Here is a 72,089-nt window from a genome sequence, read left to right as displayed (position 1 = left end):
ATTGTTGGACTCATTATCATCTAACCTAATGGAAAGCTATGATCTAGTTATCACCATAACTATTTCATTTTAGGGACCTAATAATTTTATAGGATTTAATTGGTTGAATTGAGAGATGAGAAGAAACTTAACCAATTAATCTTAATCCTCCCACTAACTTCATCAAGTCAGATTAAAGAAGATCAGGCATAAGCTGGTCCAGCCAACCAGTCATAAATCCTCCCACTGACTTCACCAAGTCATAAAGAGGATTTAAGACAAGTTAAACTAGGAACACCTAAATCAATCATATTGATTTTCTAATTATCATGGGTCAACCCCAATCATTAAGTGATCTAATCAAAATATGATTCATCATGTTGGTCAAATAAGTGAGATCGATGGGAGGGATATGCCATTAACTTGACATAGATTCAATCTATGCAAATAGATCTCAATTAATGACCATCGATCAAAGCTGCCATACTTAGACACCAACTGGTTAATCATTTTCAATTTGATCAACCTATAGACTTGGATTCGACCACAGAGTCACGATCAAAGTTCATATTGGTCTAATCAAAGATATAGATTTGATCAACTACAACTATTGAAATTGATCAAGAGAAGAAATTGACCCAATCAGAATTAACTTTTAATTAGATTTGATCAATTACTAACATGGTCCATTATCAATGATTTCTAACTCTAGGTCTAACCCAGTTAAATGAACTTGACTTGAGCTAACCCATGAATTATGAAATTAATACCTTATATCTTTGATTCTCAAATCTTGATCACTTAATTCTTAATTAAGTTTTGGACTGACATGGACTCGGATTCGGTGTTTGAAAATAATTTTTAATTTTATAAAATATTTTTACAATCAATCATCTAATAATCAAAATATCAATTTTAGATTTTATATACATTATTTTATATCTAAAATAAAATTTTAAATTTTTTTTTATTATTTATCATCATGACAAAGATCATGCAGCACTCCTACATGCTATTGGAGATCCCATCGAATGGGTAAATAGAGTTGTGATATCCTGATTTCTTCTATGATCGGACAGCTATGAAGATCTATCCAATCAGATTACTATATTACTCAGATGCTAAATTAATTATTTAGATCTAATCTAAATAATTAAAATCAGATTATATAAAGATCAGCACAAACTAGGACAACCTTTGCACTGTAAGGAATAAACCTTACAGCAGGATAACCTTATATCAGTTTGTGAGATCAGATCTATAACTAATTTTAGATCTAAATATCATATATCAAATCTAATCTACATTAAATTATAGATCTAAATATATATAATATCAGATTATATACAAGAATAAATTTATGTTATAAGTAACCTAGCTCTGATACCACTGCAGGATCGCGTAGGGGTTGCATGCATGCATTTCAAAATTTTCAATGAAAGAATATTAGATTAAACTATTTAATCTATAAATATATGCATAAGATCTAATCTTAAAACTTTTATAAATAGATTTATAATATGAATTTATATAAATAAAAATCTAAATCTAATATTCAAGCATTTGAACAAGAATAGTAATTAGTGATAGATCTAATCCACCACTTCTCAGGTTTCAAACCCAATACCGAGCATTGGTAGTCGATCTTCATAATTGAGAATGTAGATTTAGAAGTTCTCTCTGGTCACTTGCAGCTGCACTAGCATCCGACTTCTACGGATGGTCCACATGAAGTTCTTGGATTGATCAGTCCTCCGAAAGAGTGCTAGCTCATACAGTAGGCTTCTAATAGCAGATCTGATTTGATCTCTTCTTTCAATCATCTCAAATATTTTTGATATTGAAGATAGATCAGAGGGGATGCTGGATGGTGAAAAAAATTTGATGAAGACTCTCTTTACTTTTATTTTTCTCTCACCCAAAATCCTAGAACAGTTCTAGGTTGCTCACCCGAGAGGAGATCGGTCTCCTCTTTTGTTCACATCAAGGAAGAAGGAAACCCATCCAAACCTCATGCTCTAAAAAATTATTTTTGACCCTCTTTCTCTCTGGTATCTCATGGTGAAAATCTCTCTTTGTTTGGTATACAAAATTGTGGCCTTTTTATAGTTATCGTACAAACCAGATAAGACAGAATCAGGGCTGGAGTTTGTTGCAATTCAAACTATTTTAATTTCAATTTGACTTTAACTTTATCTCATCTTTATCTGACTTAAAGAGAGACTTGCTAGAAAAAATTAGATGTAAAAAACTATCAGGAAGACTTCTTTTTCTCGCACACAATGAGCCCCTTCAAAAATAGCCAACGTGTGGAAGGATATGGATAAGGTTTTAAGTTAAAATTCAAATCATTTTGAATTCAAATCAAAACCAATCAATTTCTATCCTTAATGGATGACAAAAGAAGGATAAATTTTTATTTTTCTCATATATAAACTAATTTTATGTGGTAAGAAAAGGTGTGAGGCAATTTGGGTGGCGCAAGGGAGAGAGTCCCACTCATTTGGGACTCTATGATTTAATCAATTGGATTTCTTTCAAATTCAATCCAATTAGATTCAAATAAAATATAATGAATCTAATCTAATTATATTTTTATAATCTTAATTAAATTTGATCAAATTAATAAATTAATTGAGCCATAGATCCAATCAAATCAGGATCATTTCTCCCTTACCGATTAGGTCATCTCATAGCCTAATCAGACTTGATCTGATTGAATCCAATTCCATCAAACTTGATCCAAACTTTATTTTTTAATTAAATTGAGCTAATTAATGATCTAATTATTAATTAATTTTTTATTAATGATAGAGTTCAAGTCTAGTGGGACTCTTCTCTAGAGTCCCCATCCAATTGGACTCTTCACCAAAGTCCCCATCCAGTTGGACTCTTCATCAAAGTCTCCATCCACTAGGACTCTTCAGATTAGCCATGTGATTGGAGAAAAATTTTTAATGTGTGTAACCTCATAGGTTTGAACCTACGCTAGTAGCACAGAAACTGATTCTTGTACCAATCGAAGTAATCATCTAGCAATGGTGCCTGACATCCGGATAGACTGAATGTATGCAAAGTAACATTCAAGAACCTATTTGGATATAGTTATCATATAATTCATCTCTTTGACCCTTGATGCTAAGATGACTTAGAGTCTAAACTGTCAACTCTTAATAGTACAACCTAATAAATTCAATGACTCCTCACAAGGATTGCCTTGACCATGGTCTTACTAAATTGAAATACAGTACATTCTCTTCAATCTCTTGGAGTGGTCAATTCTATCTTGACTCACGCACCAACTTCACAAGTATTTGACTATGCCCAAAAATCTTTCGATCCTGAATTAAAAATTTAAGTAGTCCGGCACCAAAGCATAGTGAGTTGCTTACAAATCATCGTGGTAATCTCAGATCGGAGGGATACTTATACCCATATCCCTTTAGAGTGACTCTTGACAGCAGAGTGCTTCAGAGTTGGTCACGTTTAGTAAAATATACTCCTACATTTCACCTGCATGCCATACCAGCGTCTCCACACTCCTTGGTTAAGAGGACGACCAACAATATATGGCACACAATGACTTACACTTGACATGTCTATCGTCTTAGTAATAGCATATCATTTGATCGCAAACTCATTTAAGGACTAAACGATAAATCTTTTTTTATTAATTTAAAATAATCCTAAGAATTTTTATCATAACATAGATGTTCGATATAGAAGATGTACAAGCTTATGATAAAATTATCAAATAAATATTTTATTAATTAATTTAGATACAATTACATCAAATGGCACAACCATCAACAGGCTGACGATTGACTTTGAAACATATTTCTCAACAACATCTGGGCAAAGAGTTATCCATGCATCGGTGTGCATGTTACCAATAACTATTAGGCAAGGTACATGACATCGATGGGACCACAGTACCCAGTAGAAATCCAATTATCACATTAGAATTTTTGCTTCCCACCCGGAGAGTGGAGAGATCCAAAAAATTAGTGAGAGTTATTGTTTGCTTCTTAAAGTTTTTAGAGCAAATATAAATTTAAAGTATAAAAGTCTAACTTGAATCTCTATCTCGTAGTTAAAATATGTTAGCTTCAAACCCTTTAGCCCGCATCCTAGAATTCAATCGTTTGATCAAAATCAATTTTAAAGATTGGTTAAGAAACCTCAGGATTGTTTTGAGTTTTGAAAAATTAGGCCATATACTTGATTAAAAATACTTAGTATTACCAAACCATCCTATTGCTGAGCAAAGAGTAGCATATGAAAAGTAAACGGATGAAGACAGTCGGGTTAAGTGCTATGTGCTGGCATCCATGATAAATGAGTTGCAAAGCTAGCATGAGCATATGCCCACTACCAAGGCTATGATCACTCATCTATAAAAATTGTATGGTGAGCAAAGTCGCACTGCGTGCTTTGAAGTATCCAAAAGACTCTTCTATCTGAAGATGCACGAAGGGCAGTCAATCCATGAGCATTGATGACAGTGATCAAGGACATTGAGGAGCTTAGGAAGCTCAAGCTTGATATGCAAAAGGAATTATAGATGGATTTGATCATTCAATTCCTTACGAGTTCATATAGTCAATTTATTATAAATTTTTATATGAATAAATTGGACTGCTCTATATCCAAACTGGTCAACATATTGGTCATTGCTGAGGGAACCTTGAAGAGTTCAAGAGGCACTATTCTTACTGTGAAATAAAATTCTTAATCTAAGAGAAAGTCTGGTTGGAAGTGTTGGGAAATGTGTCCCAAAAAGCCAATCATCAAGCTGTTGACGGTTGAGCAACCAAGTATTGTAATTGATTTGTTAATAAATAAAATATATTTGGCATCTTCATCATAAGCTTTCATCTTCTAATGAACTCCGTTGTTATGATGAAGTCCTTAGGACTATTTAAGTTCGATAAAGAGAGGATTTATTGATTAGTCCTTAAAACTGTTCACGACCAAATGATAGGCTGTTAATAAGGACGACAGCTTCTATCGAGCATAGGTCACTATAGGCCATATGGGTTGGTTGTTCTCTTAACCAAGGAGTATGGAGATACTGGTATGGCATACAGGTGAGATGTAAGGGTACATCATCATTGAACGTGACCAACTCCAAAGCATTCTGCTGTCGAGAATGTCTCTGATGGAATATAGATATAAGTGTCCCTTAGACTTGAGATCGCCTCAGTGACTTGCAAGCAACTCACTGGTACTGGACTAACTGAATTTTTAATTCAGGGATGGAAAGCTTCTGGGCATAGTCAAATACTTGCGAAGTCAGAGTGTGATCAAGATAGGATTGACCACTCCAAGAGTTGGAGAAGAATGAGTCGCTGTATTTCAATTTAGCAAAACCTTGGCCAAGGTAATCCATCAGATGGATTTGATATTTTAAAATACAATGTGGACAACTTGATCAGAGTTGACAGTTGAGCTCTGGGGTGTCCTATGATCATTTTGATTAAGGAGATGAATTATATGAAAACTATATCCGCATGGGTTCTAAGGATGTTGTTCTACACATTCGACCTATCCGGTCGTTGGGTACCATTGCTAGATGGTCACTTCGATTGGTATAAAAATTTATTCTTATACTACCGGCTTAGGTTTGGACCTATGAAGTCACACACATTAGAGTTCATGATTCGATCGGATGGTTGATCAACGATTAAGAATCGTTCTAGGGTTAAATGATCAATACGATTGGCATTTAACCTAGTGCAAGTGTTGCAAGAGGATCAATTAGCAATTCAATTGCTAATTGGCTTAATTTGATTAAGCCAATGAGCTGATATTAAGTTTAATTAAATATAATTTAATTAGATTTAGTTTGGGCTTGATTGGATCAAGTCCAATTGGTTTATTGGATAAGCCAAGTGCAAGGAAAAACTAGTCCTAGTTCAACTAGGACTTGGGTCAATCTAATTTCTAATTTGATTAGAAAATTAAATCAGATTTAAATCTAATTTAATCTGATTAAATTAGGTTCTTAATTGAGTTAAGACCTATTTTAATTAGGTTAATCTAATTTTGGTTTGATTTGGTTTGAGAAACCAAATTAAAACAAGTCATAAGATAGAATCCTAGTAAGACTAGGATTCCACCTTGCACCACATAAGCCTTCCCCACGCCCTCTCTCTCATTCAACGCCAATCTCCTCTTATTTTGTGTGACAAAAGCCCTCTCTCAGGTCTCTCCCACGTTCACAAAAGGTCTCCTCTCTTTTTTCTTATATGGAAGGTGGTTTGGATCAAATCAAAAAGGAATAAGTTTGGATTTCGAATTCTATGAGATAGAGTTTTAGAAATCCAAAACTCTTTCAATTTTGCATCGAATTTATCCAATTTTTTTTTGGAATTTTCATGAATTTTAGGGTACATATTGTGCATCTTTTTTTGATGATCCATGCATGAAAATAAGGAGGAGGTTCTCAAGAGTTGGGCGCCCCTTAACTTGCCATGTTTGGATAAGCCTTGACTAGGTATTTGACCTAGACAAGGACTCTATCATATCTCTCTGTATAAAATGAGTTTCTTTATAAAATTTTTGAAAAAAATAGAGATTTGAGAGACCTTTGGGCCATCCAAAAATCAAAGAGAAAAACCTTTGGGTCATGGAGATATAAAAGACACAAGTTAGGGTGTCTAGAGAGAAAAACGAGAAGAAGAAGAGGGTCTTCTTCTAGGGTTGTTTGTTTTCATATCTTTCCTCCCTCCATCTTGAGTTTCCTAAGAGCGTCTCAGATTTGAAACTTCTCCTTCTACTTTTCATCTTTTGAAGAGTCCAAATCAAGAAGAAGGAGGCACCTGATCAACCATCAAAGAAGGATCAGCGCAGTACTAGCATACTGTGCTGATTTCCTGAAGCAGGACTTCTGATCGAGATTCGTAGGCTCGTGTGGATGACTCCTAGAGGCCGAACGTGTGTATGGCTTGCAACATCATCCTCAAGCCCAGATCAGCAAGGTTAGAACGTCTAACTTGCAAGGTAATAGATCTGATCTATTATTTAATACATACATTAGATGTAGTATAGAAACATGTTGATATGATCAACATGTAGTTCATGCTATATTTATATATTTTAATTTTTTATTTAATGCTATATAATAATTATATAATAAGATCTTAGATCTAGAGATTCTTTGATTTTAAAAAATAATTTTGATTTATTTTAGTCTTCCACTGTATGATCTTGAAAAAGTTTCAAGATCTAACCCTGAAACCCTAGATCTGGTTCCTACAATTGGTATCAGAGCCCAGGTTCTTTATTACATAATTATTTATACATGCTTAGATTATTTCTTAGATTAGATCTAATTTATAATCTAATTATTAAATCTAAAATTAAAATTTTAGATCAATCACAAACTGCAAGGTTGTCCTGCTGTAAGGTTTACCCCTTACAGTGCAAAGGTTGTCCTAGTTTGTGCAGATCTATCTTTAATTATAAATTTGTTAGATATGATCTAGATTAAATTTATGATTTATTAGATTTAAAAGATGTTTAAATCTGAAATAAAATCTCTTTGTTAATAATTTTTATGTAAAGAAATTGTTTAAAGTTGAAATTGTTTCAATTACATGAACCTGTTTAGATTAGATCTAAAGTAGTTTCATGTTTATTTTACTTGTATCTTGATTATGAATCAAACATGCAATATAGTTGGTAGAATCATATTGTAAAATTATTTTATAAATATGAAAACTATTTTTTAAAAAGCCGAACCCAACCCTCAGCCCAAAACTTAATTAAGAATTAAGAAGTTGTTTGATTAGGTTCTAGGATTGTGAATTGAAGAACCTAAGACACAAATCATAACACATTGGGTTAATGGGTTAGTGGGAATTAGGTTCATTAATTGGGTTAGACCTATGGTTAGATTAAAGATGGACTTAATTAGAGAATTGACTAAATCTAATCAATTGTTGTCTTAGATTAGGTCAAGGATTCTCTAGATCAATTACAATAGTTGTAGTTGGTCAAGTCCATATCTTTAACGAGAACCAAATGGACTTGATTCTTGGCTAAGCGATCTAGCACGAATTGTTAGCTTGATCTAATCGAAACTAATTAAACCAGTTGGTGTCTAAGATAAATCAAACCGGTGGTTTTTAATTGGGAGCCCGCTTACCTGGCCATTTCTGATGGTGTCTAAGGCAAGCTTTGGCAGACCCTCCCACTGATCGAACTTACCTGGCCTCTTGGTGAAATTATATTTTGATCGGATCACTTGACTATTCGAGTTGACCCATGTCAGCTAGGTAAATCAGTGTGACTGATTTAGGTGCTCTTAGACCAGCCCTTTTAATGGTCTCCCTTAAGCTGACTTGGTGAAGCCAGTGGGAGGATCATGATAAGCTGGTTCATCTGACCTCATCCTCTAAATTATTTAAATCCTCTAAAATTATTAGATCCTTAAAATGATAAAGTTATGGAGATAACTGAGTCATAGCCTCCCATTAAGGTGTTTGATAATGAGTCCATTAACTCAATAATCATTGCAGACCCAAAGGCCTGGTGCTTGTTGACTAATGGAATTATCACTCATCATATGATGACTTGGAAGTGTCTCTCTAATGGTGGTTAGGTGAGCCAACCAAAGTTGGGCTTAATCATTCGTTGGTTAGATACACCAAGTATGATCATGTTAATGGTTGGACCTAACTGGATCCTTACAGTGGAGGCCAAAGCCTACTGATTAGGTTTCTAGGGCAAAATTAATATTACTAAAAATTATTTAGAGAAACAATTGGTTATGAACCTACCCTTAGATGTACATGGGTTGGCCAACCAAAGTTAGGCTTGTGTGCAGTCTAAGTGGATTCTAGTACCCACTAAGGAATTAAGATAATTCCTCAAATTAGAGGTAGAGGCTACCAATTCGAATAAAATAGTGGGAGAAATCTTTTGATTAAAGTCTAAATCTTTAAGTTTAATGAATCAATTACTAATTAGGTTATGGTTCTCCTTTGTGCAAATATGGCCACTTCCCTATCGCTCCGATCATTGTTGGACAATGATAAGTTGGTGGGACCCAACTTCGATAGCTGGTACCAAAAGTTGAAGATAGTCCTGGAGCATGAACGGATCCTATATGTGATAATGGATCCTGCACCTGAGGAGCCAGCTGTCAATGCACGTGGAACAGTCAGAGACACTTATCAGAAGTAGCTCAGTGATCGAACCACGGTGTGCTGTACCATGCTGGCTGCTATGAGCGACGAGTTCAGTCGCAGATTCGAGACGGCTCAGCCAAAGGACAAGCTTCAAGTGTTGGAGGATGTCTTTGGCACACCTGATGACGTAGAGAGGCATAAGACTAGTGCCATCTTCAATGCCAAAATGCGGGATGGTGCCTCTGTCACTGATCATGTATTGTACATGATCGAGCTGATGGAATGATTGAGCAAGCTCGGCTTTCCCTTATATGAGTAGCTTGGGAAAGATGCAATACTGAACTCTCTGCCCAAGTCTTATCTCCCATTCCTCACTCATTATAGAATGACAAAGCCTAAAGAGAACTACCACATGTTACTGGGGTTGCTTCAGAACTTTGAGAAGGATCACCAACTTCACAAGGAGTCGGTGAACTTAGTGGGAGGTTCATCTTCTGGTTCTCGACCTTTTAAGAAAGGGAAGAAGAACAAGAAGAAGAAAGTGAAGAAGGTGCAAGTTCAGGCTGGGACATCAGTGCAGAGCCAGACCAAAAAGATCAAGCCTGATAAGAGTCTATTCAACTGGCAAGCACCCTAGATTAGATAGTGTGTCAGATATCTACTTATGGCACTATAGGCTAGGTCATATAAACAAGAACAGAATAAACAGGTTGACTCAAGAGAGAATCCTCGAAGTCAGTGATTGTGAATCACTTCCAACCTATGAGTCCTGTCTACTTGGTAAAATGATCAAGTCATCTTTTACTGAAAAAGGTGAGAGAGCTACTGAGCTCTTAGGCCTAGTACATACTGATGTATGCGGGCCCATGAGCACCAGTGCTAGAGGTGGATATTTCTACTTCATAACTTTCACGGATGACCTATCCCGATATAGATATATCTATCTGATGAAACATAAGTCGGATTCATTTGAAATGTTCAAACGATTTCGAAGTGAAGTAGAAAAATAAACTGGGAAGAGTATTAAAACTCTTCGATCTGATCGAGGAGGAGAATACCTTTCTAGTAAGTTTCTCACATATGTAAGAGAGAATGGGATTCTCTCCTAATGGACTCCTCCAGGAACACCACAGCATAATGGTGTGTCTGAAAGGAGGAATCAGACTCTGTTAGACATGGTCTGATCCATGATGGATTTTTGCTAGCTTGCTGATATCCTTCTGGGGATATGCACTCGAATCGGTCTGTTATCTGTTAAATAAGATTTCAAGTAAGTCTATAATTAAGACTATATGAGATATGGACAGGACGTAAGCCAGCACTTTCACACCTTAGGGTCTGGGGGTGCCCAGCCTATGTCAAACGATTAGTCACAGACAAACTTGGACCTAGGTCTGACAAATGCTCATTCATAGGGTACCCCAAAGAGACAAAAGGATTTTTTTCTACCATGCTGATGAACAAAAGGTGTTCGTCAGCCTTAAGGCAATCTTTTTAGAAAAGAAGTTCCTTGGTGAAGGAACCGTTGCCTCTAAGGTTGAACTTGATGAAGTTCAACAGGTAGAAAGACTGACATCAATAGCTGAACCTGAGTCGAATATGATTAAATCAGATTCGGAGCCCAATATACCTACACCATTAAGGTGATCCGATAGAGTACCGCGTCAGTCAGATAGATACTACGATTTCTTGGTCCGAGATGGTGATCCCATCAAACTTAATGAGAATAATGAGGATCCGATCACCTATATGGATGCAATGCAGAGACCTGGTTCCGAGAAATGGCTTGAAGCCATGAAATCCGAAATGGAGTCCATGAAGGTCAACGATGTATGGACATTGGTTGACCCACCTGAAGGGGTTAAACCCATTGGGTGTAAATGGGTCTTCAAAAGGAAGAGGGGCGCAGACGGAAAGGTAGAGACCTATAAAGTCCGTCTGGTCGCCAAGGGCTATCGTCAACGTTATGGTATTGACTATGATGAGATGTTTTTCCCTGTGGCAATGCTCAAATCCATTCGGATAATGTTTGCAATAGCTGCCCATCTGGATTATGAGATCTGGCAGATGGATATAAAGACAGCTTTTTTGAATGGAGAGCTGACCGAAGAGGTGTATATGATACAACCTGAGGGTTTACATCCACAGATGAGTCCAAGGTGTGCAAGCTTCAGAGATCCATTTATGGATTGAAGCAAGCTTCTCGGAGTTGGAACATGCATTTTGATAAGGTGATCAAAATGTATGGCTTCATTAAGAATGGAGAAGAGCCCTGCATCTATAAATGGGCAAATGGTCCAGTTGTGGTATTCCTTATCTTGTATGTGGATGACATTCTCTTAATCGGGAATGACATCCCCGTACTACAGAGAATAAAAGTTTGGTTGTCATCACAGTTCTCCATGAAGGACTTGGATGAAGCATCTTACATCCTAGGGATGAAGATCTATAGGGATAGATCTAAAAGGATGCTTGGGTTATCCCAGTCCATGTACATAGATACTGTGCTGAAAAGGTTCAGCATGGAGAATTCCAAGAAGGGCTATCTACCGATAGGCCAAGGAATTTCTCTCTCTAAGAAGGATTGTCCGACAACTCCGGAAGAGAGAGAGCGTATGAGTAGAGTCCCATATGCTTCAGCCGTGGGATCTATCATATATGCCATGACATGTACAAGACCAGATGTGGCATACTCACTAGGAGTAGTGAGTAGATACCAATCTGATCCTGGAGAAAATCACTGAAAAGTGGTTAAAGCTATCCTTAAGTATTTGAGAAATACTAAGGACCAATGGTTGGTTTATGGCGAGTTAGATCTGAAACTTGTGGGGTTCACAGACTCCAGCTTCCAATCTGACCATGATGACAGTAGGAGCGTGTCAGGTTATATCTTTACTCTGAATGGTGGAGCCATCTGCTGGAAGAGTTCCAAGCAGCATACTGTGGCAGACTCTGTTTGTGAAGCGGAGTACATCGCAGCATCGGATGCCGTGAAGGAAGCTGTGTGGCTAAGGAAATTCGTCACTGAGCTCGGAGTAGTACCCTCCCTCGATGGTCTAGTCCTACTCTACTGCGACAGCACTGGTGCCATGCTCAGGCGAAGGAACCCAAAGCACACCAGTGGATGAAGCATATTTTGCGCCGCTTCCATCTGGTCCGAGAGATCATGGATCGAGGTGACGTCGACCTTCAGAAGATCGACGAAAAAGAAAACCTGACCGACCCCTTCACTAAAGCCCTGGCGATAAAGGAGTTCGACAACCACAAGTCGAAGATGGGTATTAGATACTGTGTCAAGTGGCTTTAGGACAAGTGGGAGTTGTTGGGAAATGTGTCCCAAAAAGCCAATCGTCAAGCTGTTGACGATTGAGCAACCAAGTATTGTAATTGATTTGTTAATAAATAAAATATATTTGGCATCTTCATCATAAGCTTTCATCTTCTAATGAACTCCGTTGTTATGATGAAATCGTTAGGACTATTTAAGTTCGATAAAGAGAGGATTTATCGATTAGTCCTTAAAACTGTTCATGACCAAATGATAGGCTGTTAATAAGGACGACAGCTTCTATCGAGCATAGGTCGCTGTAGGCCATATGGGTTGGTTGTTCTCTTAACCAAGGAGTGTGGAGACACTGGTATGGCATACAGGTGAGATATAAGGGTACATCATCATTGAACGTGACCAACTCTAGAGCATTCTGCTATCGAGAATGTCTCTGATGGGATATAGGTATAAGTGTCCCTTAGACTTGAGATCGCCTCAGTGACTTGCAAGCAACTCACTATGCTTTGGTACTGGACTAACTGAATTTTTAATTCAGGGATGGAAGACTTTTGGGTACAGTCAAGTACTTGCAAAGTCAGAGTGTGATCGAGATGGGATTGACCACTTCAAGAGTTGGAGAAGAATGAGTCACTGTATTTCAATTTAGTAAAACCTTGGCCAGGATAATCCATCAGATGGATTTGATATTTTGAAATACTATATGGACAACCTGATCAGAGTTGACAGTTGAACTCTGGGGTGTCCTATGATCATTTTGATCAAGGGGATGAATTATATGAAAACTATATCTGCATGGGTTCTAAGGATGTTGTTCTACACATTCGACCTATCCGATCGTTGGGTACCATTGCTAGATGGTCACTTCGATTGATATAAAAATTTATTCCTATACTACCAGCTTAGGTTCGAACCTATGAGGTCACACACATTAGAGTTCATAATCCGATCGGATGGTTGATCAACGATTAAGAATCGTTCTAGGGTTAAATGATCAATACGATTGGCATTTAACCTAGTGCAAGTGTTGCAAGAGGATCAATTAGCAATTCAATTGCTAATTGGCTTAATTTGATTAAGTCAATAGACTGAGATTAAGTTTAATTAAATATAATTTAATTAGATTTAGTTTGGGCTTGATTGGATCAAGTCCAATTGATTTATTGGATAAGCCAAGTGCAAGGAAAAACTAGTCCTAGTTCAACTAGGACTTGGGTCAATCTAATTTCTAATTTGATTAAAAAATTAAATCAGATTTAAATCTAATTTAATCTGATTAAATTAGGTTTTTAATTGGGTTAAGATCTATTTTAATTAGATTGATCTAATTTTGGTTTGATTTGGTCTAAATTAAAACAAGTCATAAGATAGAATCCTAGTAAGACTAGGATTCCACCTTGCACCACATAAGCCTTCCCCACGCCCTCTCTCTCATTCAACGCCAATCTCCTCTTATTTTGTGCGACAAAAGCCCTCTCCCAGATCTCTCCCACATTCACAAAAGGTCTCCTCTCTTCTTTCTTACATGGAAGGTGGTTTGGATCAAATCAAAAAGGAATAAGTTTGGATTTTGAATTCTATGAGATAGAGTTTTAAAAATCCAAAACTCTTTCAATTTTGCATCGAATTTATCCAAAAATTTTTTTGAAATTTTTGTGGCTTTTAGGGTATATATTGTGCACCCTTTGTTGATAATCCATGCATGAAAATAAGGAGGAGGTGCTCAAGAGTTGGGTGCCCCTTAACTTGCCATGTTTGGATAAGCCTTGACTAGGTATTTGACCTAGACAAGGATTCTATCATATCTCTCTGTATAAAATTAGTTTCTTCATGAAAGTTTTGAAGAAGATAGAGATTTGAGAGATCTTTGGGCCATCCAAAAATTAGAGAGAAAGACCTTTGGGTCGTGGAGATATAAAAGACACAAGTTAGGGTGTCTAGAGAGAAAAATGAGAAGAAGAAGAGGGTCTTCTTCTAGGGTTGTTTGTTTTCATATCTTTCCTCCCTCCATCTTGAGTTTCCTGAGAGCATCTCAGATCTGAAACTCCTCCTTCTACTTTTCATCTTTGAAAGAGTCCAAATCAAGAAGAAGGAGGCACCTGATCAACCATTAAAGAAGGATCAGCGCAGTACTAGCATACTGTGCTGATTTCCTGAAGCAGGACTTCTGATCGAGATTCGTAGGCTCGTGTGGATGACTCCTAGAGCTCGGATGCGTGTGTGGCTTACAACATCATCCTCAAGCCCGGATCAGCGAGGTTAGAATGTCTAACTTGCAAGGTAATAGATCTGATCTATTGTTTAATACATACATTAGATGTAGTATAGAAACATGTTGATATGATCAATATATAGTTCATGCTATATTTATATATTTTAATTTTTGATTTAATGCTATATAATAATCATGTAATAAGATCTTAGATCTAGGGATTCTCTGATTTTAGAAAATAATTTTGATTTATTTTAGTCTTCCGCTGTATGATCTTGAAAAAGTTTCAAGATCTAATCCTGAAACCCTAGATCTGGTTCCTACAGGAAGAAGAAAGCTAAATTCACAAAGAAGTAGAAAAAAAAGAGCAAGCCCAAGAAGGACATTCTGAAGAAGGTTGAAGCAAAGGAAAAATCTTTCTACTATGATGTTGATGGCTACCGGAGGAGAAACTGTCCACTCTACTTAGAGAGCTTGAAGATCAAAAAGGATGATAAACCTTTAGAATGTATGCTTATAATTGAATCTAACCTTATAATTTCTTCTACTTCTAGTTGGATATTGGACTCTGATTCGAGTGCTCATATATGTACTTCAATGCAGGGTCTAACAGAAAGTAAGAGGTTGAGGAAAAGTGACATGATTCTTCAGATCAACAATGGAGCAAAAATTATTGTAGAAGCCGTTGGCACTTATTCTTTTTGACCACCATCAGGGTTTAGATTAAATTTGAAAGACTATTATTTTGTTTCTGTAGTTAGTCGAAATTTGATTTTCATATCTGTGCTAGCACAGGATGGTTTTGATTTTAATTTTAATAAAAATTTTTATTTTATTTATTTATGAAATAAAATGATTGCACATGATCTTTTAATTGACAGACTTTATCACTTGCATGTTGATGCGAATGTGAATTTAAACGAGCAAGTAGTGAGTGTCGTAGGTCAAAAGAGATCTAAAGATAAAATAAATCAAAAATACTTGTGGCATCATGGACTAGACCATATTTTAGAGAGGGTAAGACAAACACACTAGAGAAGGATGGGATCCTTGGCTCTTTTGGTTCAGAATTATATCCAGCTTGTGAATCTTGCTTTTGAGAAAAAATAGCCAAGTTATCCTTTATGAAATATGGAGAAAAGGCCATCGAGTTACTTGCTTGGATACACACTGATGTATGCAGGCCATTTGATGTGCAGCTCAGAGATAGTTATATCTATTTCATTATCTTTATCGATAATCTGTTATGGTACGAATGTATGTATCTGATAAAATACAAGTCTGAAGTTTTTGAAAAGTTCAAGAACTTCAAAACTGAAGTAGAGAAACAAACAAACAAACCCATTAAGATTTTTTGATTTGATCGAGGAGGTGAATATCTTAGTAGGGAGTTTCTGAGATATCTTAAAGATAATGGTATAGTCTCTCAATGGATCCCTCCTGGATCACCTCAGGTCAATGGGATATCTAAAAAGAGGAATAGGATCCTATTAGATATGATCAGGTCTATGATGAGCTTCACTGACTTATCTTTATATCTTTGGGGACATGTCTTATTAACTGCTATTCACTTATTGAATAGGATTTCATCAAAATTTATTCCTACCACACCATATGAGATATGACATGGTAAGAAGCCGAGTCTAGGTTATCTTAAGACTTCGAGATGTCTGATCTATGTCAAGAGATAGATAGCTGATAAATTAAAGGATAGATCTATAATAGCTCATTTTATAGGGTATTCAAAAGAATTAATGGGATACTACTACTTTTTACAAGATCACAATATGATTGTGAGTCGGAATATCATATTCTTAGAAAAATAATTTATCCAAGATAGTGGCAGTGGGAGGTTAATTGAGCTTGAAGAGAAGATTTTTGAAAAACAAAGAGCTATGGATTCTCAGGAACCCATAATTCATGAGTCAGTAGTTGATATTCCTTCACCACTTCGTAGATCTTGTAGGATCTCCCAACTTCTTGAAGGGTACATGGGTATGCTTACGGAGAAAGTAAAAAAAAAATTTTATAGGAGATAAAGATCATGGTGATGATCCTAATATCTTTGATGAGACAATGTCTGACATCAATTTCAAAAAATAGTTAGATATAATGAAGTCAGAAATTGACTCAATATATTTGAACCAAGTATGAACCTTAGTTGATCTATCTGAAGATATAGTACCCATTAGATGTAAATAAATCTACAAAAAAAAAATAGATACCGATGGTAAGGTAGAGACCTATAAAGCTAGGCTCATGGCAAAAGGTTATAGTTAGCATGAAGGTATTGACTATTAGAAAATCTTCTCATCTGTAGCTATGCTGAAATCCATCCGCATTTTGCTTGCTGTTGCAGCTCATTATGATTATAAAATCTGACAGAAGGATGTGAAAAATATTTTTCTGAATGGGTATTTCAAAGAAGATACCTATATGAAGCGATCTTTGGATTTTACATTTGGTAATAGTGATCACCGAGTCTGCAAGTTATAAAGGTCCATATACAGATTAAAGCAAGTTTCTCAAAGTCAGAATCTTCATTTTGATTATGCGATCAAATAATTTGGTTTCATCAAAAATGAAGAGGAACCTTATGTATACAAGAGGGTCAGTGGGAGTGCAATAACATTTCTTGTATTGTACGTGGATGATATTCTCCTCATTGGTAATGATATTCCTGTACTGACCTTGGTCAAAAGATAGTTGTCCAAAGAATTCTCTAAGAAAAATCTATGGAAAGTATCCTATATTTTTGGATAAAGATCTATAAGGATAGATCTAAAAGGATGCTAGGACTATCACGAAAGCTGTACATAGAGAAAGTGCTGAAGAGGTTCAGTATGAAAAATTCTAAAAGAGGACTCTTACCTCTTAGGCATGGTATTCGTCTTTCTAAGATGATGTGTTCGACAATATCTGAGAAAGTTCAGCGCATGAGTAGGATTTCTTATATCTCGATCATAGGGAGTCTCATGTATGCCATGCTATGTACTCGATCTGATATTATCTTTACTGTAAGTATCACGAACAGATATCAGTCGAATCCAGATGAGAAATACTGGATAACTGTAAAGAACATCCTTAAGTACTTAAGAAGAACTAAGAATTTATTCTTGATCTTTGAAGGAGCTTCTGAGTTATGAGTCGAGGGATACACCGATTCTGACTTTATATCTGATCTTGATGATAAAAAATCTATATCAGGATATGTGTTTATATGCAATGATGGTGTAGTCAGTTTAAAGAGTTTCAAGCAACCCATCATAGCAGATTCGACCACGGAAGCTGAATATGTCGCTGCTGCGAATGCTGCAAAAGAAGGCTTCTGATTTAAGAAGTTCGTCGTGGAGCTTGAGGTAATGATATCGGATGCCATACCACTTTATTGCGACAAAAATAGAGCCATAGCACTTGCTAAGTGTTGGATTTCAGCCATACAATGAAAAGAATTTTTAAAATTTTAAAACCAAACAAGTCAATAGCTTTAACATATAAAACTATCAAGCTGAAACCCAAATCCTAGAATCACCTTGCCAATGTCGATCAAAATAAAACAAGCATACAAAAAGGGATAGAATTTTTACTTTCATCAAAATGATAATGTGGCATGTTGGTGATCTCCACAAGACTTCAAAGTAGAAGTTCTTCAATGATGATCCATACAAAAGTTGGCCAAGGTCCTTCCTAATTGGTGCATCGCCATAGCCTTGCTTCTCAAGAACACTACCGGCTTCGAATTCAAGGAATGATCACGTCAAAATTCAATCACCTCCAAACTTACCATCAGGATCACATCAAGAAGACACTCTTCAGATATCTCATAACCTAGGATTTAATTTTTAGCTCCAACACATGAAAAAATCAAACCTTATGGCACACTAGCAACACTTGCTAATTCTCTCACTACCCTTCTTACAACTTTTTCCACTCAATTTCTCCTTACTTTTTTCTCAAATTTTTTTCAAAAATTTTTTTTTGATTTACATGCCACTTATCTCTAGTTTCAATCTAAAATCCCAGCACTTGGGCCATATGGGATATCCCATTTAAATAAGGGACCAAGAGATGTGAGATGGGACCAAGGGGTGCCAACCTTTGATGCTCCACTTTCTCATGTAGTGAATAAATTTACCATGCAAAATTATGGTGCAAGAGAGCCTTCACATAAAAGAACTCTCCCTCTTCTACATGCCATAAAAAACCCATCTTAAATTGGCGATAAATCATAGGAATTCTGGTTGATCATTTAAGGCAATGCATTAAGATAAGAGTCTTCATGAAGAAGGACTCTTCATCTTCACATGCTAAAATGAGTAGGGTGGCATTTATTTTTTGGCATGGCATCTAGTGGGCACAAAAAAATCCTTTTCTAATTGAAACTATTTCAAGTTGGATAAGAATCCAATCAAGATAGATCCAATCCCATTAGGTCAAAGACAACTAGTCTAGGTTAGCTCAAACACTTTGATCTAAAGCAATTTAGGAACTTGGGTTAATACAATGTGCTAGCATATCAAATTAATCTTTAAATTTTATATTAAACTCTAATTAATTAGACCAAGATCAAATCTTAAAATGTATAACCCATTAGATTTTAAATCTAGCCAGCAATGGATCAAAAATTTCGACATAACCCTAATTCGATCAGATTAGGTCATCCGAAGAGTCCTAATCAACTAGGACTCTTCTTAATTAATTTTAGAATTAAATTCTTTTAATTTTGATAAGTCTATAAATCAAGATTGACATCTAGCAACGTATCATGACTATCCAAAAGATTTAAAATTTTGATAAAAAATTATCAAAATACCCTTCAATGGCAAGTTACTATGTAATTCAATCCTTCAATCAAACAACATCCCAGATGAGCTGTGGGCATGAAAATATGTCAAACTTAATTATTTATCTTTATGTATCTTGATCAAAAAATAATGATTCAGTTGATGATACATTAGAAACTCTATTCTAATTATCATCCTGCTTTAGCCAAAGATTTTCAGAATCACCGACCTATGAGATCGCATAGAATGTTTGCTCTCCTTATTAGGAGTGACTGATCTCTTATTGATCACTCATAATCTCTATACATATTTCATCACATCCAGAACACCCCATACAAAGATCAAAGAACCAAGTTAGAAAGTGAACCAAAATATAGATCCATGTACACAAGGTACCATGACGATCTCAGGTCAAAAGATTACTTACACAACTTTTACTAGAGAATCATCAGTTGATATATAAATAAGACTCTATCTGATGTTCTCTTATAGGTCTATTCAGTAAACTCATTCTCTAATGAGCATCCATATCCTTATATTAGTGTCACCACACAAGTGGTTATGAGATCAACCACCCTCATTTCTGAGCATACATAAGACATGCCAGTCTTACTGGTATCATTGATCCCTGACTCAATGAACTAACGACTAAGAATATTTTAGGTCATGGCTATCAATGATTTAGGTCTCACTGACGTGATCTCATCATGACCCTAAAATTATTGTCCGGACCTATGGGGTTCATTATAATCTTAAAACAATAAGATGCAGCATACAATGAATCAAAAATATTTATTTTATTAATAAATTAATATCAATTACATGAGTTTGGAAGATAAATTATAGAAAAATATTCTATCACATGCCATATACGATTGACTTGCAGGGCATCATTCTTTCAATCTTCCACTTGCACTAAAGTAAATCACCCCTATACTTGATACCCACGCTATCAAGGTGGCGGTCAAACTGCTGCATTGACAAGATCTTAGTGAATGGATCTGCTATATTGTTCTTGGTGTCAACTCACTCCACGATCACATCGCATCTTTCGATTATCTCTCGAATGAGGTGGAACCATCTTAGGATGTGCTTAAATTTATGATGAGACCTTGATTCTTTGGCTTGAGCAACTGCTCCAGTATTATCACAATAAAGGAGCATTAGTTGTTCAATCTCTGGAACCATACCTAATTTTATGATAAATTTTTTCATCCAAACAACCTCTTTAGCAGCCTCACTAGCAGTAATATACTCAGTCTCAGTGTTCGAGTCAGCAACAGTTTGCTATTTAGAACTTTTTAAACTTACTGCACCACTATACAAAGTGAATACATATCCAGATATTGATTTGCTATTATCTGAATCAGATTAAAAATTAGAATCAGTATAATCTTCTAGTTTTAAATCAGATCCACTATATATTAGAAAAATATCTCTAGTCCTTTTCAAGCACTTGAGTATGTTTTTCACAGTTTTTCAATGATCCTCTCCGGGATTAGCTTAAAATCTGCTTACAATACCTAAGGCATAAGCCACATTAGGCCTGATACATAATATAGCATACATAATTGATCCTACAGTCGAAGCATAAGGAATAGAACTCATTCTATTTCTCTCTTCAGGTATCTTAGGAGACATCTTCTTAGAGAGTTGTATGTCATGACCTATGGGCAAGTAACCTCTCTTACTTTCCTCCATGTTAAACCTCTTCAACACAAGGTCAATATACCTAGACTGGGATAAGCCTAGTACCCTTTTTGATCTATCCCTATAGATCTTTATACCTAGTATATAAGATGCCTCATCCAAATCTTTCATGAAAAATTTTTGTGATAGCCATGTCTTAATCGATTGCAACATTGGGATATCATTCTCAATGAGTAATATGTCATCCACATACAAGATCAAGAAGACAATAGCACTTCCACTAGTCTTCTTGTATACATAAGGTTTATCCATATTTTGATGAAGCCAAACGATTTGACTATCTAATCAAAATAGATGTTCCACCTCCTTAATGCTTATTTTAATCTATAAATGGATCTATTCAGCTTGCATACCTAATTTGTTCTCCCACTAGAGACAAATCCCTCTGGTTGAGTCATATAGACTTCTTCCTCAAGATTTTCATTGAGAAAGATAGTCTTGACATCCGTCTACCAGATCTCATAGTCATGGTATGCTACAATAGCAAGTATTATCTGAATAGACTTGAGCATGGCTATCGATGAAAAGGTCTATTCATAATCAATATCTTGTTTTTTTCTAAAATCTTTTGCCACCAGTTTGGCCTTATATGTCTCTATCTGACCATCTGCTCTAATTTTTCTTTTGAAGATCCATTTACCGCCTATTAGGGTCACTCCCTTAGGTACATCAACCAAAGTTCAAACTTGATTGGTATACATGGAGTCCATTTCGAATTTCATGGCATTGAGCTATTTGTTAGAGTCACTACTCATGACAGCTTCCGAATAGGTCATGGGATCATTATTATCAATGATGTGGGATGTATTGTCATTCTTAATGACAAACCCATACTTGAGTGGTACATTACGCACTCTACTTGACCTTCGAAGAGGAGGTGTGTGAAGTGGCTGTGCCTCAACAATGGGCACATCTGGTTGAGAACTATTTTGTGAATTCTGGATGGATTGTAGATTTTAAACTTTCACAAATTCAATAGACCTCCCACTATCTCCTTCTTGGATAAACTCTTTCTCCAAAAAAATGGTATGCCTACCAACAAACACCTTTTATTGAGTAGGGTTATAGAAATAGTATCCTATACTCACTTTAGGATAACCTACAAATCTGCATTTTTCTGATCTAGCATGTAGCTTATGTCCATCAACATTTTTCACATAAGTCGGGCAATCCCAAATCTTAAGATGCTTAAGATTGGATCTTTTTTCTTTCCATATTTCATATGGAGTGCTAGAAATAGATTTAGAAGATACTTTATTTAGGACATACACTTTGCCTCAAGAGCATATCCCCAAAAAGATATCGGTAGATCCATGAAACACATTATGGACCGCACCATATCTAATAAGGTACGATTCCTCCTTTTCATAATTTTTTTTAATTGTGGAGTATAAGGTGTCCATTGAGAGAGTATTCTATTTTATTTTAAATAATCAAAAAACTTACTAGATAAGTATTCTCCTCCTCGATCACATCTAAAAGTTTTAATACTTTTATCAGTTTGTTTCTTAATCATTCTTTGATACTCTTTAAATTTGTCAAAGACTTCAAATTTATATTTCATTAAATATATATATCCAAATCTAGACCTATCATCAGTAAACGTGATGAAGTAAAAGTATCCACCTCTGGCTTGAGTCGACATTGGACCATAAACATCAGTATATACAAGGTTCAATATGTCACTTGCCCTTTCTCCATATCCAGTAAATAGAATCTTGATCATTTTTTCTATGAGACAAGATTCACAAGTTTCATATAATTCATAATCATAAGGATCAAAGAAATTATCTTTATATAACTTGTTAATTCTTGACTCATCTATATGACCAAAAGTTAGCAGTGCCAGAGGTATATGACATTTACATCCTCTCTCTTTCTTTTCTTCATATTATCAATATAAAGTACTTTATCATTAAGTGAAAGAAATAAAAGACCATTATCAATAAAAGTACTTCCATAATAGTCATTAGAAAAATATATAGAACAACCATTGTTCTTTACTTTCATTTCAAAATCTTGTTCTAATAACAATGGTATAAAAATAATATTTCTAACGATATTAGGGATATAAAAATAGATCTTGAGTTTCAAAATTTTGCTCGAAGGCAACTTCAAAATCTTAGTTTCTATGGCTTCAGCCTGAATAGACTCTTCACTAACGCCAAACAGCTTGAAGTCACTTTTATTCAGACTCTTTATTTTCTGTAGATCCTGTAATGATTTGCAAAGGTATGAACCACAAGCGGTATCTAATATCCAAGAATCTAAAAATGAACTACTTAATGATAAGTTAGTTTGTATCATATACAAACATTTGGCAATGTTTGTCGATTTCATGGTTGCAAGGTACACCTTGCAATTCTTCTTCTAGTAGCCCTCTTTGCCACAGCGATAGCAAGTACCTTTGGCGAAGATCTTCTTCATCTTCTTCTTGGAGATGCCAACCTTAAGGTTTATCTTTTTCTTAGAATCCTTCTTCATCTTCTTCTCATTGATCTTATCAACAAGAAGTACTAGAGCCTTTTCACCCTTGAAATGGCTCTCTGCTATTTTCAATATGTTCAACAGCTCTGGCAGACTGATGTTAAGTTTGTTCATATAATAATTTATGATAAACTGAGAAAAAGAGTCAGGGAGAGACTGCAAGATCAAATCTTGGCTCAGTTCACCATCTATGGTAAAGCCCAACTATCCCAAATGAGTGATCAAATCAATCATCTTCAGGATATACATTTGCACAGAGATGCCTTCAGTCATACAGACACGGAACAACTGCTTTGATATCTCATATCGAGTAGTTCGACTTTGTTCCCCATATAACTCCTTAAGATTAAGGAGTATAGAGGAAACATCCATGTCCTCATACTGCCTCTGAAGCTTGTTGCTCATAGAGGCAAGCATGATGCATTTGACAGCCACACTGTCATCTTTTCACATCTTGTATATGGCCCTTTCCTCCTCAGAAGCATCTTCTCCAAGTGAATCTGATGCAGGTGTATCCAAAATATAGGAGACCTTCTCTTGAGTGAAAATAATTCCCAAGTTTCTTAATCAGTCCACGTAGTTAGGTTCGATCAATTTATTTGCATCTAATATGCCTCTAAGTGATAGTGAGGATGCCATATATGTAGTTAATCTATAATAACAAGAACACAATATAAGCGAACAACTCATGATGACATTCACAATTAGATTAGAATTTTTATCTATTTGTGTCTTCCATTATTTTATCGAACTTCATAGTCCTCAATTATAAAAATTGAGAAACATACTAATGTTTCTTAATGAGATTGAGATCCCTATTCCTCACAAACACCTTGTGGATAGCACAACAAGTATTCATGAGTTCAAGAGTAGGTAACTCTTTACTAATTGTACCTCTACAATTCTCAATATTTTTCTTTCTGGCCTCTAGATCACAAATAGCCTTGTGGATAGCACAACAAACTATAGTGTTCTAGTTAAGTTGATCCTTCAATCTCATATGGTCATACTTAAACAATGCTATCCTTGTGAATAGCACAACAAAGCAACACTATTCAAAATATGCCATAAGCATCAAAATGCACTTGGTCAATATCATATCAATTTCTATAGTAAGCTTTATGGATAGCACAACAAGCTCACTAAGATCTTGACATACTCTATTGATCAAGTTTGAAGGAAGGCCTTTGTAATGTCTACATCACTAAACAATCTCAGTTCAAAATTTAATAAGACTAAATTAGCTAGGTCAGTAGATGGGAAGCTCCCCGTAGCTTTTCTTAGACACCAATAAAGTTGGCCAGACCAGCATACGGACCTAATTAAAAAACTATATTTCACATTTTTTTCGATACCAATTAGTCAAAAGAATTTGACTTTTGATTGAAAGTGAATCCTGACATTACAACTTAATATAATTTTTAAGAGAGTCTTTGAACTGATCTCGGCACATCCTAACTATAACTACATAAAATGTGCTTTACATATTATGTAATTCAACATGTAATCACAAATCATAATAGCAATCATATAATTATGCCCAAAATCAAATAAGGGTGCAATTGAAGTCATAACATATGACAAGCAAAATTGAAATAATAAAGCAACCCCTAATCATATTAGGCATGCATAACACCCTTAACCATGAATCGATTTAAGCATCATACTATCATGATAATATAAATTTTAAATTATCATAAATTTATAATTTTAATAACTAAAATTTAAAAATATGATATATATAAAGTCAAAAATAATTTTTAATTTTAAAGATCGATGCTAAAAATCGAAGCAATATTCTTGACAATATATGAATAAGAATAATTCTATGCTACTACTTTGTACTTATTTGATCGAATAAGATAAGAGTAGCTTTGATATCACTGTTGAGTTCTGACCATATAGCAGAAAGGATTTTTAAAATTTTAAAACCAAACAAGTCAATAGCTTTAACATATAAAACTATCGAGCCAAAATTCAAACCCTATAATTACTTTGCCGATGTCGATCAAAACAAAACAAGCATGCAAAAAGGGATAAAATTTTTATTTTCATCAAATGATAATGTGACATGTTGATGATCTCTATGAGACTCCAAAGTAGTCCTCTAATGGTGATCCACACAGAAATTGGCGAAGATCCTTCCTAACTGGTGCACCACTGCAGCTTTATCTTCTCAAGAACACTACTGGCTTTGAACTCAAAGAATGATCACGTCAAAGCCCAATCGCCTCTAAACTTGTCATCAAGATCATGTCAAGAAGACACTCTTCAGATATCTCATAATCTAGGATTTGATTTTTGACTCTAACATATAGAAAAATCAAATCCTAGGGCACACTAGCAACACTTGCTAATTCTCTCACCACCCTTCTTACAACTTTTGTCACTCAATCTCTCCTTGCCTTTTTCTCAAATTTTTTTCAAATTTTTTTTTTGATTTACATACCACTTATCTCTAGTTTTAACACAAAATCTCAGCACTTGGACCATATAGGATGTCCCATATAAATAAGGGACCAAGAGACGTGAGATGGGACCAAGGGGCGCCAATCTTTGACACTTTATTTTCTCACATGATGAATAAATTCACCACATGGAATTATGGTGCAAGAGAGCCTTCACATAGAAGGACTCTCCCTCTTATGTGTGCCATAAAAACCCCATCTTAAATTGGTGATAAATCATAGAAATTCTGGTTGATCATTTAAGGCAATGCGTTAAGATAAAAGTCTTCATGAAGAAAGACTCTTCATCTTCACATGCTAAAATGAGTGAGGTGGAATTTATTTTTTGGTGTGGCATCTGGTGGGCACAGAGGAGTCCTTCTTTACTTGAAAATATTTCAAGTTGAATAAAAATCCAATCAAGATAGATCCAATCCCATTATGTCAAAGACAACTAGTCTAGGTTAGCTCAAACACTTTGATCTAAACCAATTTAGGAACTTGGGTTAATACAACATGCTAGCATATCAAATTAATCTTAAAAATTTATATTAAACTCTAATTAAATTATATCAAGATTAAATTTTAAAGTGTGTGATCCGTTAGATTTCAAATCTAACCAGCAGTGGACTAAGACTTTCGATATAACCCAAATCCGATTAGATTTGGTCATTCGAAGAGTCCCAATCAACTAGGACTCTTTCTAATTGATTTCAGAATTAATTTTTTTTTAATTCTAATAAGTTTACAAGTCAAGATTGATATTTAAAAATATGTTATGACTATTCAAAAGATTTAAAATTTTGATGAAAAATTATCAAAATATCTTTCAATGGTAAATTATCGTATAATTCAATCTTTCAGTCAAACAACATCCCAAATGAGCCGTGGACATAGAAATATGTCAAATTTAATCACTTATCTTTATGTATCTCAATCAAAAGATGATAATTTAGTTGATAATATATTAGAAACTCTTTTCTAATTATCATCTTGCTTTGACCAAAGACTTCCAGAATCATCAACCTATGAGATCATATAGGATGTTTGCTCTCTTTATTAGGAGTGACTGATCCCTTATTGATCACTCACAACCTCCATACATATTTCACCATATCCAAAATATCCCATATAAGGATCAAAGAATCAAGTTAGAAAGTGAACCAAAATATAGATCCATGTACACAAGGTACCATGGTGATCTCAAATCAAAAGATCACTTACACAACTCCCACTGGAGAATCATCAGTTGACATGTAAATAAGACTTCATCTGATATTCTCTCGTAGATTTATTCAATGAACTCATTCTCTAATGAGCACACATATCTTTGTATTAGTATCACCACGCAAGTAGTTGTGAGATCAACCACCCTCATTTCTGAGCATACATAGGACATGTCAGTCTTACCGGTATCATTGATTCCTGACTCAATGAACCAATGATTAAAAATATTTTAGATCATGGCTATCAAAAATTTAGATCTCACTATCGTGATCTCATCATTATCCTAAAATAATTGTCCAAACCTATGGGTTCATTATAATCTTAAAATAATAAGATGCAGCATACAATGAATCAAAAATATCTATTTTATTAATAAATTAATGTCAATTACATTAGTTCAAAAGATAAATTATAAAAAAAATATCCTACTGCATCCCGTATGTGATTGGCTTGTAAGACATCATTCTTTCACTAAGGAGCTGAGATCTCATCAAAAATCAAAGTACATCAAGCGGCGATTTCATTACATATGCGACTACTTCGAAAAGAAGCATGTCAAGGTGCGAAAAGTAGATTCCATAGATAACGTGATAGATCTACTAACAAAGCAATTAAACTAGCCAAAGATGGAAGTCCACTTTGAGAAGATGGGACTTAGATTAGTGGCCAATTGACTTTAGTCCAAGTAAAAAATTGTTAGATGTATATCTTAGAAGCCAATACGGCTGACACATTGTAATCAGTCTAAGGTATAATTTTATACTTAATACATTAATTTGATCAATAAAAGGATAAGTTTTAATTTTATTCAATTATGATATGTCCTTGAATCATTTATAAAATTAATACTTCGATATATATTCTCAAAGTGTTGAGAATTAGAGGTATGTATATAATTTCTAAATACTCTCGGTCATAGTATCATTATGAAGATAGTGATCGATCCAGATATATCAGTGTACAGATCTTTTTTTTTGGATAAATGAGTTTCTGATCTACAGTGTAGAAATACTGAGCAAATGAGTATGGATAGTTGTTAGAGAATAACTAGTACTAAGTGTGACCATACGAGAGATCACTTGAATTTTTACTCGATTGTTAGTGATCGACTTGATGCAGTAGTTGTGTGAATGATCCTTTGATCTGTGATGGCATGACTGCTCACAGTGAGGCTGTTGAAGTTTGACTGACATATAAATATGATCTCAATGAGATCTTATAGTGGATGTTGGCGATAGTTGATCACTGTACGAGTAGGATGCGCATCTAGATGAAATCTATCGATCTTGATAGAGAAGAGTAGTCCTATGAAATTTGAAAAGCTAAGTCTGAGAGTCTGTGGCCATAATAGTATGATTGATAAAAAAAAATTATGAGGATCACAATTAGACTTGAGCTAATCGAATTTATCATATGATTGATAATGAGATTTGATAATTTTTTCATGACCTGCCAGCTAGTCGGAACTCACGATAGAGGGACAGAATCACATGAGAACTATATCTTGAGGTTCTATTTCGGTTCTACTTAGTTACCACTATATACTGCTAGGTGTCACTGGTGGATTGTGAGAGTTCACTAGGATTACTAAGGATCGACAATCCTTGATGAGTTAGAGTGGAATCGTTTCGATCTATTGAAAAGAGTTTTAATGATATTATGATAGAGATCATAGTATATCTCACTATCAGATAGAATTGAACCTATAGGGTCACACAATAAAGGGATTAGATTTGGAATAAGCAATTGAGCTTATGAAGTCTCAATTGGGTTTAGAGAAATCCTATTAGATTTAAGATAATTTTGCTAGCATATAGTTGAACCCAAATTTTCTCTTTACACTTAAATTACTTATTTGATAAGATTAATTTGAGTTAATTATGTGCTAATAACCTAAATGAATGAGATTCATTAGGCTCTAATTATTGGGTGCCTAGAGTTTTGGATCATATGAATTAAGGGTTCAAACCCTTAATCAAATTACCTTGATAGTTTGCATGGGGCGCCACTTGATTTGATCAAGTTAGGCATGCCCACACTAAAGGGGGTGTGTGGGACCAGCATGGGGCATCCCCTTATCCCCATGTGGCATGTGAAAAAGTAGATGTGAAGGCTCCAATAGTTGGCTTCTAAAGGATCTCCTAAAGGGGGTCAAATATCTAAGGATACAAGGATTTTTAATGCAAGTAGGACTTGTATTATAGAGCTATTTGATTTTGAATAGGATTCAAACCTTTAATCTATTTAAAGGGACCTTCTCTAAGGCTCTTTACTTCTAATTTTTAGTTTCCCCATGCCTCCCTCTCTTCTCCCCTTTAGATCCAACACCCAAAAGAGTTGGGCATCCTCCATCTCCACACCCAAGAGGACCTTGGAAGTCTCCTTTTCTTTGCTAATTTTTAGACCTTGATTGCTTCATAATCAAGAAAAGAAGAGCAGGAGAAGAAGAGAAGAAAAAGATCAAGGAAGGATCAAAGAGTTGGTCGCGATCCAGGCTACATTTAGATACGTAGGGTGATTGTTCTTAGAGAAGAAAGATCAACACCATAGAGGACTGTTCCAGACTGATCTGAGTGGATATCCATAGAGACTGGATACTTGTATAACTAAGAGAGAACCTACCTTCTTTCAGATTTAGATTTGAAGAAAGAAATTACAAAACAAGTATGTGATTCAAACACATATTTAATTTCAGCATAAAATTCAGTATGTGTTCAATTTCAATATGTAAAGTAGATTTTTATGTTCTATATTTTAAGCATGCATGATTCAGATTAAAAAAATATTTTAATTTTCTATTTCACTGTATTATTTAAAAAAAAAAATTAAAACATACATGCATGCCTCTACACAAAATTTCAACAATTGATAGATTTACAAATCTTATCATGGATCGAACTATATCTAACAAAATTGATTCCACTAAGAGAGAATCCCATTCTCTTCTAGATATGTTAAAAAATTATTGAAAAGATATTCTCCTCCTCGATTTGATCGAAGAGTTTTAATACTCTTTTTTAATTTATTTTTTACCTCATTATAGAATTGTTTGAATATTTTAAACAATTTAGATTTATGACACTTATGTTTATAGGTCCAATACATCAGTATGTACTAGACTCAGAATATCACTGACTTGCTCATTTTTTTTAGTAAAAAGTGACTTAATCATCATTTCAAAGAGACAGGACTCATAAGTCGGCAATGATTCGCAATCATTGATTTCAAAAATTTTTTCCTTACTTAACCTGTTCATCCTATTCTTGTTATTATGACCGAGCCTACAATGCCCAAGGTAGGTATCCATGATATTATTTACACTAGGATATTTGTATGGTGTGTACATTACACTAACAGACTGTGACCATTTGTAAACGCCATTCTTAATTATCCACACATGATTTTGACACCATTCATAATGATATCACAAAAATTATTCTCTATTGACAATGTAAATCCGTCTTTGGCCAAAAGACCTATGAAAATTATATTCATAAAAAATGGACAATAGTAACTGTTGGTGCAGAATTCCGTCGAAGCCAGAGTTGCTGGAGTCGAGATGATCACGACCGCCGTCGGGACCTGCAAGGGAAGTCTAAACCAGAGTTGGGGGTACTCCGGCAAGATCCTCCGACACTCAAATCAGTACTCTGCTTTAAAAGAAATGGAGTGCTCGAGTGAGAAATTTAGCAAAATTTTGAGATAGAGGTTTTGAGCTTAGAGAAGAACATATCTGGGGGTTCCTTTTTATAGATGGAGTGCGTAACTAATTGACAGCGATGTCTGTTACCGCCTGGTAGTGGGCTGTTCAGAGTCGCCCAGAGTTTGTTACAGAGAGTAGTGGCATCAGGGGTCATTCAGAGCCACGTGGAGTTTATTACGGAGAGTAGAGTGGTGTCCGTTGTCGTGACTTGTCAGAGAGTAGTGGAGCCACGTGGAATCCATTGCAAAGAGTGGAGCAGGGTAGTGGCCATTATCGTGACTTGCCAGAGAGTTCGGATCTGTCGGCTAGAGCTCGGTTGGAACATCTGATGGAGCGGGATGGCTCTCTATCCCATCGATCTGGGAGAAGCTCGGATGTCTCCGAGGCTGTTAACGAGTCAACTGTTATCAGATACCTTAGGCGCTGATACTACAGATGGGAGTCATCTGCTGTAGAAGCTCGGATAGAGACTTTTTGTTGGTGAAACCCGATAGGAATCTGATTACTAGAAAAGTCTGTCTGGGATTCGCCTGATGTGGAAGCTCGTCCGAAGATGATCCACCAGAGAAGTTTGGTTTCATGAAGGATCTGGCGGGGGGTCGGCCGGCGATGGACTTCGGATGATGCTGGGGAGGTTCGGCAGACGTCGGAGGTGATCAATTGTTGTAAGAATCCAGCTGTCAGAGTCCATCCGTTGTGAAAGCTCATCTGAAATTTATCTGCTGTGGAGGCTCGGATGGAGTTCGATTCTTGTGGGAGGCCGAAAGGAGGTCGCTTATTGTTGGAGCTCGATCGAAGATCGATTGTCGTGGAAGCTTGGAGTAACGACCTGGCCGGTGGATCCCGTCTCATGGTAGAAGCTCGTCTGGGATCCGACTACGAAGAAGCTCGGCTGAAGTCTATCTGTAATAGAAGTTCGAAAGAAATTTATTTACAGCAAAGGCTCGAATGGAATTTGCTTACAGTAGATATCCCGAGTAGACCGCCCGCCGTAGGAGTTTGGAGTAGACCGCTCGCTGTAGGAGTTCGGAGAAGACTGCTCATAGTAGCAGTTTGGAGTAGACTGCTCGTAATAGAAATTTGGAGTAGATTGCTTGTAGTAGAAGTTCGGAGTAGACCGTCCGTAGTAGAAGTTCGGCTCTTACAGGAGCCCGATTGGAATCCTGAAGGCGGTCGATTGTCGTAGAAACTCGGATGGAGTTCGATTTCTGTAGAAACCTCGTTGTCGAAGAAGCTCGGATATTGACGGAGTCCGAAAGGAGTTTGGAGAATAGTTGGTCATTGTAGAAGGTTGGCTGATAGTGAGGCCTATAGAGCTTTTGGAGCAGCACGGTAGATGGATGGAGAAGCTCATTGTCGGAGAAGTCCGGAAGGGTCAGTCTTTTACAAACTTCGGTCAAGGGATATTTTATACCCAACACCAGTCCCCCTACTTTCGAGTTCGGATTTCGGATGAAGGAAGCACAGAAAAATTCTCACGGTCGAAGTTGCCCCTCTCGATTGCCATACTCGGAGGTTGCCAGATATTTTGGCACTCGGCACACTGGTACTAGAGCCTTTTCGAAAAAGATTTCTTCTTTTTGGAATTCCCACCGAAGCGCTACCCAAGTATGGCGCAATAATGGTTTTACTAATTATCGGCCACCTTCAGCCGCTTGCCATAGCGAGTGGGCCATGTGGCGGTCACGGACTGGCCAGAGGAGTCCCACAATTATTATTGCTCCGAACCCCATCGCCTATTTAAACCCGTCTCCCCCCTTCGAGGGTTTCACTTCGGATGGGAGTTTCTTCGGTCCTTCCCTCTTGACCTTAGACATCCTTCGAGTCGTCCTCATCTCTGCATCCCTACATCCCTCACATCAGCCTAGGTTAGCTCTAGAACTTTCTCCGCTTCCACGGCCCCATTCACAGACTGTGTTGATCATCCTCCATTGCAGATATGGGAACGGATGCGGCTCGGATGTTGGCTCAGAATCTCAAGGCCCACGAGCGGGAAGGCGCTGCAACTTCTGGGTCGGCGAAGAAGGCGAGGGTAGAAGAGACAGATCCGACCGTATTTCACCCTGATCATCCAGGGGCCGCGCTTAGGCACACCTTCGACTGTGAGTGCTTCCCGATGTGCGTCATTATGTGGGAAAATCTAACCTCTGAAAGAAGGTCATGCCCACCGTCACTGTGAGGGGGAACCTGACCTCAGAAAGAAGGTCATGCCCATCGTCATCATGAGGCAGCGAGACCCATGGTGTGGAAAAGATGGCGTCTACATGTACTTTGAAGATAATGCTAGAGTAATTGCCGAAAAGGGGGCTGGAAGAAGAAGTCAGGTACTTAAAGTAATCTTCGACGATGGCCAGAACCGAGAGTTCGAAGTCTGATGAAGCCGAGCTTTCTTAGAACTTTTCTCCTCTTCTCTTCTTCTCTTTTTTTTTGGTCATTTCTCTTTTTGTTTTTGGCCTTCAAAGCTTTGTAATGTATACTTTACCAATGAAATGAAAATAAAATTATCTATCACCTTGTCCATTCTGGTATTAAATGGTTGTTTACCGAACTTCCTTTGTCTTCCACCTCATTTGGCATCGACGTAATTTGTAATTCCTTGTCTATTCCTGCTTTGAGTCATCATTTATCGAACTCCTTTTGTCTTCCATCTTACTCAATGTCAGCATTGTTTGAAGGTTCCCGATCATCGCTGTGCTGATTCGCCCTTAGGGACTGGAGATTTTTGACAAGGGCTTTCTTCCTCGTTAAGACGAGGTTCCTTGAGTCTCGGCCTTCAAAGGCTTTGTAACGCATACTTTACTAATGAAATGAAAAAAAATCTTTCTCGTTACCTCATCCATTTTGATATTGAGTTATCATTTATCGAACTTCTTTTGTCTTTCGTCCTGTTCAACATCGATGTTGTTTGAGAATTTTAGGTCATCGCTATGCTGATTCGCCCTTAGGGACTGGAGATTTTCGACAAGGGTTTTCTTCCTCATTGAGATGAGATCCCTTGTGCCTTTAATGTAGTTCATTTTCACTTATCGCTGGTGTAGTTCATCGCTTTCTCCTATCGTCTCTCCTTTTCTTCTGTGCTCGAGTGAGGGTCTTCCCTCTGCTCTTGATGGGGTCATAAGAGTGTAGAGAGATCATTGAGGAGACTTTCCTCCTTGTCCAATTTGATCGACCGAGCCTTTATTTGTGTCAGGATGAGGTTCTCCTCTTGTTTTCGACAGTTAGTTTTAGCTCATGTTAGGACGAGGTTCTCCTTTTGTTCCTAACAGGGTTGTGGGGGCACGTGAGGGCCGCTGCAAGGGCCTCTCCCCCCATCCGGTCTTTAAGTAACCGGGCCTTCGACTTTGCTCATGTTAGGATGAGGTTCTCCTCCTGTTCCTAACAAAACTGTGGGGGCACATAAGGGCCGTTGCAAGGGCCTCTCCCCCCATCCGATCTTTAAGAAATCGGGCCTTTGTCTTTGCTCATGTTCGGACGAGGTTCTCCTCCTATTCCTAACAAGGCTGTGGGGGCACATAAGGGCCGTTGCAAGGGCCTCTCCCTCCATCCGATCTTTAAGAAATCAGGCCTTCATCTTTGCTCATGTTAGGACGACGTTCTCCTCCTGTTCCTAACAAGGTTGTGGGGGCACATAAGGGCCGTTGCAAGGGCCTCTCCCCCCATCTGATCTTTAAGAAATCGAGCCTTCGTCTTTGCTCATGTTAGGACGAGATTCTCCTCCTGTTCCTAACAAAGCTGTGGGGGCACATAAGGGCCGTTGCAAGGGCCTCTCCCCCATTTGGTCTTTAAGAAATCAGGCCTTCATCTTTGCTCATGTTAGGACGAGGTTCTCCTCCTGTTCCTAACAAGGCTGTGGGGGCACATAAGGGCCGTTGCAAGGGCCTCTTCCCCCATCCGATCTTTAAGAAATCGAGCCTTCATCTTTGCTCATGTTAGGACGAGGTTCTCCTCCTGTTCCTAACATGCTTAATTTCATTTATATGGGGGAGTTACTTCCTATCGTTATAAGCTTATGCCAAAAGAAAAATATGCAAATATAAAACTTTTATTTAAGGCAAAGCTATTGATTATATATTCGTAGATTTTCTGAATTCCATGGTCGCGGAAGCTCTGCTCCTTCGAGCTCTTTTAGGTAGTGTGTTTCGGGCCGGACCACCTCCTTAACTTCATACGTGCCTTCCCAGTTTGGGGCAAGTTTTTCTTGATTCTAAGATTGTGAGATAGTGGCTCGTCGTAGTACCAGGTCCCTCACTCTGAAGACTTTTCTTTTGTCTCGAGAATTGTAGTAGCGGGCTACTTTCTGCTTGTAGGCTGTCATCCAAACTTAAGTTGTTTCCCACTTTTCTTCTAACAAGTCGAGGTTGGCCTTGAGATCCTATGGGTTGCACCGCTCGTCGAATGCCACAACTCACACCGACGGAAGCTTGAGTTCAATCGGGATCACGACTTCTGTCCCGAAGGCTAGGGCGAAGGGGGTCTCCCCTGTGGGCAATCTTTGAGTAGTTCGGTATGCCCATAACACATGATAAAGCTTGTCTGCCCAAGTTTCCTTTGTATTTTCAAGTCTCACCTTGATACCTTGCAACAGAGTCCTGTTAGTCACTTCGGCCTCACCGTTTGCCTACGGATGGGCTACCGAAGTGAAGTTATAGGAGATATTCAGGTCCTCACAAAATTTGACAAACTTTGCCCCAGCAAATTGCTGCCCATTATCAGTAATGAGGGTTCTGGATAAGCCAAACCTACAAACAATTGACTTCCAGACGAAGTCCTGCACTTTAGCTTCTGTGATTTTTGCCAAAGGTTCAGCTTTGACCCACTTGGTGAAATAGTCTATTGCCACCAGGAAGAACTTTCGCTACCTGGATGCCATGGAAAAAGGTCCGAGGATATCCATCCCCCATTCCGCAAACGGCCATGGGGCACTCAATGGTGTCAGTTCGGAGGCAAGTTGCCCTTATACACTTGCATACCTCTAACACCGATCGCATCTTCTGACGTATTCGATGGAGTCGTGGTACATAGTAGGCTAGTAATAGCCTTGATGGAGCAGCTTATGGGATAAAGATCTGGCCCCCAGGAGACTTCCACAGACTCCCTCATGTACCTCTCTCAAGGCGAAGTCAGCTTCAGAAGGCCAGAGACATTTCAGGAGGGGCAAGGAGTACGACCTCTTGTATAGCTTGCCTTCATAAAGGATATATCGGGAGGCCTGGTTCTTAAGCTTACGAGCTTCTTTTGCATCAGGAGGAAGGACCCCGTCATTGAGGTATGCAACCATTGGGTTGATCCAACTGGGTTCATGGCCGATCTCCATCACAGGCTGTGAGTCTTCCGTACTTAGGCACCTCAGAACTTTGAAGAAGACTTCCTCAGGCAGTTCAGCCGGAGCTAGTGTAGCCAGCTTGGAGAGAAGGTCGGCCCTGGTGTATTCTGCTCTTGGGATCTGCTTAATGTTGAAGCTACCGAAAGTAAGGATGATCTCCTTTACCTTTTTGAGATACTTGGCCATACTATCCTCCCGAGCTTCATAATTTCTGTTGACCTGTCCCACTACTAATTGAGAGTCACTGTAGGCTTGGAGCCGATCTACTTCCAATGCTTTGACGACCTTTAGTCCTGCAATCAGAGCTTCATATTCTGCTCCATTATTTATCGCAGGGAACTCGAAGCACAGTGCATACTCTGCGATAATTCCGTCAGGATTGACCAAGATCAGGCCCGCACCCACGCCTGACATGTTGGAGGAACCATCCACATAGAGGGCCCAAAAACCATTAGGGAGATTAGCTTTTTCTTCAGGAGGGCTCGACCAGAGCCCCGGGTCATCGGCTCCATCTCGTCCAAGCTCGGCCTCCTCCGAGATAGTGCATTCCACCATGAAGTCTGCTAGTATCTGGGCTTTTATTGTCGATCGAGGTCGATAGTCAATGTCGAACTCCATGAGCTCGACTGTCCACTTCGCCATCCTCCCAGAAGCATCCGCTCGATGCAAAACTGCCTTAATCGGCTGGTCGGTGAGTAGTATTATGGTGTGTCCCTGAAAGTAAAGTCGGAGCTTCCGAGCTATAATCAACAAGACGTAAGTTAGTTTCTCTAACTTAGTATACCTGGTTTCGGCGTCTCTCAATACTCGGCTTATGTAATAGATCGGTCGTTGAATTTTTGCTTCTTCCTTAATCAGAACTACTGCAAGGGCCACAGGGGAGACCGTCAGGTACAGGAACAACTCCTCTCCAGGCTCGGGCTTTGCCAATAGCGGAGATGAGCCGAGGTAGTTCTTTAGCTCCTCGAATGCTTGCTGACATCCAGGGGTCCAATAGAAGTTCTTCGACTGCTTGAGAGTCTGAAAGAAAGACAGGCACCACTCGACCGATCTTGAGACGAAGCGATTTAGGGTCGCCACTCTCCCAATAAGGCACTGAACTTCCTTTATTGACCTCGGGGCGGTCATTTCCTGGATGGTGCGAATCTTTTTTGGATTTGCTTCAATCCCGCGCTCTGATACCATAAAGCCCAAGAATTTTTCTGAGGTTGCTCCAAAGGTGCACTTGGTCGGGTTCAGCTTCATCTTGTATTTTCGGAGGGCGCTGAAGGTCTCCTCAAGGTCGACGATGTGATTCATCGAGGATTTACTTTTTACAAGCATGTCATCCACATAGACCTCCATGTTGCAGTCGATCAGTTCTTTGAAGATCTTGTTCACCAGCCGCTGATATGTCGCCTCTGTATTTTTGAGGCCAAAAGGCATGACCCTGTAACAATAAAGGCCACGATTAGTAATAAAAGTAGTTTTTTCTTCATCCTCTGGTGCCATCCAAATTTGATTGTAGCCGGAGAACGCATTCATGAAAGTGAGAAGCTCGTGGCCTGAGGTCGCATCCACCAATTGATCGATTCTAGGCAGAGGATAACTGTCCTTCGGGCAGGCTTTATTCAGCTTTTTGAAGTCTATGCACATCCTCCATTTATCGTTCGCCTTCTTAACCAGGACCACATTGGAAACCCAGCTCGGATAATTGACCTCTTTGATGAATCCGGCTTTCAGGAGTTTATCAACTTCCTCGGCTATTGCCATCTGTCTTTTCGGTGCATGACTTCGAATTTTTTTTCTTCGTTGGCCAGTGTTTGAGATCAACAGCCAGACGGTGTTCCATGACCTCGGCATCGATCTCTGGCATGTCCGTCGGAACCCAAGCAAAAACATCCGCATTCTTTTGTAGGAAATCAATAAGTTGTGTCCGCACCTCTTTCCCCAAGCTGGAGCCGATCTTCACCATGTGCTCTTCATTCCCATCATTCAAAAGAATTGAGACAAGATCTTTCATTGGCCCACCCCGTTCTTTAGTCAGGTCGTCACGGGTGTCCAATCCATCAACCAGACAGGGGTCAGGCTGACCACTTCTTTGCAGGGCTATATTATAGCAATGCCTTGCCAGGGCTTGATCTTCCCTAACTTCTTCGACCCCCTGGCTGGTAGAAAATTTCAATTTCAGATGGTAGGTCGATACTACAGCTCGGAGGGCATTGAGGCTGGATCGGCCGAGAATTACGTTGTAGACAGACGGCGCCCTCACCACCAGAAAATCCATCGATGCTTTGGATTGCTTTGGATACTGACCTGCAACTACAGTCAAAGTTATTACTCCCTCTACTGGCACAGCATCGCCAGTAAACCCTACCAACGGGGAGCTAATCGGCCCTAACCGACCATCAGGGATGGACATTTTTGAGAATGCATCGTAAAACAGAATATCGATCGAGCTTCCACTATCAACAAGAATGTGGCATACATCATAATCAGCGATATTTAAAAAAACTACAACCGCATCATTATGGGAGAACTGGATCCCTCGGGCGTCTTCTTCAGTAAAGGTTATAGATCTTTCAATTTTTTGCCACTTGGGGGGCCCGACCGATCCACTGGCCGCTCCCCTCCGGGATCCTCCAGAGATGGTGTTTACGATCCCGATTGGAGGCCAATCTCCAGGCTGTTCTTTCCTCCTTGACGGCTCCCACTGTGGCAGAGCTCTCGATCGATCCTTTCTACCTTCAGGCCGGCATCGGATGAATCTGTCGACCGCTATTACCGGAGGAGGCGGAGCCTGGGAAGCTGGAGATGAGGCTGGGTCTTGTGGAGATTGCTGAGATCTGACCGTGGAGGCCGTGGATCGCCTGGTGGATGTCATTTGGGGAGGCATCAGGTGGAGATCTAGCAGGGGAAGGAGAAGAGGATGTCAGAGAAGATGATCGGAGACAGTCCCATTGAGCACTCTTTTAAGAATATGGGTACTGCGAAGACACAGCCCTTCCTCTAGCGCCAATTCTGTTGGTGCAGAATTCCATCGAAGCCAGAGTTGTTGGAGTCGAGATGACTGCGGCCGCCGTCGGGACCTATAAGAGAAGTCTAAATCGGAGTTAGGGGTGCTCCGACAAGATCCTTCGATGCTCAAGTCAGTACTCTACTTCAATAGAAATAGAGTGCTCGAGTGAAAAATTTAGCAGAGTTTTGAGATAGAGTTTTTGAGCTTAGAGAAGAACGTATCTGGGGGTCCCATTTTATAGATGGAGTGCGTAACTAATTGATAGCGACGTCTATAACCGCTTAGTAGTGGGCTGTTCAGGGCCGCTCAGAGTTTGTTACGGAGAGTAGTGGCATCAGGGGTCATTCAGAGCCACGTAGAGTTTGTTACGGAGAGTAGAGTGGTGTCTGTTGTCGTGACTTGTCAGAGAGTAGTGGAGCCACGCAGAATCTGTTGTAGAAAGTGGAGCAGGGTAGTGGTCATTGTCCTGACTTGCCAGAGAGTTCGGATCTATCGGCTGGAGCTCAGTTGGAACATCTGATGGAGCAGGATGGCTCTCTATCCCATCGATCTGGGAGAAGCTCGGATATCTCCGAGGCTGCTAACGAGTCTACTGTTGTCAGATACCTTAGGCACTGATACTACAGGTGGGAGTCATCTGCTGTAGAAGCTCGGATGGAGACTTTCCATTGGTGAAGCCCGATAGGAATCTGATTGCTAGAGAAGTCCGTCTGGGATTCGCTTGATGTGGAAGCTCGTCCGAAGATGATCCATCGGAGAAGTTCAGTTTCATGAAGGATCTGACGGGGGGTCGGCCAACGATGGACTTCGGATGGCACTGGGGAGGTTCGGCAGACGTCGGAGGTGATCAGTCATTGTAAGAATCCAGCTGTCGGAGTCTATCCGTTGTGAAAGCTCATCCGAAATCCATCCGTTGTGGAGGCTCGGACGGAGTCCGATTCTTGTGGGAGGCCGAAAGGAGGCCGCTTATTGTTGAAGCTCGATCGAAGATCGATTGTCGTGGGAGCTCGGAGTAACGACCTGGCCGGTGGATCCCGCCCCATGGTAGAAGCTCGTCTGAGATCCGGCTACGAAGAAGCTCGGCTGAAGTCTACCTGTAATGAAAGTTCAGAAGAAATTTATTTACAGCAGAGGTTCAAATGGAATTTGCTTACAGTAGATATCTAGAGTAGACCGCCCGCTGTAGGAGTTCGAAGTACACCGCTCGCTGTAGGAGTTCGGAGTAGACTGCTCGTAGTAAAAGTTCGGAGTAGACTGCTCGTAGTAGAAGTTTGGAGTAGACTGCTCATAGTAGAAGTTCGGAGTAGACCGCTCGTAGTAGAAGTTTGGCTCTCACAGGAGTCCGGATGGAATCCTGAAGGCGGTCGACTACCGTAGAAACTCGGATGGAGTCCGATTTCTATAGAAACCTCATTGTCGAAGAAGCTCGGATATTGACAGAGTCCGGAAGGAGTTTGGAGAATAGTTGGTCATTGTAGAAGGTCGGCTGACAGTGAGGCCTAGAGAGCCTTTGGAGTGGCACGGTAGATGGATGGAGAAGCTCATTGTCGGAGAAGTCCGAAAGGGTCGGTCTTTTACAAACTTCGATCAGAAGGTATTTTGTACCCAACAGTAACAATCACTTAGAACGATATTATTAGAATAAAAAGTAAGCTCGATAATACCTAAAACCATGACTAGAACATGACTTCCATCTCCAATATTCAGAAATCTCTTGTTGTTTTCAAACTTTCTACTAACCTAAAGTCCATGCAACGAATTGCAAATATAAATCGGACTTTCGATATCAAATACCTAGATAGTGGTATCACAAATAAAAAAACTATAAGGTATGATCATATAAGTATATTATCCAGCAATTATTTACTGATTTCTCTTCATTTACCTGTTCGTGTTAAAAGACTCTACCAGACTCGAGTTAACCTTAGACTTCTTTGTCAGTTCGGGCTCCACAGCCCAAGCATGATTCACTTACACCTTCTTTTTCTTTCCTTTCTCAAAGGATTGACACTCCGCTGAAGACACATCCTCAGAGGTGCCAAAAAACTCTTTCAACATTTGAAAGATTTTCTTCAACTGAGCATCCTTAAATTTACAACTAGATTCATCATTCATCGCTGTCCTCATAATGCACTGCATCATAGTTCGATCATTCAGCCACTTTTGATAAGTGTCTTTGATCATATAATGTGCGTTGGGTGCGAAAATATCTGGTGCTAGATCCATTAAGATATACAGGATCCATTTGTATTTCAAAACTATTTGTAACTTTTGATACCAACTATCAAAATTAGATCCTATAATCCTGTCACTATCCAACATTGAACGAAGCAACAGACTACTAGCCATAACTGAAAGAAAAATACAAGACCTCTTTGTATATGAATTGATTAAGTCTAAAGACTTAGACTTTAGTCTAAAAGTTCTTCCACTATTTTATACAAACTGATAGCCTCTACCTTCAATTCGAAGAATTATTTTAATTTCTTAGCAGATATTAGAATCTACACAAACTACACAGGAGCCCAACTTTGGTCGGCCCACCCATGTGCATCTATGGGTAGATTCTTAACTAATTATTTCTCTAAACAACTTCTAGTAATTAATTTTGTCCTAAGAACCTAATCAGTAGGCTTTGGCCTCCACTGTAAAGTTCTGGTTATGTCCAACCATTAACATGACCATACTCAGAAATCCAACTAATGAATGATCAGGCCCGACTTTGATTGACTGACTTGACCACCACAGAAAGACTTGACTGAGTCACCATATTATGAATAATAATTCCAATAGCAGATGAGCATCAGGCCTTTAGACCTCTAATGATCATCAAAATAATGAACCCATTATCATCCAACTTAATGAGAGGTTATGATCTAGTTATCATCATAACTATCTCATTTTTAGGATCTAATAATTTAGAAGATTTAGTTAATTTAATTTAAGAGAAGAAAAAAAATTGATCAGTTAATCATAATCCTCTCATTGACTTCACCAAGTCAGATCAAAGAAGACTATATTTAAGTCGGTCCTATCACCTAAATCAGTCATACTGATTAATCTATGCAGTATGGATTAGCATGAATCAATGAGCAACCGAATCGAAAGCTGATTGATCATATTGGTCAGATAAGTGAGATCGGTGGGAGAGATATGCCATTAACTCACTATAGACTCAATATATGCGAATAGCTCTCAATTAATGACCACCGATCAAAACTGCTAAACTTATCTTAGACATCAATTGGTTCATCAGTTTCAATTTGATTTGTCTAAAGACTCAGGCTCGACCACTGAGCTACAATCGAGATCCATCTTGGTCTAATCATAGACATGGATTTGACCAACTACAACTATTATATTAGTTCTAGAGAAATCCTGATTTAATCTAGTTCAATTTTTTATTAGATTTAATCAATTTTTTTATTAAGTCTATTTGATTCTAACCTTAGATCTAACCCAATTAAGAGGATCTAATCAAGCTAACTCATAGACTCATATTTTATGTGAAAGATATTAGATCTTTAATTCACAATTCTAGATCTAATTGGTTTAACTTAAGTTTCAATTAAGTGTATGATTTACATGGATTTGTTGTTTAGATTTAAAATAATTTTAATTTTTAATTTTATAAATAATTTATAACAATATTATGCAAAAATTTTCAATTGTGAAATTGGATCAGCTCATCCTTGGATTGAGCTAGCTCATTTTAGTAGGTCGACTAAGTCTGCTATTTGATCGACTAACTGATAATACATAGTAACTATTACTGTTCAGCTTGAGACAACTAGATTGATTGAGTCAACATTAGGCTGACTAATCCAGGGGACTGTATCAGCTCAGTTCAAAATTGAGTCGACTCCATTAGCGTGCCAGCAGGTATCAAAGAGTTTCATATCTGAAAAATCTCATATAAACTGAAATAAAATCAATCATAAATAGATTTTAGATCATATCTAAATATTTTATAATTTTATAATTTATTTTTTATAATTAAAATAATTTTAATCACATAGATTAGATATTTTACTTTTCATACAACTTATGTTTTGTATTACATACAACAAATCTAGGGTTTTACAGAAAAGTAAATTTTTTCCTTTGTATTCTTCATCATAGGATTTAATCACATGGCTCTCCTATACACCATAAGAGTAACCCATCGAATGAGAAGAGAGGGTCTTTAAATCCTTCTTGCTTTTATGATCGGACAGGCTTGATGACCAACCCAATCAGAATACTTGCTAATCAGACATCTAATCTAATCACATATCATATATGCTAAAATTTAGATCTAATCTAAATTATATCAGATCTGATCATAAAATTAAATCATATCTAAATCAAATCAAAAATATTACATATATTATTTAAAATAAAATTTTATAAAAAATCAGCATAAACTAAGATAACTTTTCACTGTAAGGGGTAAGTCTTACAGCAAAAGATTAAAATAATTTTAATCTCAATTTGTACGATCAATTAATAAATAAATGTAGATCTAAAATATCAAATATCATATCTAAATTAATTTAAATTTTAGATCTAATTTGTAAACATAATCATATCAGAACGAACCTAGGCTCTGATACCACTGAAGAAAATCGTAGATGATTTCATGCATGTATTTTAAAATTTTTTCGAAATAAATTATAATAAAAAATAATTATATTAATTATATTAATCAAATATACATATGATCTAATCATTAAATCAACCTACTCTATGATCTATGACATAATACATGACATATATAAAATCTGAAAATAAAATCTGCATGCATGGATGTAAGCAGTAGATCAAATCTACATCTATTTGAGTTCAAAACTCAATACTTAAGTATGAGTCGATGATCTTCATTGTTGATGAACGTGATAAAGAAGTCTTTGCTAGTCGCTCATAGCTGTACAGGATATCCGACTTCTACGGATAGTCTACTCGAAGTCTCGATCTGATCGATCTCCTCGAGAGTGCTAGATCGCGCAAAGACCATCTTGCTGGCTGATCTGGATCCTTCCTTCAAATCTCTTGAATGCTTTCAGAGGTTGAAAAAGGATGCTAATAAAGGAATAAGAGGTCGTGGAAAAAGAAGAACAGAAGAAACTTCTTTCTTTTATTTTCTCTTTTCCCTAATCCCTAGGAAGAAATCTTAAGAACCCACACCCAAAGAGAAGAGATCCCTCTCCTCAATTTCTCATGCCAATCACCAAAGGAGGCATCCCATAATATTTTTTTTGATCTCATAAAAAATCAAGAGCCCTATAACCACCCTTTAAATAGGTGAGTTGGTTAGGGTTTGAAGAGTCCAAGAGAGGTTAGACTCTAGCTAGATTTGCTGCCCCCTCTCAAAACCCACCCGAAAAAAAATATAGCGACGCCCCTCTTTGATTACACACCCCAACCATATTTCTTTCTCATAGTAAAGAGCTCTCTCATCGTGAAAAGTCTTATCCTTTTGTCGCACAAAAGGAGAAGATTCTATGATGTGGCATCACAGGTGAATCTGGATGAGATCTAATCTCATCCAATAAGGAAGTTTAAATCAGATTAAAACTTACCTTATCCATATCTCATATGGGGCGTTAAGAGAGCTTAGGAATAGCCTATCTTTCATGCAAAACTTCTTTTGCATGGAAAAATTATTGGCGTGGGGAGATTTAGCATGCATAATGTGGGGCGCTAGGGAGATAAAGAGAGTCCCAATCAAACTGGAAACTCTCTTGAATGCCTAATTTAAATCCTAACCAACTTAGGATTTAGATGCATCCAAGATTAAATAAATTTCTAATCTAATTAGGAACTCAATTAGATCCTAATTCAATTAGAAAATAATTGAACCCAAGTCCTGATTGAATTAGGAACTAACTCCCTTAGTGATTAGATCATCTAATAACCTAATTGGATCGAACCTAATTGAATCCAATTCAATTAAACTTGATTCAAACCTCATTGCTCAATCAAATTGAGGTAATCAGTAATCTAATTACTAATTTATCCTCTATTAATTCACTAACAGTTAGCGAATTAATTTATTGTAACTTTTGCACATAGTTAATCATCAATTGAATTTATGATTATACCCTTGAATGATTCTCAATCATTGATCAAGCACATGATCAGTCAGAAATTTTTTTTGAGTATGATCCCATTGATTCGAACCTAAGTCGGTAGTATGGGAATAAATTTTTGAACTAATCAATGTAATTATCTAGCAATGGAATCCAACATCCGGATAGGTCGAATGATTACAAAGCAACATTCAAGAACCTACTGGCATATTGTTATCATATAATTCATCCCTTCGACTCTAATATTTAAGGTGATCTAGGGTTTAATATCAATCCTAAAATAGTCATCCATGTTGTATTTCAATCTTTCAATCTATCACATTGATTATCCAAGCCCAAATTTTACTAAATTGAAATACACTAATGTATTAACTCCTAAATCCAGAGGGTTCAATCCCATCTTGACTCATACACCGACTACTACAAGTACTTGACTGTGCCCAAAAATCTTCTATTACTGAATTAGAAATTCAAATAGTCTAGTACCAAAGCACAATGGTTACTTGCAAGTCATCATGGTAATCTCAAGTCGGAGGAATACTTATATCCATACCCTTCGAGAGCTACTCTTGATAGCAAAGTGCTCCACAGTTGGTTATGTTCAATTAGACGTACTCCTACATCTCATTTATATGCCATATCAGTATCTCCACATCACTTAATTACGAGAACAACCAATGCATATGGTACACAATGATCTATACTTGATTATCGCTATCGTCCTAGTAATAGCATATCATTTGGTCATGAACAAATTTAAGGACCATGTGATAAATCTTTTTTTATTGATTAAAAGTGGTCCTAAGGACTTCATCACAAAACAGGAGTTCTAAAGAAAATATATCCTTGTGATAAAAAAGTCAAATAATTTTTATTAATGATCAATTTATATATATTTATAATTAGCATAATCATCAAATAATTGATTTTAAGACATAATTTCTAACATATGGGACTTACGGCAACTAGGGAGACCGTCAGGTATACATAGAGTTCTTCATCTAGCTTCAACTTGCTGAAGAGTGGTGGGGAGCTAAAATAATTTTTTAGCTCCTCAAATGTGTGCTGATATTCTTCGATCTATTAGAAATTTTTTGGTTACTTCAGGACTTGGAAGAAAAGAAGGCATTGCTCGATCGATCTGAAGATGAATCGATTGAGTGCTACCACTCGACTACTAAGGCACTAAACCTCCTTTACAATCCTTGGTGGGTTCATCTCTTGTATAGTCTGAATTTTTTCAGGATTAGCTTCTATCCCTTGGCTTGACACCATAATCTCAAAAACTTGTCTAAAGTAACTCTAAAAGCATATTTCATCGGGTTTAATTTCATTCGATACTTTTGAAGTGTGGTGAAGATCTCCTCAAGATCTTCAATGTAGGTTCACAAGACTCAATTTTTGATAAGCATGTCATCCACATAGATCTCTATATTTCACCTGACCTGACCCTTGAAGAATTTGTTTGTGAAGCACTGATAAGTTGCACCTATATTTTTTAGGCCAAAGGGCATAACCCTATAATAAAAGAGACCTTGGTCAATAATAAAGGTAGTTTTCTCATCTTCTGGTGCTATCTGAATTTGGTTATATCTGGATAAGGCATCTATGAAGTTAAGGAGTTCATATCCCAAAATAGCATCCACCAACTGATCAATTAGAGGTAGTGAGTAGCAGTCCTTCGAACATGCTTTATTCAAGTCAGTGAAGTCGATACAGATCTACAACTTGTCATTCATCTTTTTTATAAGAACCACACTTGCAATCCAGTTTGGATAAGTCGCTTTCTGAATGAAGTCAGCATTAAGCAATTTCTGTACTTCTTCGACTATCACTTTTTGCCACTCAGATGCAAAGCTTCTCTTTTTTTGCTTGACAAGTCAATGGTTGGTTTAATACTCAGTCGATGTGTCATTACTGCTAGATCAATGTCTGATATATCGATTAGGGTTCAGACGAATACATTGATATTTTTTTGTAAAAAAAAAGAGATATTTTTTGGTTACCGGATCCAGATTTGACCCGATCTGGACTGTATGCTCTTTGTTTCCATCATTTAGTAGGATCATCTCAAGGTCTTCCATCAGTTCTCCATGTTTTTCGATCAATTCATCATGGTTGTTTAGGCCATCGATCGGATATACCTTAGAAGGCCTTGCACCATGGAGCGTGATGGTGTAACATTGTCGGACAAGGGTCTGGTCTCTCCAGACCTCACCAACTCCAAACTTGGTTGGAAACTTCATCTTCAAATGGTATATAGATACTACAACTCGAAGTACATTAAGTCCGAAATATCTGATGATAGTATTATAAGCTGATGGTGCTCGAACTACAAGAAAATCAACCTTAGCTATGGATCATCAAGGAGCTCATCTAACGACCACCGATATGGTAATGACTTCCTCGACAGGTATTGTATCACTAGTGAACCCTATGAGGAGAGAATCTAGTCGCCCTAACCACTAAAGAGGTATATCCATTTTGGAGAAAGCATCATAAAATAATACGTCAGCCAAACTTTCATTATCAATTAATATGCGGCGTGCATCATAGTTTTCTATGTTAAAAGATACAACCACCATATCATTATATGGAAACTGAACTCCTTGTTTATCTTCTTCAATGAAAACAATGGGCTCTTCAGTTCTCTGCCTCTTGGAAGGTTTGGCAGTTTTTCTCATCCCATTGACATGATGCCCCCCAATTATGGTGTTTATTACTCCAGCTAGGGGTCAGTCTCCGAAGGGCTCTCCCTGCTGTTGTCCTGACTGTCGAGGCTTCCTTCGACGTTCATCGCATTGCTCACATCAATGTCTAATGAATTGATGCAGGCACCTGTGATGAATGAACTCCTTGATCTTGTCTTGAAGTTGGATGCATTCCTCCATGTTGTGACCGTGGTCACGATGGTAGAGACAGTATTTGTTCGGATTATATTGACCCGGCCTTGCCTTCATTCTCCTTACCCTAGGGAGCTGCTCCTTTATCTCCATCAGCACCTAACTTCAGGGAGTGTTCTGTGGAGTATAGTTCATGAATCTCCTTGGTGGAGATGCACATCACACCCCCCCCCCTCCAAAGGGGCTCTTCTGTCGACAGTTTTATAGAGGAGTTCGGGACCTCCAACATGTGGTTGGAGATAGGGAGTGCTGTCAGTTCTTTCTATAGCCCTTCTTCAGTAGAGGCTCCTTCATTTCTTCTTCTTTCCTTTCTTCAGCATCTGTACCTATCGGGGGCTCATTTTTAAAAGCTTCATCTGCTCTTGCATACTTTTCTACCCAAGCCAACATCTCGATGAAGTCACGAGGGTAGATCTTCTCCAATGAATATCGAAGGCTATTCTTCAAGAGTCTGCCTTTTAGGATGGTCATGGTGATCGACTGATTCAGGTTACAAACTTTTAGTATGGCTGTATTAAAACGGTCGAGGTAGGATCGAAGCGATTCTCCTTCTTTCTGCTTGATATTAATCAATGAATCCAATCTTTTATGATACCTCCTACCATTGAAAAAATGAGTGATGAACAAGTGACTCATCTGGTCAAATGAGTGGATCATCCTGGGCTTCAGGCTCCAGTACTAGTGTTGAGCCACATCCTTTACAATGGAGGGGAAAGCTCGACACAAGGCAGCATCGATGGCCTTATGGAGAAGTATCATAGCTTTGAAGTTTTTCAAGTGATCCATAGGATTGGTAACCCCATCATAGCTCTCTAACTACGGCATCTTGAAGTGGTTGAGGAGTTATTTTTGTATGATCAGACCACTAAATGATAGATTGGTGTTATAGCCATCATCTCACACTGGAGCCTAATTATGAAGGGCTTCGATCTGCTAATCCATATCTCGAAGCCTGTGGTCAATCTCCGCATCTCGAGCAGTATAGGCTTCTGAATGCGGTGAGTGGGATCGATCTAGGATGGAGTCATGTCCAAAGCGAGGACTCAAGGATCATTGCATCCTTTGCTCTGGTTTCTGGGGGTGGCTTTGTCGAGTTTGTCCTCCCAACTCAGGACCTTGAGGAGGAATCTAAGGGTGTTCTAGTGGTGAAGCAGCCTATGGCATGGGATTGTTCTGATGCATTATTTGGATAGTAGCAATCAAATCCTATACCTGTCAGACCAGCAAGTTGAACTACTCTACATTGACCATGCTCTCAGTTAAGGAAGTGAAGGCACTACCTAAGCTTGCTGATTGGCAGAATTCTCCACTGGTCGGAAGTTGGCGGCGTTGGAATGATGGGAGGATGCTTCTTTGCATGGTGCCATGGTGTGGACCTCTCTCTCCTTCTCAAAAATGGGTTTGGACCCTCCTAGTGCCAATTTGTTGCAGCAAATTCTTAACTCCGATCGGAATGGCTGGAGTTGGTCGAGAATCGTGGGTACGGTGAGACTTGCAAAACAAGTCTTGATCAAAATTGGCTCCAGTGAGGATCCTCTGACGGTCAAGTCAGAAAGTTGGAATAGATAAAAAAGAGTGCGAAAGGAGGAGAGGGCACGAGTTTTGCATACTTGAAGGATCTCTTTTTTGTCTCTATTGATAGAAAAGCAGAGGCATAAGGGTAAAAGTGATGGGAGGCCATTCCGATCTTTCTGACCATACCACACCATAATGTCTGGTCTAGGTTTTAGTGACGGACATCACCTTATCCGACATGTAGTCAGCTTCTTTTAGAGGTGGTGTGATGTGACATGACCTCACCTAGTGCACAAGCAATTGTTGGAGTGGCATGATTCAACGTGAAGTGATGTGACTTAATGGGACCGTGCGGGGATCAATCTTTTCAAATATGGCACCCAGCAACAGTCAAAGGGAATGCAGCCTGTGGTTAGAAGCGAGGATCAATAAGAGGTCCTTCGATCGAAGGTGTCGTCTTGATGCCAGTAGCTAAGGACCTATGATCGGAGCTAAAATCGATGGCCAAAGTCTAGCTTAACGATCGAAGTTAAGATGGGCGGCCAAAGCTAGAGTTGGCAGCCGAATTTAGGATCGACGGTCAAATTGGGATTGGCATGGTCTTCCACCAGGAAGCTTCATTCGAAAGGATTAGTTAGATAGTGAGGATCGATGAGATCCAAAGTGAGATCCTCCATTGCTTCATTATGTGCTGAATTATTAAGATTTGATGTCTCGAGATTCGATCTATATGGAGCCCACATCAAGATCTGTGATGAAAAATAGAGTCTAACGAGATCAAGATCACTCCAAAAGGAGTCTAGACGGTCAAGATACACATGATTGAAGACGGCATGGAATCTGGAGTGGTGGAGGACTGTCGGCGGCTGGCGGTGGGCCGGCGGAGCTACGGTGGTGCAGCCGCACGTGGCCTAGGCATGATAGCATGCAGCTGGGCGCGGCCTAGTGCACGGCGCCCGACCTAGGCTCGGGCATGCGGAGCGCGGCCCAAGTGTGGGCGCACGGGCCAACCCACGCTCGGGCATGCGGGGCGCCTCCCAGGTGCACGGTGCTGGTGCGGCCCAGGCCCAGGCACCTGTTGGGAGCCCGTTTGCCTGATCCACCGTGGATCGGGCAGTGCACAGTCCACCGCATGGATCGCATGGGCATTTTCCATGCATTTCTTGCGGTCCACGGCACTATTCCATGGATCGGAGTGTGATCGGAGGGCGTGGGTAGTTTCCGATCTTGATCCGACGGTCCGTGGATTTATTTGGGCTTGATTAGGAGTCCTAAACTTAATCTAATTAATGTTTAAGACCTTTAAAAGGGCCTATTCATGAATTGAGAGGATGTGGTGGCCTGGTGGTCTCACGTGGATGGTTTCATGCAGAAAATTTGAGAGAAGTGAACACCCATGGAGAGAGAGAGAGGTTGAAATGCTGAGAAGAGAAGGAACAAGGAGACTCCTGGACAGCGGACAGTGATTACTTTAGGAGTTCAGGGGTTCTTTCTAGAGAGAGAGCTTTTGTGAGGGAGAACTTCTTGTGAGAAAAAAATTGAGTGTATAAGGGTTGAGGGTGAGATTTCCTCTTATAGTATCTTTTTTTCTCATAGTGAAGTTTATATGCCCCGTGGAGGCGAGTCCTTTTTGGCTGATCCACGTATTTGATTATTTTTTATTTTATTTTTTCTTTCTTTCTGTTGCATCATACGGTATCGAAAAGGTCTTGGAAGGTGGTGTCCTGACTAGACATCCACCCAACAAGTGGTATCAGAGTGAGGTGGTATAAGGACGTAGATTGCAGTGGTGGTGAGCAAGATTGAAGATGGAAAAGACATGATCAATCAAGATGGAGATCAATAAATTTGATGGAAAGAGCAATTTCTCTTTGTGGCAAGCAAGGATGAAGGACGTGCTTATCCAGTAAGGGTTGATTGATGCTTTCTTGTGCGAGGAGAAGCCGACTACCATGGAGGTGCGGGATTGAAAATGGCTACAGATGCAGGCGGTGAGTACCAACCGTATGTATTTAGCGGATGAGGTGGTAATCCTTGTGCTTAGTGAGACTTTCTTGATGGTGTTGTGGTCGATGCTTGAGGAGTTGTATATGGTGAAATTTCTTACCAACACTCTTTTTCTCTAGAGTCAGTTTTACCAGCTATGGATGGCTAAGGGACAGAGCGTGTAGAAGCATCTAAATTATTTTCAGAAGATCCTCATCGACCTCCTTAGTATTGGTGAGAATGTTGAGGGGAAGACTAGGATGCTGGTTTTGCTGGCATTACCTCTCTTCGTACGAGTCCTTGATGACTGCTCTTCTAGTGAAAAAGAACACCATCAAGATTGACGAGGTCACCATGGTAATACTCCAGAATGAGGTTCTCAGGAGGGAGAATCCAACTTCGAGCTCAGGTGGCGGTAGCTCAGCTTTGGTGGTTTCTAGAGGAGCAGGCAGCGATAGACGAAGCGATAGGAGATCACGACGAGGATGGTCCAAGTCCAGGAGGGACTTGAGCAAAATCAGGTGTTACCGGTGTGATGAGTTGGGACATCTAGCTAGAGATTGTTCTTAACTCAAAAATCAGATGATGGTTGCTGTGGTGACAGCTAGTAGCGATTTAGAGAGAGATGTCTTGGAGATATCTGACGAGGTATCTACTTCTTTTCAGTAGTAAATTTTAGATTCTACATGTACCTATCATGTATGTTATGGAGAAGAGTAGTTTGATTCACTGGAGAATAGTGAGGGCACTATTTATCTGTTGGATGGATCGAGCTGTGCGATCAGAGGTATCGAGATAGTCAGCTAGAGGACACATGATGGTGCAGTGAGAAGATTGAGAGAAGTCCGATACATACCTGATTTCAGACAGAATCTTATCTCACTGAGTAGACTGAATTCGAAAGGCTGTAGGATGGTAGCTGATGGAGAAATCTTGAAGGTGATATGCGGCGATAGAATTATTCTAGAGGAAAAGAAGGAGAGAAGAGGATATTATTATTTGACGGAGAGCTCAGTACGAGATGGAGCTTCAGGAGTCAGGTGGAGCTCATAGCGAGGTGGAGCTCCAGATGGAGGTGGATCGGGCACGAGACAGAAGACTCGGGAGGACAAGAAGTGATGTCACAAGGTGAGATTCCTATTGCCATAGGATGATGCTCCGAGCAGATCTTAGGTCAGGAGGAGCACAACATATGACAGAGATGGGATCGAGCGATCTGACTCGACTCTCATGTTTGTCCATCCATGATCAGCAGGTGATTATCCCAGGGCATGGGGGTGAGGAGATCCAGAAGCTCTTAGAGTTAGAAGGAAGCTGAATATCGAGTCGAGATGGAGATTGTTAGGATTTGATACCTTAAGATTCGATCCATATTAAGCCTACACCGAGGTCCGTTATGAAAAATAGAGTCCAACAAGATGAAGATCATCCCAAATGGAGTCTGGACGATCAAGATATGCGTGATTGAAGACGGCACAAAATCTGGAGCAGTGGAGGACCATCGACGGCCGACGGTGGTGCGACCGTGTGCGGCCCAGGTGCGGCAGCACGTGGCAGGGTGCGGCCCAGCGTGTGGTGCCCTACCCAGGCTCGGGCGCGTGGAGCACGGCCTAGGCACGGGCGCACAGGGTGCGGCCCAGGCACGCGGCGCAGGCGAGGGCCCAGGCCCACGCATGGGTCGGTCCAGACCCAAACGCCCGCTGGGAGCCCATTTGTCTGGTCCACTGTGGCTCGGACGGTGCACAGTCCATCGCATGGACTGTGTGGGCATTTTCCACGCATTTCTCATGGTCCACGGTACTGTTCTATGGACCGGAGTGCGATCGGAGGGCGTGGATAATTTTTGATCTTGATCCGACGATCTGTGGGCTTATTTGGGCTTGATTAGGAGTCCTAAACCTAATCTAATTGATGTTTAAGACTTTTAAAAGGGCCTATTCATGAATTGAGAGGATGTGGTGGCCTGGTGGTCTCACGCGGATAGCTTCATGTGGAAAATCGAGAGAAGTGAACATGCATGGAGAGAGAGAGAGGCTGAAATGCTGAGAAGAGAAGGAGCAGGGAGGCTCCTGGATAGCGGATAGTGATCACTTCAGGGGTTCAGGGGGTCTTCTTAAAGAGAGAGCTTTTGTGAGAGAGAACTTTTTGTGAGGAATAAATTGAGTGTATGAGTGTTGAGGGTAAGATCTTCTCTTATAATATCTCTTTTTCTCATAGTGAAGTTTGCATGCCCCGTAGAGGCGAGTCCTTTTTGGCTGATCCACGTATTTGATTGTTTTCTATTTTATTTTTTCTTTCTTTCTGCTGTATCGTGCGGTACCGAAAAGATCTTGGGAGGTGATGTCCTGGCCAGATATCTACCCAATACTGAATGACTTCTTCCAGCATAGCTTTTCCACAATGTTGGGATAATATATCTATGATTGGAATTGTAATTACCTCTGATCGGTGCTGTGGGGACGACCTTGCATACTTTATCATGGTCGCTCCCTCCGGTTCATGTCTTCGACACGGGTGACGTGTCACCCCCCAACACATTTCCTTGCAATGGCTTTTATAGGCTTAATCATAGAAAAAATTCTAAATTATTTTGGGGGTGAATTTTAGTTTTTTTTTGGTAAAAGAATGAACTTTAGTTTGGTACAATCAAATTATTCAACTTTTAAATTAATTCAATTCGGATCTTAGCTATGAATTTTATCCGACTGTTATGATGGATTTGTCATATGATGTCACATAAGCATCATTTCTTTCTAACATATAAGCATAGCACGTGATAGTTCCGTCATAGTAGTCGGATGGAATTTATAGTCAGGATCAAAATTGAACTAATTTGAAAATTGGATGGTTTGGTTGTACTAAACTAAAATTTGAGATAAAATTGAAAATCTCTAAATAATTCAAAATTTTTTATAATTAAATTTATATTTTATTTTTCATTATAAATTCTATATTTTAATCCTCATTTAAAAAAAATAATGCTAGTGACCGAGACATCTAATATATATATATATATATATATAAATAGAGATTTTTCTATTGAGAAACCTTCATTTGACACGTGGCAAAAAAAAAAAAAAAAGAAGCCTCCATTGGGCACCTGGACATTGGGTGCTTGCAAGTCGCAACAAACTGGCTGCTGCTTCTTCTTCTTCTTCTTTTTTTTTTTTGTTCGGACCAAGGAGGATGAAGCGGCCATGAAGGTTGAGGATGTCGTCGGCAAGGGGGGAGAATTCATAGAGAAGGTCCGAGGAGGGGCCGAGGATGCGGATGCGATCGCCATCCATGGTGACGATCACAGTATTGTGGAGAAGGATGCCGGATTTTTGGGTTTTCTCTCTATCGCCGCCATCCATTTTCTTCGGCCTCGGTCCTCGTCGGATTTTGAGGAGCTCGCAACCGATTCCACCGGCCCTCACCATCAGCACCTTCACCCTTTGCAACCACTTAGTTCGAATCATCCCTTCTATTTCAGCTTAAAACTACTCCAAAAATAAAACAACGCCGGAGAAGAAAGCACGATACCTTAATCGCCTTCAACTGTGAGCCCGAAGCCATGAGAACGACCAAGAGCAACTCAGAGATAACGAAGGAGAGGGTTTTGATTGGGGATTAGAAGGGCAAGATGGAGAAGAGAAAGGGGGAATCCAAAGGGCGGAGTTCAGGATCGGATCCTCGACGACTCTTGCTTTCGAGAAAAAAAGTGAGAGGGGCCCTTTGGTTCTTTGAGAAATCGGAGGTGGAGATGGAAATTTTAATTGCAAGCTCTTGGTACTTTTTTTATGCTTTTTTTTACTGACAGAGTACTTTTGAGATGTATGTATAGGAGATGGATGGGAGGGATGGATGCTGTACAAAGGTTGGAGTTTGGTTCAAATGATCCATCCATCTGAAATTCTTAGCTAAAGGCCAATGGAGAAGAGATTTTGATGGGTTTATTGGTTTAGACTTTGATACAAAATTTTGTTGGTCAAAAAAAATATAATATATTTATATTAATATTTATTTAATTTGCATAGCCTGCAACGTAAAGGATGAGATCCATATCCCTTTCATATTAGCGTAGGAGCGGGATTTTTTTAATTTTAATAAATTTTTAAAATAATTATTATAATTTATTTAATCATTGAGCATCACAATAGTCGACAGAGGCGAGAGAAGACGGTCATGGATAGACAAATATTATATCCCGATCCAAATATTTTATTCTACCTATTATTTTATTTAATTTTATATAATATTTATATTTTTAAAAAAAATTAATTATATAATTATATTATTAATTTATTTTATTATTTCTTTAATAATGCCTTTGATTTCATTAAATTGAAATATCTGAGTTATATTAGTAATTTTACCCATACTTCTATCACCTAATTAAATTTATATTTATTTAAAATAATATAAATATAAATATTTGTATTTGATTAATATCTATGTTCACGTATGTATTCATCAAATAAAATAAATATGAATATATTAATATCAGATTTATATCTAATTTAATTTATTTTTTATAATTAATTATTAACAATAATTTTTTTTTTAATAAATTAATTTTTTTATTTTTTCTGCATTGGATGAGGACACGCGAAGATTCGAAACTAAAAAGATAAAAAAAAAAAAAAGGCACCGCGCATCGGGTTAATTCCTAGTGGCTTCTAAAACCCGAAATCATGGTAATCAAAAGCAACACCCGAGAGGAATAGCCTCATGAATCAAAATCATGTTAAAGGTTTTAGCACGCACGCGGAAGGAACATAATTTTTAATCCCAGGCACACAGCCACAGCCACAGCCACCGCCCACCTTTCCGTTCATCGCGATTGGAGGAGACTCCAACTCTGTCCCTCCTATCCCAGAGTCAGGAGCAGGCGCAAGGGGGCATGCGAACATGCCGCTTCTGCGTTGCTGTTTCCCGTATAAATACAGTAGCCTCTGCTGCTCAACATCTCCACCTCCATCTCCGTCTCCATATCCATCCAGTGTCTCGTTCGGTCCTCTCCCTCCACAACATCGCCGCTGCCCCCCTCCTCACCGGCCTCTACTTCCACTCTGCTCTCTCGAATCAGAAATCCCCGAGGACGATGATAATGACATTGATCGAAGCAACCGAGGCCGTGGAATCCCACCGCGACCCGGGTGAGCCTCCACCTGTTTTCTACTAGTGATGATTTCTAATTCCAATCCTAGCTCCTTTGCTTTTGCTTAAACTGGTGAGACAAAAGGAAAATCTTTTGTTGTTTCTCCTCACTCCCATTGTTGCAGAGAGCCGCGCCTAGTACTTGTGGAGAGACGCCGAGACGGCACGGCTAAGAGGTGAGTACCTGAAAACGATATTTGCCAGACTTGCCGGTGTATATGAGTGAGAGAGAGTACATGCCATGGACCGGAAATTCCACAAAGAAGGAAGGTAGGAAAAGGGGCAGAGATGGAATAGAAACTAGAAGGGGAAATAACAAAACCCTTAGCAATTGCAGAAAATACATCTAATGATCCATAGCAGATTCTCTCTCTCTCTCTCTTCCCACCCCCACCCCTTCCTCCCCTGCCTTTCCTCCCTCCCTCGTTTGCACGCACGCACGCGCGCGCGCGCGCAGGCTATTATGATTCTGTAATTACAGTATTATGTATTTTAGGTTCTTTCTTTTCTTTCTTTCGCTTCTGCATATGACAGGTACGTGTTAGATGATAAGTCAGAACTACAAACTTACTGGAAGGGACGCCAATCGTCGATGAATGTGATGATAGAAGAAGAATGCTTCTCCGACTTGTCTTGGATTCCGGACATCTTCAAGAATTTTATATTACCTGCGGGGTTTCCAGGTAAATATAGGAACTCTCTCTTTTATCGAATTTCCTTCTTGGACGCGAATCTTTTGATGACATCTCTTGGAATTTATGTTTTCAATTAATTTGCCACTATAGAGATATATAAGATAGTTTAGCATGCTAGTTGGCCTACTGCATGGGTTACAGCATGATACTTCATCCTTTTATATGCAACCATTTGTGTGGACAAGTGCACCATTACATTGATCTTCACCAGAGAGTAACTCGCTTCCCGCTACCCATCTAGTAAAATTTACACTTCAATTCGGATTTTGGACTTTTAGGTTGTAGTGATCACCATCTCCTCAACACATTACCTACTTCGGGGATTTCAGCATGAACTGTTTTTGGCTATCTCCTGATAAAAGTTGATATAGTATATAGATGCCATTGGTATATGCTGAAAGCAACATACCATGATTGGGAAATTTGTCTGTTTGGCGACTGATTTGTTGTGCAATGCAATGGACCTCCTGCAATGCCACTGCCTGACAAAGTGATGCGAGTACAAGAAAATCATGAAAAGCAATAGCACTTCAATATTATATTTTGTGGCTGAGATGGAGTCATAATTGCTTTTGAAAAATCTAGCATCAAGCATCCAGTTGTGATTAATTGATAGTGCTTACACAATTAACATCGTTTTTTTTTTACTTGATGATTTTTGATGATTTTGTGACTGTATTCTCTGCTAATTATCAATTTGCATGTATACTTGTAAGAAAATATCTCAAGAGAAGTATCTGTGTTGAGGTATCCCATTTGAGTAATCTTCCAAGATTTGTCTCAGAAGATTATCTGGAGTACATGCTATTGTAGTTTCCTACAAATGTAACATACATTTTGTGATGTTTTTGTCATTGTATCCTATGCTGTTATCAGTTTGCATATATACTTTGAAAAAATATCGCAAGAGGAATTTCAGTGTTAATGTATCCTATTTGAAAAACCCTCCAGGATCAGTCTCAGAGGATTATCTGGATTACATGTTATTGCAGTTCCCTACAAATGTAACAGGATGGGTCTGTCACACGTTGGTAACTTCTAGTCTTTTGAAGGTATCTCATCATTATGAGTTGTTCATTTGCTCTGGAATTATTTTTCCTCTATTGACATGCAAAGCCTCAAATGGAGGAGTTGATTAATCTTAGAGAGTTTTCAAGTATATTTCAGCATTCAAACAGTGTCTGAATATGGCTGTAAATCATTTTAATGACATGTCATGCCATCTTAAGTAGCCATGGTAGTGAAATTGTTGCCAAAAAAAGTTTGTCATGAAAGGAGATTCTAGAAACATGGATAGTTTGATGTTGGATGAGAAAGTTGCATCATGAACTGTGGATTGGCTAAAGAGTATAGAAATTGTTCCTAATAGTTATTTGGGCTATGCTAGTTAAATATGGATAGAGACTGTATTTATGATGTTTTGATGGCTCCATTATTGTCTATTCTTACTTCAAAATTGCATAACCTCTATTCCAATTTTGCTACTCTAGCCAGACTAAGTTGCTTGATCTAATTTCAAGATGATACTTAATGTTTGAAAGAGAGATAATCATTTTGTTTATTGCCCCCGAGATCATGTTCATAAAATAATCCGAACTGACTGCTATATATGAAGATTGCATCAGGCTGTTGGTATAGGCACTTCTGCAGGAACTAGTGCTGCTGCTGCTGCTGCTGCTATAAGGTAATATTCCTAGTTCTTTGTCTTAAAATTAACTTGCTTGATGACTGTTTAAGTTTGTATCCTCAGTTCCTTTGCCACACGTATCATAGTCTGTACATCTAAGTAACTCCAGGTTATGTTATTGTCCCAATCACTGATTCTAAATATCCTTTTGTGTTTGTCTATCTTAGTTGTGTTTGTTAGATTGTGTTTGTCTATCTTAGTTGTGTTTGTTAGATTGTGTTGGTCTGGTTCTTGCAATTTGTTAAATCACATCTATCATTATTTCAATCTATGGTATTATGCTCTTGGAGTGTTATGCTATTTCTTTTAGGGCATGTTTGACCCTGCTTTAAAAAGTGCATTTGTGACTTTTAACGCAAAAAAGCATTTCTTTAAAAAGAAAAAAAGTGTTTGGTAACATTATCTGAAAAGTGCTTCTGCAAGAAGAAAACAGTGCTTTTTTTGGTGAAACTAGACAATCTAGCTTCTTGCTTTTCTTTTTTTTTATAAAGAAGAAGCAATACCAAAAATGCCCTTAGAGTTTTTTTTTCTTCCAGAATCTAAACATGATTTTAATCATGATGAATCAAGATTTTGTTTTCTGGAAAGACAAGGCCTGCAGCAGGATATGGCAAAGATACTGGTTACTCTGTTTTAACCTGATTGAACAATTGGTATAACATTGGGTCCCTTGATTATTATTACTAAGTCAGTTTGCCATGAAAAAGCTGGTACTGTTTGATGGTCTTTGGTTGGAGACATCTATATTATAGCTAGAAGCTAATAATTATTGTAAAGATTCAAGTTTTAACAAATTCAATAAGCCCTGATGTATTTATTTTGGCCTTTTGCCAGATGGGTGTCAAAGGATGGCCTGGGAGCTATTGGACGTCTAGTTGTTGGTAAAGGACATCCTTAAGAAGCATTAGAGAAAATTATAAAACCATGTGGTCTATCTAAGAAACATGTGTCTATTAGGTGGGCGTTTTGGGAATCTTTTTGATGATGACCCAAAGCAATGGCGGATGTATGCAGATATAATTGGAAGCACTGGAAGGTTTCTGAAAGCACCTTGTCCACAAATTGACATAATTTTCATTAAATTAATGTAACCATTCAATGATTAATCCACCATGCAGCATCTTTGAGCTCAGCACACAACTGTATCCAGCATATTTCCTCCCACTTGCATCCCTGGGGAATCTTGCAAAGGTATTTAAAGATGAGAAAACTTTGCATGAGAGTAAATTCATTGTCGATTCTTGGACTTCCCATCTACTTATTGCCTAATTTAGGAAACTATTTACACCATGATTCACTGCTTGACCACTGATAGCTTTTGGGATCTAACAACTCCAAATGCTGTAACCTTTTAAAAGTACTATTATTGTATCAGGGAAAGAGGAGTTTTCTGTGATTTTTAGGCTGATAAAGCCAGTACATGTACATTATCAATAAGCTTGATATACGCTGTAGACCCATTCCCTGTTAGCTAAAGGTTTTTCAGCTAGGTGGTTAGTCAACATGGTACTAGAGCTCCAATTGCTGGAGATCATGAGATCAAATGCCCTTGAAGTTAGTTATTTATTTAATTCACCAAGTTGTCATGTTGAGTTGTTCCAGTTATTGTCTTGATTTGCTTGTCCCCTGCGTGCAGAGTTGGGGCCACACAGGGCGAGGATGTTCATCCTAATGTGCATCGTTAAACTATTCTCTATTGGCTTAAGCTTTTGAGGTTAAGTGCTTAGCTGACAAGTTTCAAGGACACACCAAAGAACCACTAAATGAACTCAATATTGCTGTATGTATTGTATATTTAACTCTACAAAGCTGTTTGGTATCTGTGAGTTTTTTCAAAACAGATTACCATAAAACCCCTTTTTTTGTGAAATAGTTTTTACAAATAACGGGGGGGAGTTATGTTTTTGTAGAACTCATTTTTCACGTCTTATGACATATGCTGGTTCTACCAAACAAGTTTTGTAAAAGCAACTAAACAAGCATTTTGGTAAAAGTCATTTATTTTATGTTTTGTAGAAACCTATTTAGTAAAACCCGACAGCCATACACCCCCGGATTCTTTAGGCATTACGAAAATAGTGCAAGTTTAACTACTAGAAGACATTAATAATGCAATATTTTTCTCCATTAGAGGAAGTGCTCTTTCTAAAAAGCATATTATAAATTTCTTTTGGAGGAATCTTGTTATGAACATTACTGGTTTGATGTATCAATCATTTTGTAGAAAATATTTGATGCTCTGCTTACAGATTATGCATTTTGAGTGTAGTAAAAACTTGAGCTGGACTTACCTAAAGTTCATATTTTTGATGCAATATATTTCTAAGGACACTTGGTTTTTAAGCAGGCTATAGCAAGAGGGCTCAAAGACCCTTCATTTCGTGTTATCCAAAATCATTTTGCCATGTCTGCAAACCTTGGAGAGGTTGCTGCAAAGGTAGTCAATGTAAATGAGCACAATTATGCATATAAAATAGATTGATATGTTTGTTACACATCAAACCAATGCATGTCTATTTATTTGGCTTGACTTTATGAATCCTCATGAAATAATAGAGAAATATTTTAACATTACAGGTTTTAGTAATGTCTTGTTTCCCCTTTCTTAGTGCATCAAATTCTTCAGTAAGATGAGCTTAGAATGGAAAAGTAACATCTATTCTGGATTATAGGAGCTATTCTAATGTAATAGGGACAAATTTGGCAGAGATAAAAGACTTTTCTTCTCTTAAAGAACATAATGTGCTGAGATGCCAAAATTTTCAGCCAGTGGGTTTCTATTATGGACTTTTAAGTTAGAAATTGATCTCATTCCGTTTTCATCTGGAATTTTATCTGAGATTCATTTATGCATTCATCCATTGTGTTTCATGTTTTTAAATTATCTAGAGTCATATATGATTTGAGAATAAATTTAATGATAAATGTGGTGGAATGAAGAAATGCTAAGAAACGACTTAGTTGAAGGACATGTAGGAATTGCATCAATTGATGGTAAGAGGATGGAGAAAATTCAGATTTTATACATGTGACACAAAGATACAAAGGTGATCTGAACAAGAAAAAATAAGACGTTAATGAAACAAATAGATCTCAACAGTGAGGCTTGATTTCTTGTTTAATGTTGGGAAGAGGAGTAGACAAAAAGGTTTAAATACCAGTATCAAGCATCATACTGGTTTTGGTATGGTACCAGTATGGTTGGGATGGATCAAGGTGATCCATATCAACAAAAAAAAAAAAAAAAAAGCAACCAGCATGCAACCAATATTGTTGGTATCTGTCAATACACAACCAGTCTGGACCATAATGTTGGTAACGGCAGGTTCAAGAGAGTACTTGTGTCTCGAAGACATACTAGTACTGCTTTTCTGTAAGAGCGATAAGATACCGGTGGTACCGTACCAACCAGCAGTATTCAAATACTTGAGTAGATCTATGAAAACCTAGTTGGAGGCATAAAGCATGATGTCAAATGCTTCTACTAATTGAAGATATAACTTCAATGCTTCTCTTAATTGAAGATACTTCAATAACCATTAATGGTAAACTATGATTCATAACATGGCCAAGGTAGTTGGGGTAGGTTTGTTAGGTGTGGTTAATACTTGCTTGGAATTTAAAAAAAAAAAATATATTTCTGACCATGATTACTCGTATTTATATTCAATTATCTGTGTTAGTTTTATATCTTATCTGATCTACTTATGATTTTTTCATGTTATAGCTCCTTACCGGAACCTTTTATGTATTTCAAATGTTTCAGGAGGAAGTTTGGGAGGTAGCAGCTCAGCTCCTAGGACTTTTTCTTGGTGTATTGGTCATGGTATTTATGTAATTAAAGTTGCCTTTTCTATATATTGTGATTGTCTGTCATTTTGCTTTGCTGAATTAGAACATTATTTCTTAATTGAATACATTTTCCCATAATTGAATAATGCAGGATACACCTGGAGTACAGACATCATATTCCATGATGGCTTTCATATGGCTGAGTGTGCGTCTTCTGCACCTTCGGTTACGTTACCAGTCACTATCAGTTCTCAAGTTTCACACAGTAAGGACGTCTCTTCAATCTTCTATTTAAGCTTACTTGGAACCATGTTTTTAAGGATTGATATGAAGCCTCATACCCATGGTGTATCAGTAAGTTACAGTGCACCCACATGCTGACACATTGTACACCACGACCACAGTTGTTGCAGCACCCATGCCATGTTTCGGTACATGGATTTGTCAAGCCCTTGTACCATACTGAGTTGATACGGTATGCCTCCTATCATGTAGTATGGTTCCTGTGGCAGCTTGAATTTGTCAATGAAGTTACGCCTTTAATCACGAGAGAGAGGGGGATATTATGACAATATATATAATTTGTAACTTATATCAATTTTATGAGTCTTAAGTTATTTGTTACCTTTGCTTAATAATATGCATTGTAACTAGTTGATCTTGGATTTTGTTTTGGCAGATAAATCTCAAGCGTGCTCGGATTCTTGTGAAATCACATGTTGTGCTCCATACAGTTCCTGGTGCAGATTTTACTGCCTTGTGATTTTTTGCTGATTCTTATAGCCTTAGAGTACACACAAAGTTGTCTTTGTTGATATAGGGTATGCTGATTGCAACAAGGAAGAGAACATTTTATCTTGGGAAAGATTTGTGCTGCCCCGAGTCATTTTTGGGGTATCATTGGATAGAATGATTGGAAGGGAGGGCTCCAGCCACATGGTATGGTTCTTTTGAGTTTGATATTATTTTCTGATCTGAATCCTACAGCATAAAAGAGATGCCTAGGCATCACCAATAGGCATAAAAAATTTTTCCTTTATCTCTAGTATTACCCCTTACAAGATATAGGTTGGTTTTCATTTGACCCTCCTCCTTTTTAAGATATCTGAAACTTGTATCATTAAAGTGAAGATAGAGAACCATCCCGAAGAGGTAAAACATTCTCAGTTAAAACATGGGCACTCATAGTTGCCTATTAAATATACCAAAAATGCTTCCATGCATTAATTGGAGAGGCAAACTGAATGACATGGATCTCTACCTGATATCTAGATTTTAAGAGAAAAATCGCTGGTCACTCGTGATTTTCTTATTTTTCCATGTAGACTTTCTTTTTTCTTGGCATAGGTTCTCAGTGTTGCCATTCATCTTCATGTGCTTGATAACCTCTAGCTGGTTTCTCAACTATTTGCTCCAAAATTTTCAGTTCAACTCATCCAAGAATCAATGAAATGGTAATCATGAAAATGAGACGAAGTAAGAACAATGATAGGTCCTATAGTTAAAAAGTGAGTTAAACCCACAAGAAGTGATTAGATATTGTAAACTGATACACTGAATAACTTGGATAATTATGTTCAGTAGCAAACTTATTAGTTGCTCCCTTATTTTACTATTTGAAAAAGCGAAATTCTTTGTACATCGCATGTGGTGATTCGCTCTTGTGCGAGGCTGACAAAAAAAAAAAAGATTTTTTTTTCTCCGCCGATGTCCTCGGATCCGCGCATGAGCAAATCACTGCACGCGGTGCACGATTTTCTGCTCCGCGTGTGGTGCACAAAGAATTGCTCTTTGAAAACTCACTGTCTTGATCAACTGTTTGGAGCAGGTGAAGGCACTCTTAAGGTTGTACATGAAGGAAAAGTACATTCTCTTTGTGAACCAATGTGGATCAAGAGGGCTTGAGTTTTTAATTACATTCAAGGTTTCTTGCTGATGCTAGTTGTTGTAATCAAGGATTAATATTTTATAAATGACGTAAGCACCTCTTAACCGGGTTGATTGTATTGTGGTTTAGGTCGGAGCTACAGGTCTCTCAGTTTTGAAAAGCCTGTGGCAAGTCTATTGGCTTCATGAGCAACAAGGAAGATTGCCAGATCATGTGTTCTCTTGGCTTGAGGAGAGCCTTTTGAACTTGGAAGATGGATTTGCTGATTTTCTTAAACAACTGGAAGAAGCTGGATGGGATAAGCACCGGATCGGTCTTAATGTGCCTAACGGACTTCTTTTTGAGGAAATTGGATCTATTGAACTTTCCTATGACAAGTAAATTCTCATGTCTGCCCTGCTTATGAATTCAATTGCCACATGTTTATCACTTGCGACAGTATGTTTGCTGGATGATCATATGTTCGCTGGATGATCATCGTGTTGGCCCATATGATGCAATCTTCAACATGTTTCTTGCTTGTTTTCCTGCCATCTTGCAGCCTCTAGGATGTATGATGGGCCTTGGCTCCTCTATGCATGATGTTGTTGTTGGCATGCTTTGGATGTAGAGTAATTCTTTGTGCACTGTGTACGGTGCAGTAAAAATGATGTAGAGCGCACCACGACCGCTGATTCATCTACATAGCATAGAGGAAAAATTCCTCCTAGTCATCAACTTAACATCTCACACTATATTTAATAATAGGAGTGACACGGTTTTCAAAATTTAATGCAGTTGGGTTTAATTTTGAAAATTTAAAACTGGTCAAAATATTCTTTCTCTAAAATACCTTCAGGTGCTTTATTTTGCTCAAACAATGGTCATTTTGAATGTTGTTTTTTTTTCTTCTTCCTCAATTCGTTTTATTTCTGTCTGAGCATCGGATGTTCAAGATTTTTCTATAGTGAGTCAAGTGTGTAGGAGGTTATACTCATATTTTATCCGTTCTAACTATTTTAAGATAACAGAAAGTAATCGTAAGATTTATTTTTTCCTTTATAGATTTTTTTTTGTAAATCTTTTATTACAGTAACTCCTTAGGTAGTTAAACAGAATTAATGCGTTGGTAAGTTGAAATGAAGCTTCTTTTTTTATTGGTACAACAGAAAGTAACATAAAAATATTTTTTTTGCAATCCATGATATTCGGATAAAAAAATATGATTTTCTATCTTTTGGTATGACATCATATAGTCTTATATGGCTTCTTATTTTGTAAAATAAGTATTTTAGAGACATAAATTATTTTATATTAATTTGTATTAATATAAATAATTTTTTATTACTTAATAAAACTATATAAATAATAGCTATTGCTTCTTGTTTTCAATTGTATTGTTGAAATTAAGTTTTTTTTTTTATGTTAGCGTAATTAGAAGTAATAATACTGTCACGAAGCGTCATAAAAATCAAACGAGATGTCATGAGAGCTATCGGAAAGTTATATAAGCTATCAAGAAGTGATATAGAAGTTTTTTTTTTGCATCTTTTGACGTCCGGATCAAAAAATATTACTTTCTATCTTTTAGTATGATATCATATAGTCTTGTATGACTTCCTATTTTATCAAATTAGTATTTTAGAAGTATAAATCACTTTATATGAACTTGTATGAATATAAATGACTTCTTATTACTTAATAAAACTGCATAAATCATAGCTATAGTTTGTTCCTCTTCACAGTATTGCTAAAATAGAGTTTTTTTTTATTGATGAAATATGAAGTAATAATTTTATCATGAAAAATTATAAAAAGCAAACAGGATGTCATAATTATTATCGAAAAATCATATAAGCTTTCAAGAAGTAATATAGAAGCATTTTTTTCGCATCGTAAAGAAATATAATTTTCTATCTCTTGGTATGATACAATATAGTCTTATATAATTTTTTATTTTATTAAATGAATTTTTTAGAGACATAAATCACTTCATATGAATTTATTTTGATATAAATGACTCTTCATTACTTAATAAAATTAAATAAATAATAGCTATTACTTTTTTTTATTAATGATATTGCTGAAAAGGAGTTTTTTTTTTCTACTGTTGCAACATGAAGTAATAATACTGTCATGTCACGTAAAGTTATAAAAAATAAATTAAATATCATAAAAGCAATCGAGAAGTTATATAAGCCATCAAGAAGTAATATAGAAGCTTTCTTTTCACATCCTATGATTTTCGAATAAAAAATTATCACTTCCTATCTCTTGGTATGACATCATATAGTCTTGTATAACTTTCTATTTTTATCAAATTAGTATTTTAGAGATATAAATGACTTCATATGAACTTGTATGAATATAAATAATTTTCTATTACTTAATAAAATTACATAAATAATGGTTATGGCTTTTTATTCTTAATAGTATTGCTAAAATAAACTTTCTTTTTTTGTTGGTGCAATAGGAAGTAATAATTTTATCATAAAAAATCATAACAGCAAACGAAGTATCATAATTACAATCGAAAAATTATATAAGTCCTCAAGAAGTAACATAGAAGTATTCTTTTCGTATTCTATGACATCTGGGTCAAGAAATATGGCTTACTATTTTTTAGTATGACATCATATAATCTCGTGTGATTTTTTATTTTATTAAATAAATATTTTAGAAAAATAAATCACTTTATATGAATTTATATGAATAAAAATGATTTCGCATTACTTAATAAAATTGTATAAATAATAGTTATTACTTCTTTTTCTTTACTAAGATAAAGTTTTTTTTTTGTTAGTGTAACAAAAAGTAATAATACTATCACTTCTTAATATTATGACTTTTTGATAGCTCTTATGACAATCCATTTACTTTTTATGACTTTTTGTGACAGTATTATTACTTCCTATTACACCAACTGAAAAAAAAACTTCATTTCAGTATTATCGTTAAGAAGAAAAAGTAATAGCTATTATTTATGCAGTTTTATTAAATAATGGAGAGTCATTTATGTTAATACAAATTCATATGAAGTGATTTATGCTTCTAAAATACTCATTTGATAAAATAAAAAAAAAATCATACAAGACTATATGATGTCATACTAAGAGATAAAAAGTTATATTTTTTGATTCAGGTGTCATAAGATGCAAAAAAAATGCGTCTATGTTATTTCTTGATGGCTCTTTTGATAGTAATTATGACATCTCATTTTTTTTTATGACTTTTTGTCATAAAATTATTATTTTTATTATATCAATAGAAAAAAAAACTCTATTTCAACAATATTATTAAGAAAAAGAAACAATAGCTATTATTTATGCAGTTTTGTTAAGTAATGGAAAGTCATTTATATTCATCCAAGTTCATATGAAGTAATTTATGCCTCTAAAATACTCATTTGATAAAATATAAAGTTATACAAGGCTATATGATGTCATACCAAGAGCTAGGAAGTCATATTTTTTGATTTAGACATCATAGGATACGAAAAAAAAGCTTATATATATATATATATATATATATATATATATATTACTTTTTAATATCTTATATGACTTTTCGATAACTCTCATGACATCCCATTGTTGAAATTTTATATAGGTGCATGTATGTGTGTTTCAATTTTTTTTTTTCTAAACAATGTAGTGGAATAGAAGATTAAAATATCTTTTTATCTAAATCATGCATGTATAAAACATAAAATACAAGGATCTACTTCATATGCTGAAATTGAATGCATGCTGAATTTTTGTTGAAATTAAATATGTGATCAAATCACATACTTGTTTCACAATTTTTTTTCTTCAAATCTGAATCTGAAAGAAGGTAGGCTCTTTCTTAGCCATGCAAGTGCTTGATCTCTATGTGTATCCACTTAGGATCAACCTGAAACAGTCCTCTATGGTAATCTTTTTTCTCCAAGAACGATCACCCTGTGAATCTGAATGAAATCTGGATCACGATCAACTTTTTGATTCTTTTCTTCTCTTTTTCTCTTACTCTTTTTTCTTTGATTATGTAGCAACTAAGGTCTGAAAATCAGTAAGCAAGAGGGGAGATGCCCAAGCTCCTTTGGGCATGGAGATGGAGGACGTCCAAGCTCTTGGGGCATTGGATCCAAAGGAGAGGAGGGAGGCGTGAGGGGATTTTATGGGAGGCGTGGGATGCTAAAAATCAGATGTTAAGAATCTTAGAGAAGATCCCTTTAAATAGGCTAAAGGTTTGAATCCTATTTAAAACTAAATAGCCCCTTAATACAAGTCCTATTTGCATTAGAAATTCTTGTAGCCTTAGATATTTGACCCCTTTTAGGAGATCCATTAGGTACCAACTATTGAAACCTTTGCACCTACTTTTTCACACACCATATAGGGCTAAGGGGATACCCCATGCCGATCCCACATGCCCTCTTTAGTGTGGGCATGCCCAACTTGATCAAATCAAGTGGCGCCCCATGCAAACTATCAAGGTAATTAATTAAGGATTTGAACTCTTAATGCATTTGATCCAAAATCCTAGTTACCCAATAATTAGATTCTAATGAATCTAATTTATTTAAATTATTAGTAGGTAACTAACTTGAATTAATCTTATCAAATAAGTAATTCAAGCGCAAAGAGAAAATTGGATTCAACCATGTACTAGCAAGATTATCCTGAATCCAATAGGATTTTTCTAAATCCAATTGAGATTTCATAAGTCCAATTGCTTTATCCAAGTCAATCTCTTTATTGTGTGACTCCATAGATTCAATTTTATCTAGTAATGAGATATACTATGATCTCTATCATAGTATTATTGAGACTCTTTTCAATAGATCGGAATGATTCCACTCTAACTCATCAAAGACTGTTGATCCTAAGCAATCCTAGTAAGCTCTTACAATCTATCAATGACACCTAGCAATATGTAGTGACAATCCAGTAAAATCGAAATAGAATCTCAAGATATAGTTCTCATATAATTCAGTCTCTCTATCGTGAGTCCCGACTAGATGGTGGTTATGGATAAATCATCAAACCTCATCATCAGCATATGATAGATTTGATTAGCTTGAGTCCAATTATGATCCTCATGAAAATTCTTTTCCATCAATCACACTGTTGTGGCCACAGACTCTTGGACTTAGCTTTTTAAATCTCATAGGACTACTTCTCTCTATCAAGATCGATAGATTCTATCTAGATGTGCACCCTACTCCTACAGTGGACTAATTATCATCCTACAGTGGATCAATTATCACCAACATCCATTACAAAATCTCATTGAGGTCATGTTTATGTGTCAGTCAAACTTCAACAATCTTACTACAAGTAGTAGTGCCATCGCAAGTCAAAGGATCATTCATACAACTACAGCATTGAAACGATCACTGATGATTGAGTAGAAATCCAAGTGATCTCTCGTATGGTCACGCTCAGTACTAATTATTCTCTAACAACTATCCGCACTCATCACTCAGTGTCTCTACACTGTAGGTCAGAGACTCATCTATCTTGAAAGAAGTGATCTGTACGTCGATCTATTCAGATCGATCACCATCCTCATGATGATACTATGACTAGGAGCATTTAAGAATTATATACATGCCTCTAATTCTCAATACTTTGAGAATATATATTGAAGTATTTATTCCATGGACGATTCAAAGACACATCACACTTGAATAAAAATAAAACTAGTCTTTTTATTGATTAAATCAATGTATTAAGTATAAAATTATGTCCTAAACTTATCACAATGTATCAGCCGTATTGACTTCTAGGATATACATCTAACAATCTCTCACTTGGACTAAAGCCAATTGGCCACTAATCTAAGTCCTATCTTTTCAAGATGGACTTTCATCTTTGGTTGGCTCAATTGCTTTGTCAGTAGGTCTGCCATATTATCTGCAATGTTTACTCTTCACATCTTGATATATTTCTTTTCAAGGTAGTCGCGTATACCACTGCTCTATATACTTAGACTTTTGGTGAGACTTTGGCTCCTTAGCAAAGGTTATGGTGCCATTGTCTTTGGAGTACTATATCATGGTATCTAATGGCATGACATCTGCTTCTACAACTAACATTGGAACTAGAATTCATCTTACACATCTATAGCATATTCAGTTTTCATTGATCGGTTATTCGGAATCCTTTTAATATATCGAACAATAATACACCTTGATGTAGACTTTCTATCATTAACATCCGTATATCCTCTTACTCTTAGCTTTGACCCTTCTTCAAAGACCAGAAATCCAAATCCTTAGTACTTCTCAAGTATTTAAGGATATTTTTTACAGCAATCCAGCACTTTCAGTTTGAATTCAATTGATATTTGCTCGTGACATTCACAGTAATGGCTATATCAGATTAAGTACATAGCATGATATATTCTTATACCCAAGAGATAGAAGTTTCCTTTCAAGGTTTTTTATGCTGAACCCTTTCAGCATCTCCTCTTTGTACTTTTTTGTAAAAAGCCAAGCATCTACTTGGATCTATTTCTATAGACCTTAATTTCAAGAAAATAGGATGCTTTTCCTAGGTCTTTCATGGAGACTTCCTTGAGCAACCATCTTTTGATCGAGGGTAAGCATGAGAATATCATTCTTAATAAGGAGAATATCATCTACGTACAATACGAGGAATATTATTGCACTCTCACTGACCCTTTTATATACATAAGATTTTTCTTTGTTTTCGATGAAACCAAACGATTTGATCACATCATCAAAATGAAGATTCTAACTCAGAAAAGTTTACTTTAATCTATATATGGACCTTTGCAGCTTGTAAACTCGATGATCACTATCATCAGATATAAAATCTAAAGGCTGCTCTATATAGATATCTTCTTTAAGATATCCATTTAGAAAAATAATTTTTACATCCATTTATCAAATTTTATAATCATAATAAACTGCAATAGCAAGTAGAGTACGGATGGATTTCAGTATGGCTATGGACGAGAAGATTTTCTGATAGTCAATTCCTTCATGCTGACTATAACCTTTTACTATGAGCCTAATTTTATAGGTTTCTACCTTACCATCGATATCTATTTTTATTTTTATAGATCCATTTACACTTAATGGGTACTATACCCTTATATGGATCCACTAAGCTCTATACTTGGTTTG

The 72,089-nt window shown here is 37.6% G+C and overlaps 1 protein-coding gene across 3 annotated transcripts; it reads left to right on the top strand.

Moving 5' to 3' along the window:
• Positions 1-56,487: 56,487 nt before the first annotated feature.
• LOC105034480 (protein root UVB sensitive 5) lies at positions 56,488-65,505 on the top strand. 3 transcript variants are annotated; one of them, XM_029261645.2, is made up of 15 exons: positions 56,490-56,909; positions 57,036-57,086; positions 57,445-57,593; positions 58,557-58,657; positions 59,231-59,289; positions 60,127-60,173; positions 60,250-60,328; positions 60,411-60,483; positions 61,640-61,738; positions 63,059-63,118; positions 63,236-63,349; positions 63,764-63,824; positions 63,905-64,023; positions 64,913-65,008; positions 65,102-65,505. In XM_029261645.2, exons 1-15 carry the CDS (start codon positions 56,662-56,664, stop codon positions 65,351-65,353), a joined length of 1,608 nt encoding a protein of 535 aa, XP_029117478.1. In that variant the 5' UTR covers positions 56,490-56,661; the 3' UTR covers positions 65,354-65,505. The 3 variants fall into 3 exon arrangements, with proteins under 3 accessions (XP_029117479.1, XP_029117478.1, XP_010907965.1); XM_010909663.4 differs by having other exon boundaries at positions 56,491-56,909; positions 61,640-61,729; XM_029261646.2 differs by lacking the exon at positions 64,913-65,008 and having other exon boundaries at positions 56,488-56,909.
• Positions 65,506-72,089: the final 6,584 nt, after the last annotated feature.

This window comes from Elaeis guineensis, chromosome 10 (genome assembly GCF_000442705.2).
Source record: "Elaeis guineensis isolate ETL-2024a chromosome 10, EG11, whole genome shotgun sequence".
Taxonomy (NCBI): domain Eukaryota; kingdom Viridiplantae; phylum Streptophyta; class Magnoliopsida; order Arecales; family Arecaceae; genus Elaeis; species Elaeis guineensis.
Note: the sequence above shows the minus strand (reverse complement) of the source record. Positions and strands in the feature narration are given on the sequence as shown.

Excerpts from the sequence above, each read along its gene's own strand:
- LOC105034480 (XM_029261645.2), top strand. The coding sequence starts at position 56,662 with ATGCCGCTTCTGCGTTGCTGTTTCCCGTATAAATACAGTAGCCTCTGC. Across the intron at positions 57,087-57,444 it reads CGAGACGGCACGGCTAAGAG|GTACGTGTTAGATGATAAGT; the intron begins GTGAGTACCTGA and ends TGCATATGACAG. Across the intron at positions 60,329-60,410 it reads ATAATTGGAAGCACTGGAAG|CATCTTTGAGCTCAGCACAC; the intron begins GTTTCTGAAAGC and ends TCCACCATGCAG.